Genomic DNA, 72,089 nt, shown 5'->3' with positions numbered 1-72,089 from the left:
GAACCGGCTCCCCGGGAGCGGGCATCATGACACTCACCACCATAATTTGGTGGCGAAATTACTAGATAAGTGAGCAGCATACAAATACACACCGCTCTCCCGGCACAATTGAAGGTGGTGCGTGTGCCCCACACCCATGCCACAGCCACCTATCAGCACACAGTTGGGCCCATGCCTGGCATGTCACAACTGTCCAGTACAGGGACGCAGAACGAAGTACTGGAGCACCTCCTCAGACACACAAGGGGCTGCAAATCCCTAACAAGGACTACCCAGGAGATATATGACACAAAAGTTGGCCCCCATGCATTGGCAGGCATGCCAAATGACATGGGTGCCCCTGACAGCACCCACGTGGATTAGGTTGACCTGCATGGCATGCATGTGGTGGATCACAACCGCAAGAAATACCATTCCCCCAACGTGCAGACGGAAAGCAAGGCAAGCAAGAACAGTTCTCCTACATGACAGTCCAGACACTTACCTAAATTGTCTACACATGCAGGTGTTGGCGGCTGTCCCTTGACACCATGGTACCGGACCCCTGTCAGAAACCCACAGACAAGGCCCCGGGAGCCCTATAATAATGGCCATACCCGTGCATGCGTGAAGATGAAGCAGCCACCTGGCTTGCATAAGGCACATATGAGTTGCCGAAGATGGACTGTTGGGGTACCCATCTACTGCAATGTGGTGTCCAAGACCCCCATGTCATGTGTACAGCTCAAAAAATTGTGCATCCCTTGGAATGTGGCTCTGTCCCCTGACATGGGACTGCTAGTACCAGATGAAGATTGAGTGAAGGAGGAGGAGGAAGGGGCAAGACAGCATCATGGAGGCGGTGCATGGGAGGGACATGTCATGTGGCTAACGTTTGGACATAATAACCAAAACACAAGACAGCAGAGGCCGGCATTATATGGGCACACAGGGCCCTGGGTGTGTGTATACTTGTAGACCATGCACTGTCAGACGTCATGATACACATGCTGAATGATGAATGTCCACACAGGTTAAACTTTGCAACTCCAAAGGTGTATTTACATTTTTAATAGATGAGTGTAAACAATCCCTCCACCCGCCAAACCACCTCCCCCCAACTCCACAACAAATCCTCCCCCCTTCTCTCCTCCCCCACAACTCCACAACAAACCCTCACGCCCTCCCCCCAACTCCACAACAGTACTCCAATGTAGTACATTAAGGCCATTTGTGGCAGCAATGATGATTAATCCATGCTCCCGGGGCCTGGGGGAGGCATGTCCCAGCGCTGCATATAATGCAGAGTGCGTCGCGGAGGCATTGCCGGTGTGTGACGACTGGATGTGGTCGTGTCCTCCTGCTGATGCTGCGGATTGGAATGTGCAGCCTCAAGGGCATCAGCTATGCGTCCTAGGACGTCACAGAACCTGTTAGTGCTCTCAGTGACTGCCTGACGCATTTCCTGGAGTTCATTTAGCCATTCCACCCTGGCCTGGCGGTTGTCCTCCATGAACACAGTGATGAGGTCAGTCAGTCAGCTGAGTTGCACGACATGTAGCAAATGATGGCTGTTCATCACTGGAGTGACTTGGCCCTACGTCCTCTGGCATGGACTGGACTGGTGAACTTGGGCCACGATCATCGTATCCCTGTGTGTCTGTTGGAGCACTACGGCCAGGTGTTTCAGGATCCCCAGAGTCACTGCATGATGCCAGGGGGACATTGTTGGGCTCCTGGGTGTGGACTGTGGGATAAAACTCCTCCTCGGACGCCCCACAGATGGATAAAGGGCTGTCCACATAGCTGCCACCTCCCCAGCAATACTAGACTCTACCGATGTTGGGGTGGCCATTGTGGCAGGTGCCAATGCAGGGAGGGATTAGGGTGGTGCATCCTCCACTGACCTTTTGGGAGCCGGGTGGGTGTTTTGGTCCGGGCTGGAATGCGGCGGACCCTGGCACTGCCCATGGAGGTGGTTGGACGGCTCGTCTGGGGCTCGCTGCTGTCATCAGTGTCTGTGGGGGTAGAAGAGAGGGACACAATGAGTGATTGTATGATGCCCTAATAGCATTGATGGCTGCATTCACATTTCAGTCATTTGGGGTTTGTGGCCTTTTGGGTGTAGCAACAGCACTAGTACATGTGCATGAGTATGATATGTACGCAGGTGTCGGAGTGACTCATCCTGCCCTGGTAATGTGCAGTCTGGCTCACACACTGCCAAACCTGCAGCACAGTGTGCATGATGGTATGTGCAAATTAGTGATGTGCGTTATTTACTTGCACTTGGCCCTTGAATGCGTGGCAGTTGGCTCTGCATTATTTGGATTGGGGGAAGGCAGCATGGGAAGGTGCCTTTGACAGGCCTTGGGGGACTATACATCATTTAAATGCATTTGGCAGAGTTGACTTTGGACACTCACCTCCATCGCCAGACGACGTAGCCCCGCATTCCATATCGCCAACGCCCTCAATTAATTCTTTCCCGATCAGTGAAGCATATGTCTCCTCCCATGGCTCCAGTCTCAATGGAGAACTTGGGACCCCTCCAGTCTGCATTGCCTTACTCCGGTTGGTGGAGAGGAGGCTCCGCACCCGCAAATCATCCCACCGCTTGAAGCAGTCCTTGGCGGTGCGGGGGGTGGTGCCTACTGCACTCACCCTTTGGGCGGTTTGTGCCCAGATGTTTTTCTTGCGGATTATTGACTCTCACCGCATGTTGGAGCTGAAAACAACATCTGCATGCTCTGCAAGGTAGTCAACCATTGCCTGCAGCTCTTCCGGGCTGAATCTCCTCTTGCAGAGCCGGTCCTCAGACTTCTTTGGGGCTTTAGGCATTGGTCCGGGGTGTGTGGTCCTTTCACGAACTTCGGATTGCTCCCAAGGGTGCTGCCTGAAGAGGATGCCAATGGATTGTGTTTTTAAAGATGGCCGCCGCGCTCCTTCCTGTTCCTGTGAGATGATGTCATTTCCAGATCTGTTTTTTTACGGTGACCGTAAATTACGGCAACCGTAAATTACGGTCACCGTTACTTACAGACGGTGCTGCTTCCGTGGCGGTGTTGTAAAGTACGTCTCACACCATGCTGTTAGGGAGTTTTACGGGTCATTTAGCGGCATGCCGCTAGGTACTTTTCCGGTGGGCGAAAAGCTTGTGCCCGCGAGGTCGTAATGGGCCACAATTAGCGGTCTGTTACGAGGTCGGCCTCGTACTTTCCGCCATGCCGGAAAGTACCTATACTTAACTCCAACTTCAGAATGAGGGCCACTGTGTCATCAAAGTAGCACAAAGAGGTACCAAATCCACCCACTTCATTCCACGCACTTCATTCCAGTGCACTTCCACATGAGGTCATCCAAGATGTGCAGCCACTCCACAGCGATCTGCATGCTCCTCCAACCAATTTATCCACGAATCTACCAAAATCCTAACAATCTTCTTTCTGAAACACACAGCCATAGCTATCTGCTCTCCTCTCAGGAAAAATACTTTCTGGCACACTCTCTCCTTACACATTACACCCAGAAAACTTTATTGACCAATCCTTTGCTTTGCTAAGTCTCATTTGCATACCTCTCAACCTCAAAATCCCTGTATGTAATACGCGCTGTCCACGGACAACCGCGGTGTCCGTGGACAAATCAAAAAATCTGAGAGTGGAGAATGAAAATCTAAATAGGGTGCCCCATTTTTTCCTTTCAGGTTGACTCTGAAAAGAACCTTTTTTTTTGTTTTTTTGTAAGATGCTTCAGAAACACCTTTTATTTTGTATTTTTTCTTGCCATCTTCTTTAAAATAATCAACATTACCAGAGTCAATGTTGCCATTTTTGCATAAGGACATGCAAGCTCTTAGCATAAAAGCAAACATGCCTCGGTTGATTAAACACCTAGCAATATTTTTCTGAGGACAATAACAGAACTATTGTCCCATATTGCCCTAGGTGCAGAAAGTGAGCGTCCTACAACAAAGCATTTAAAAACTCCCAAGTGAGAGTCAATAATGGACACACCCCAGATGGGAATGAGACCAAGACCAAGTGTATGCATCCAAAAATGTATCCAACCAATATAAGGCAAGCAGTGAACTCTGCCAAACATCAGCAAACATTCACTTTTTGTTACAAAACTATGTCGCTTATGATGTAGGAGCTAAGGGATACATGAATTGATGAGATTGGGCAGCGGGGTTAGGGCACATATACATCCATAGGGCTGAAGCTCTGTGATTGGCGAGGCTCCTTTTGGTGTCATTGTGAGGCTTGCAGGTCAGCTGAACTCAGTGGGGGGTGGAGCTCTGGTCTGAAGAGAGTTGATTGATACATCTTAGACTATGCTAACATTTGCCCTTGTGGCCAAACATACTTATACAATAGTCATACGAATTTGTAATGCGCTGTAAATCCTAAAAATGTGTTAATCTAACATCACAAAAGAAATAGCATATAACTCTGGGTGCTCGTATCTCATCATCATAAAAGCACTATACAATAGAGGGGCTGCTTCAGGAGTTCAGGTGCTCTATCAGGGGGTACATGTCTGGAACACCTCTATCATTCTGCTTTGTTAGATCTAAGGTGGACATATTTATAATATGTTAGTACAATAAAATAGATATACTGCCACCATGGTCAGTCGGGGTCGGGATGAGCTTGGAGACTCTCTGGTCAGAGGGCACATAGCTGGTATATCAAAAAGGCAGCGGGATGAGAGGCTTGTTACCTATATTTCTTTTAACCAAGGCCTTGGGGTGTGAAGCATGTTTTATGGTTTCATTGTGGGTCTGGGAGCTTATGGGAGGTCTTATACTGAGTTCAGGCTTAGTGGAGGGGTGACAGGTTACAGTTACAGCATCACATTATCAATGGAATAGGGCCTTTAATTGTCAGCCTAACCTGAGGCAGGGAGGGAAGTGGGGGTTGAATATGTGGTGATGAAGGAGAAGGGAGAGAGAGAGCCCTGTTGCTTGTAGCGAGCCCTGTTGCTTCTAGCTCGGCTATGTTATAGGATTGCATGCACATCATTTAAAATGCGAGGTAGGACTAAACCAGTGTAGTTACACGTACATAAAGCATTATGCAAGCTTATGAATATTGTATATATTACACGTTTTCGTTTATCATGAGTACCATGTTATAAAATAACTTCTTTAAACAACAGTCGTGTTAGCTTCACATCATTCACAGGGCTAAGGTTTCACATCCGGGCCCAGCCAGATGGGGGGGGGGGGTGGATGGGGGCTTCTGTGTGTGCGGTGGTACCTGAGAGGGGTGAGAGGAGGAACAGCCCCGTAGCATGTTGGGCCATATATTCTCTACGTTGTGAGGGACACACACAAAAAAGATTGCATTCATAAATGAGGTAGAAACAGCTTAGTGTGTGCATTGGTACAGGGAAGAGTTTGCAACGTTCTGCTTATAATATGAATTGCATAACTCAATGCTCAGAGGGTGAACAAATGCTTAACCCTTTAAGTGCCATGGGTATTTCCCCCCAGTGCCAGGGCCTTTTTGGTGATTTCGGTATGTGGCCATTCAAAGCCTTGTAACTTTTTTTTTTGCATGAGATATCTCGGCCAAATTTGGCTCCTTTTTTCCCCACATGTCGGCAGTCGTAACACCACCCATGAATCCTAGGCTGCTGTAGGAGGGTGAGAGAAAATAAGCAAAAAGCAGGAACATTTTGGGTTTTTTCAAAAAATGCCAATAAAATGATGTACAAAGAAGCCTGTGGTTTTTTTCCTTGTAAGAGCTAGGAACAAATGATTTGCTGTGCTGAATTCCCCCATTTCCTGGCTTTCAAGAACAGGTTCAGTGTAAACGAAAACATTTTTTGATGTGGTTATCAACTGTTTTGTGAGAGCTGGGTGATTTTGGCCATTTTTTCCAATTGGGCATGCATGGACGGAATGGAGGAAAAGGGTAGGAATGCCGAATTGGAAGACAGAAAGGCATATATTTCTGAAAAGTAGACAACATTCCAAGTTTAGGAAGGGGTGATTTGCGTGGGTCAGGCAACAACTAGGTATGGGAAAATGCCATAGATTAGGGGAAAAGCGGGAAAATGACCGAAAAAAGGTATGTGTTGGACATGGTTGGCTTGGTACGGCAATGGCTTCTATGAATTTTGAGAAAAGCAATGCTCCACTGCATTCCCCCAACTCTTGCAGTTAGGAAAGCACACATTTTTTGTAGTGTTTTACAAAACACGCATTACCACAAGCCAAACACTGAGCCATGGTACACAGGAGTTTTATGCTCACGGCCTGAACAAAAACACTTAGCATGTGTAAATCGGGAAAACCAATGTGGTGAGGAATGGCAAGCATACATTTTTTGAAAGAGCACAGGCAGACCTTTTCAAGGGTAGGTGACTTGTGCAGGTTACAAAAGTGTATGGTGCCTAAAGCAGCGACTAACTGTAGGTCACATTTGGGAAATGGAAGGGTTGTGTGACAAAGGGCACCAGCAAAGGGGTCAAAACGTTATGAAAACCACACAAACACAACAAATGTTATACCTTCCCACATTCACACAGGTGTCCTGATGAAAACGGTACATAACATGTGTGGGTGCACCTACCTGGGAGCCAAGAGGAAAGCCTAAAACACAAGTAACCCCAAGTCTGTTTTGACACCTGAATTTCAGACACTCTGCCGACCCGCACACCATACAGATATGGGCCTTGGGTGTCCAAGCCACCAAGGAAAACAGGGAATCCCATGCATTTCTGCAAAGAGGACACCCGTGGGAATCCACAGAAGTATGATTTGTGCAAATCGGCCCAGAATTTATTACCCAGACACCCCCGAAAAGTCCGAAATGTGGGAGAAAAAAAACATTTTCCACACATTTTGCTCGGCTCGCCCATCAAAACATGCCCCCAACAACACATGGCCTACTGTCCCGTGTTCCCAAAGGTGTTCTGATGAAAATAGTACCTCACATGTGTGGGTGCACCTACCTGGGCGCCAAGGGGGAAGCCTAAAACACAAGTAACCCCAAGTCTGTTTTCACAATTGAATTTTAGACTCTCTGACGACCGGCACACCATACAGATATGAGCCTCGGGTGTCCAAGCCACCAAGGGAAACAGGGAACCCCATGCATTTCCGAAAAGAGGACACCTGTGGAAATCTGCAGAGGTATGATTTGCGCAAATCGGCCCAGAATGTATTACCCAGACACTCCCGCAAAGTCCGAAATGTGAAAAAAAAACACATTTTCTGCACATTTCGCTCGGCTCACCCATCGAAACATACTCCCAACAACACAAGGCCTACTGTCCAACTTTCCCACAGGTGTCCTGATGAAAACGGTACCTCACATGTGTGGGGGCACCTACCTGGGTGCCAAGGGGAAAGCCTAAAACACAAATAACCCCAAGTCTGTTTTCACACCTGAATTTCAGACTCTCTGCCGAACGGCACACCATACAGATATGGACCTCGGGTGTCCAAGCGACCAAGGAAAACAGGGAACCCCATACATTTCTGAAAAGAGGACACCCGTGGGAATCCGCAGAGGTATGATTTGCGCAAATGGGCCCAGAATTTCTTACCCAGACACCCCTGCAAAGTCTGAAATGTGGGAAAAAAACACATTTTCCACAAATTTCGCTAGGCTCAGCCATCGAAGCACGCCTCCCACACCACATGGCCTACCGTCCCACGTTCCTACCGGTGTCCCGATGAAAACGGTACCTCACATGTGTGGGTGCACCTACCTTGGCGCCAAGGAGACAGCCTAAAACACAAGTAACCCCAAGTCTGTTTTGACACCTGAATTTCAGACTCTCTGCCACCGGCACACCATACAGATATGGGCCTCCGGTGTCCAAGCCACCAAGGAAAACAGGGAACCCCATGCATTTCCGAAAAGAGGACACCTGTGGGAATCCTCAGAGGTATGATTTGGGCAAATCGGCCCAGAATTTATTACCCAGACACCCCCGCAAATTCTGAAATGTGGGTAAAAAAATGCATTTTCCGCACATTTTGCTCGGCTCACCCATCGAAACACACCACCAACAACACACAGATTACTGTCCCGTGTTCCCACAGGTGTACCGATGAAAACATTACCTCACATGTGTGGGTGCACCTACCTGGGCGCCAAGGAGAAAGCCTAAAACACAAGTGACCCCAAGTCTGTTTTGACACCTGAATTTCAGATTCTCTGCCGACCGGCACACCATACAGATATGGGCCTCCGGTAGCCAAGCCATCAAGGAAAACAGGGAACCCCATGCATTTCCAAAAAGAGGACACCCGTGGAAATCCGAAGAAATATGATTTGCGCAAATCGGCCCAGAATTTCTTACCCAGACACCCCCGCAAAGTCCGAAATGTGGGAAAAAAATGCATTTTCCGCACATTTTGCTCAGCTCACCCATTGAAACACGCCCCCAACAACACATGGCTTACCATCCCACATTCCCACAGGTGTCCCAATGAAAAAGGTACCTCACATGTGTGGGTGCACCTACCTGGGCGCCAAAGGGAAGGCCTAAAACACAAGTAACCCCAAGTCTGTTTTCACACCTGAATTTCAGACTCTCTGCCGACCGGCACACCATACAGATATGGGCCTAGGGTGTCCAAGCCACCGAGGGAAACAGGAAACCCCATGCATTTCTGAAAAGAGGACACCTGTGGGAATCCGCAGAGGTATGATTTGCGCAAATCGGCCCAGAATGTATTACCCAGACAACCCCACAAATTCCAAAATGTGGTGAAAAAAACGCATTTTCCGCCCATTTTGCTCAGCTAACCCATCGAAACACATCCCCAACAACACATGGCCTACCGTCCCGCGTTCCCACAGGTGTCCCGATGAAAATGGTAACTCACATGTGTGGGTGCACCTACCTGGGCGCCAAGGGGAATGCCTAAAACACAAGTAACCCCAAGTCTGTTTTGACACCTCAATTTCAGACTCTCTGTCTATTTGCAAACTAGTACATTTTTAGAAAATCATTGAATATATATGGATATCATACATTGCGTTATGTATTGCACAGCAACAGGAATCCTTGATTAGTAATAAACGGCTCAAACATACATTTCATAACTTCGTCTGTGATCTGGGATGGGTGAGGGCCATTTTATTTTAATATGTACAATCTATCTCATGGGCTTGAAGAAAATGTATCGTCCTTTCAGATGGCGTAGCTGTATGGGTGAACCAGGGTGGGACACAGGCTGGGCATACGTGTCTGGCTCTTCAAATGGGGAACAGGGTTGGGGGTTATCCACAGCATATCATAAGTGTCAGGGTCTGCTAGAGGACAGGACAGGTTTTATGGAAGCAGTTTGTTTTTCTCAGATCCCAGCTTCAGCCCTGTCATCTGCAGGTCAATGATGGACTGCAGACGGTGAAAGATACAGTGTTTGTAATGTAACTTGTTCATGCCAAGTCTCCCATGAGAACAGGCCTGCAGCAGAGCCACCAAGGGGTGGAGGGGAAGGGAAGCGCTGGGCTCGCTGTGCGTGGTCAGGAGGGGAGAGCTGCAGGCCTGCAGACTGCTTGTGCCAATGAGGCCTAAATCTGTTATTTTCAAAATAGAGTCTACGTGTGTCACAAAATGGGGTCTGCATCATACTACAGGATGAGCCATGCAGCCCCATGTGTCGACACGCAGCCATCTCACATCCCTGACCCAGGGCCATAGGTGGCTGCTAGGTGAGTCATAGGCTGCACGTTGGTGAGGAATGGAGGGGAGGGGGGCCCTAAAGACCTTTTTTTTTTTATTGTGTTTGATTCAAAACAGAAACTTAACAATTTTATAACACATTTTTGTTTGTTTAAAAGAAGAAAACATATAACAGTATAAATTCTCAATTCATTACATATTACAAGACAGCAAAATATAAAATGACTTCGATTTACATTAATTCATTTTGTGCACAAATAGCTTTCATTAAGACCTTTAAAAAATTAGTCAGATTGATAAGTAACTTACAACTGTTCCCCCACATACACCTATTCCATAAGGTCAGTTTGGAGAATTCGGTATCAGAATACAAGTAGCTTCTTAGATGTCTATTTCTTACTTCATCGAAGTGTTTACAATAGATTACCAAATGTTTCAGCGATTCTGTGACACCATACATTTGACAAAATCTGCAATCTGCACCTTGTCTATCAAACTTCACACCTTTATCAACCCAGCTCTGAATTCGCTCAAAAGTAGGAAATTGGTTCAAACGGAACCGCATATATAAGTTCCTTTCTAAAAAATTAGGAAATTGGAACACATACCTGGGTAAAACCCCCCTTTTCCTTCTAAATGGTGCATATTCTTTATACATCTTAAAGTTACCAATTTGGTCAGATTGCCGACACCAAGCCAAGAGTTGGAATTTACGTTTGTTTGCAGGTGGACACAGTAAAAAGTCTTCTTTAGGAATATTTGTGATATCTAAAATGTCATCCATTTTCTTAGTAAAGTTAACTAATTCCAATAAGGAACCATGTTCTATTATTTGACCAAGATCACCGTAGAGTGAGTTCCTAGGTGGATTTAACATCTTTCTATAGTTGTTCAAACGTCTCCAATTCCACTTGGCAGACAATGGCAACAATCCTATTTCATGGAGAATAATTGCATTTGGAACAGATCTAGCAATACCCAGAACCTTTTTCCACATTTGCCCTTGAATCATGTCGAGAACATCCTCCATATCAAACATACACAAATCGAGAATGTATAATATACAAGGTTCGATCTTCAGCAAATAGAACTGAATGATTGGTATCAGAGAATAATTGCAATATTTCCTGAATAATATGCTCATTTGAGATATCAAGGGTTTAGTTCTTTCCCTTAACAGTTTAGACCACCATATCTTAGAATACAGATCAGTAATAGAGTAAACAAGATAACGCAGTTCTTTAACCACCTATAATTTTTCCATACCAATTACCCAATCATACTTTTTGATAGTTTTCTTCCAATCCGCAAAAAACAAAATTTTAGATTTAGCCCAATTTATTTTCAAATTATGTTCCTCTGCAAAAAGATGAAATGCATCCACCTTGTTCTGTAACCCAAACGGGGTTCTATCAAGGAATAATAAAACATCTGCAAAACTAATACAGTTCAGTTTGAGATGTCCAAGTTTAGCCGGATAGCATGTTATGTCTTTCCAGAGAATTTCAATTTGAGAGAGATAAATATTAAATAATATCGCGGCCATAGAGCAACCCTGTTTCAGTCCAATTTCAGTAGGGATTTGATCTGTAAGGGTTCCTATTTTATTAACACGGACCATATAATTTGTGTTGGAGTGTAGTAAGGCTATCAACGCCACCAGATGTACTGGAATCCCTAGATGGATCATAATCTTCCATAGAAGACATCTTATAACAGTGTCAAAAGCTGAACTGAGGTCTATCACAGCCATATAGACTGATCCAATTCCCTTTTTTTTGGTTTGACACTGAAGAATAGATAAAATAGTGGCATTCAAAGTACACCCCATATCCTTACGGAAACCAGTCTGAAATTTGGACAGAGTATCATTCTGAAATAAGTATTCTTGAAGTTCTTTTAGAATAAGCTGAGAAAAAACCTTAGCAGAGGCGTCCGTAATCGCAATTGGCCTAAAATTTTGGGGATCGTTGGAGGGACCCTTCTTATAAATGGGGACTATAATTGCGGAGCACCAAGTGAATGGAATTATTTTAGTAGCAAAAATTGAATCAAATTTAATTTTTAGGATTGGAGCCCAGAAATGCGGGTCATGTTTAAGTACGCATGCCGGGATATAATCGGGGCCAGAAGCTTTAGTGTCTTTCAGCCTGAGGATAGCATCTATCACATCCTCAACTGACCATGGACAACATTCCAAAATAAATTCTGCATATTCGACGTGAGGAATATTTCGGAATGATTTTGGTAATAAAAAATGTTCACGTATGTAGGTAACCCAAGTAGCAGCTAGAATGGAAGGTTCACAAGAGACACTGGTAACATGCAAATTTCTAATGAGAGACCAGATATTCCTAGTATCATGTTCCAATATATTATGCATCATCCGCTTATTATCCTTAATGGCCATTTCATGCCTGTAAAGTCTGATCTGATTCTTGAAGGAAACAATGATATGCTTCTTTTCCAAGCCATACACTGTGGGACTCAAATTCAATCTTGCCAATTCCCTAATTTTAGACTTTTTATTGAGTTTTAGATTATAAATTATTAAGTCAAAAGCATGCCGATGTTCACTCCAAGTAACAGATGGTCTAAGGGCATATGCTATATCTAACAAATTTGTTTGAATGATATAATTTAGTTTAGCTTCCGTTTCGGGTTTATATAGCTCATGATTCCAATTAATAGATAGAAAAGTTACATCATTCTTGATTTTATCAATCAATTTTCTGCAAATGTATCTGTTCCACCATATAGACAGACCAGGTCTATCAGTCTCCAACAATTGCAACGATTCTTCCTTAACTAAACTCCACTCTTTCATATTTAAGCTAATAGAGATGGCAAGATGGTCCCCATAACCAAAGTTTAATATTTGGGTTGGTTCACATGTATTATAAAAGTAAGAAGATATGAAAAAATGGTCAATATAAGAGCTACAATCACCACGTTTCCAGGAATACAAGGGGGATCCATGCTCGGGCTTAACTAGTTGCATGTCCCAACCTAACAAATGCCGTACCCATTTTTTGCCATTGATCACAGTTATTGGTAACTCCCATTTTCCATAGACATTCCAAAAGATTTGGTCCCATAGCAGGAGGAATTAAAATCGCCACCTAAGATGATCTGCACATGTTGCATAGTTGAGAATATGTCTTCCAATATTCCATCAAGTACTTGCAAAATTCGATCCCAGGTGATACGGGCTCTATTCCAATAAAGGCCGATAATTATTAAAGCTGTATCATGAAATCCCTTAACTTTTAGATGGATTACCAATAAACTATCATCTCTTAACAACAACTTAACATCAAATTACAACGATTTCTTATGAGTACAGCTAAACCACCAGACGCCCTACCCTTTGGACCCCTAGTAGCTTCCATAGTGTAGGAACCAAAGCCCTCAATATTATAAAATGACATATGCATTGTTTCCTGCAAAAGAAATATTTCATGATTTTTGCTGGATTTATCTTTACCATACCACCGCTGGAAATTTGCAAGTCCACAACAATTCCAGGATGTAATTCTCAGTTTACCATAGCTACGCTATCTCATCTCTGTTAGCTTTTGCAGTAGGACATACAATACCACTAGATCCCGAGATAACTCCGTTAAGAGCAACCACTAATGCGAGCAATCGTTTCAATGTATCAGCACTAACATTTAGTTCCGGGACCACTTGTGTATTCACAGCTTTGGGAATATCAGTTTGGAGCGGAGTTGCCAAGAATTCATCTGCATCCTTAACATGCATAAAAACAAATGGAGTAATACCCAATTCTATGAAGTTTTCCCTTTGCTCCCAGACCATCTTCATAATTAACATTGACTGAAAGCCACATAACATGCGATGATTACAATGAATACCCATCCGTATCCAGTCAAGGTCATCAGAACGAAGAGTTCTTAATGGGGGGATGGATTGAAACGTTTTCAGCATAAATGTTCTGTTCAAACTGGTTGTACCGTTTATTTGCACATTATTTTCCCATCCCGTAATAACCGGCATACCAGGAATCAATTTCACATCCTGTTCCACTTTATCAATACATGACTTGGAATCATCATCTTCATAAATAGACTTGGATTCCAATTCCACATCATTCTCGCCAGTTAACGGACTTGGACCAGATATCACACTCGGAGCTTGCTTTTTTATCTTAATTAAAGGTTTATTCACTCCCTTGTTTCCTAAACCCACAGGTTTACTTACTCCTTTAGTATCAGAACCCATTTCGCAATTCACTTCTTCAATCATTTCATCATCAAAGAGATTATCTCCACTGTCCAACACAGTTTTATGACCTTCATCTATAACCTCCTTCATGTTATTACCATTACCAATGAAGTTATTATTCTCCATAATTGTTTTGTTTTTCTTTTCAGTTATTTTATTGTTTACAGGATAGAATTGAGAGAGGGCAGTTTGCACACCCATTGTACCCATACCTATCGATGTAGACTGGCCCTTTGTAGAGAGCAAACAATTACATTCTTTACCAGACTTTCTGGCATTAGCATTCTTATCAACATTTAGGTGTTTGCATTTTTTCAAACATTTTTTTGGCTGCAATATATCTTCATTTGAGCCCTCAGAGGTCAAATTTAAATGGGCCTTGGACTCATCAATGAAGATCAATGCACTTCTCTTCACTGGCACCAATCCTTTCTTTGTAAGCTACGGTCTCAACCCCCTTTTTGGATTTAACGTTCATTTTTTTCTCATTTGCTTTTTGGGATTTATTTCTCTTTGCTTCCCTTTTCAGTGCATGGAACTAGATTCATTACTGCCTGAACCAGGTTTTCCACATCTTTCAACAAAGTAGGAGCACTGACATAGCCGAAATACAAAGCACCACGGTGCAGAACAACCACATCTGGACTGTTCACCTTGCCCATATCTTCACAAACTTGTACAATTGCCTGCAAATTGAAACCAGGGACAGTACTCCACACCACCTCCACTCCTTTTACATCATAATTCTTTGCCACATTCCTACATTTAGCATACTACACCAAACTATCAACAAACATATCGCCGAGCACCAACACCCTGACTTTCTCTACCTCTGCCATCTTCACTACACGCAGCCTCTTTCAATACAAACCACAACCTCAACATCTGATTGGCTGATCCCTACGGTCCTATTTCCATGCCAGATATGTTGAGAAGTCCCATATGTGGCACGCCCTATCCGCGGACAGCCACGATGTCCGCAGAGCACGTAACAATGGGGCAGCCCTTCTACCCTTTCCACTTCACTCTCTGCACCATTCCCTCATTGGCTACTGTTAAGCAGTCACACAACCATCCACCAATCACATGCAAGAACTCTACATCTAACTCCATCATGACAGATCAGCACTTTAGATGTACTATTGATCACTGTCAGTACAATTGGCCTGTGACTGCAAAGGACCTACGGCAACAACTACTATAAAACTCACCAAGATTTCTACTTGCAGATTCATGCACATCCAGATGCATGAACACAAACTACAGGTATGAATATTTTCTGCATATTCCATGTACAGCTCTTCTGATATGATCAAGTGTAACCTGCAAACCTGTCTGCTCTCCAAATTTTTACTCACACAGCTATCTAAAAAAGTGTCATTTCATATTAAAAGATGAGGGAAATAACAGTATAATTGTGGGAAAAGGCTTTGTAGTGTATTATAAAATGACACACAGCCAGGATGAGTACATGCATCTTTATTCATGCACACAGATAGGCAATATCATTAGAAAGGCTCCCAGATGAAACAACACCACTGCCTCTACATCAAATCCTTCTTCTTTCTTTCCCACATCTTCACAAATGCATACATTGCATGCTTGTCTGTACAGTTCCTGCCACTTACCCTGTACAAATAGCAAAAAAAGACTTTGTATTGTCATCTGAACCCCAGTATAGTAACGCACAAATACAAGTTATAGCTACCTATTGCACAATCACACACCTCCACATACATCCTTACCATCACACTCCGACACTCATGCACAAAGCACACATACACTGCACAACAGGCCAACCCACACTTTCATTGTTTCCCCATCAGACCCCAAAGATTGCCTACCAAAAAGCAACTCTGTAGAATGCAACGCAGAAGTAGAGCAAATCAAAATAATAGTATCCAAAATAAGCATCCATCTCTAGCAGAATGTGTACAAAAAGTTCAAACAAAACAGCTTATACAGTCCGTAAGCAAAACAAAACAAGCTTCCAGTACAGAAACTTTGCCTCCTTTTTCAAAATGTAAAACAAAACAGAAAGTGATTAACAAGAATTCAGCTACCAGTACTGCTAACACTGCACCTATAAATCTTGATGTAGTGGCAAGTAACCATACCAAAAAAAAATATTTTACAAAAAATTTTCCACCACAGAGTCCTTCAGAACCCTATAAAAACGGGAGAGAAATCATGCACAACCCTTAAAACCAATCGTAGAAAATGTATCCTAGCAGCTCTCATAGACAGTGCAATTCTTCTCAAAAGGAAGTTATTTATTTTAGTTTTAAACAGAATGAAACCACTTACATAAATAACTACTTATCTACAAAAACACTTCTCAATAAACGGAATAATAGCTTCTTAAACATCTGTGGAGGTGAATGGAGTCACACCACGAGCAAAGAACCATATTTTAATGAAGAAGCATACAAACAAAAGCAAACAAACCCAATTGCCATACAAGCAGTGGACGAAGGTAGGAACAACTTAATAATACCATTATGGAACAAGAAACACTGCTCACAAAAATATCCCCAGAAAACTCAGTATCACCTCTATATTCCACTGAACCAAAACGTCCAGTCTACAAATGGCCATGCACATCAATGTGTAACATTGCCAAAAAATCTTTCAAATCTTTACGCCAGTTCCTCATTCAGTATTTAAAAAGCAAAGACAAATTCAAAATGAAACTACTACAAAATATGGATGCTGTCCAGTGCACAAATACACAGGACTACAAGGACATTCATTAGCCTGCATTTCAGGACCTATTTGCAAAAGCACCTTCCATCATATCAAAATGATATCAACAAATCATTCAACTATAAGAAATCTGGGGCCAGATTACAGAAAATGTTCTGCCAAGGCAAGGGCAAAGTTGCACAGTATTAGCACTAGGGCAAAGTTTGCCTTATTTTTTAAAACAGTGGCACACACTAGAAAACTACTGCACCTTGACAAGGGCAGTTTAGCATATTAAAAGCGCCATGGCAAAAATGGCCCTAGTACAAAAAAGATGCATCTCTACTGCATTTTTGCACCAGGGCAAAGTTTGCCCTACTGCTAATACGGAATGGTATTAGCACTGGGGCAAACTTTGCCCTGAAGCAAAAATGCATCAAAAATGTATCTATTTTGCACCAGGGCAATTTTTGCCCTAGTGCTTTTATTATGACAAATTGTCCTTGTCATGGTGCAGTAGTTTTCGAGTGCGTGCCACTGTTTTAAAAAATAGGGCAAACTTTGCCCTAGTGCTAATACCGTGCAATTTTGCACTTGCACTAGTGCAACGTTTCTGTAATCTGTCCATAAACTCTACTATACGAAAAGTCCTGCTTTAGCACTAGCCAATTTAAATAACCATCTTCTACATGGTACAGCCAAACAAATACTCGAAGAAATAGAGCATATCCAGAGAAAATAATTTGGAAGTGAAAGCCACTTACAAAATGCAATAGCTTTACAACATACTAGCAACTACTGTACAAATAGCAACCTTCTATTACACACATACAAAAAGGAAATACTAACGTTTAAAAGTACATCCGCTGAAGTACCAAACCATAGCCCTCATTACGACCCTGGCAGTAAGCAAAAAACGATGGCGGTAAATGATTACCGGCATCGTTTTCCGCTAGGTCCGATCATGACCCGTGAACGTTAACTACGATGCCATTAGCGGCATCGTAGTTAACGCTGCAGCTAACTGCACGCGACCCACCATGCCGTAAATACCGGCATGGCGCAAAGCTGCGCGGATCACGACCCAAGCGGACATGCACCTAACGCCATCACTAAGCCCGTTAAGTACCTTAACGCCATGGTGCTAATTACGCCGTCGCGAACCAACCGTAAATGGCCATGTGCAGTGAATCCAGCTGCCACAGGTGTGCAGAATCAGCACAGGTGGAGGCAATACAGACTCAGGAAGTACAAAAAGAGCACACCCCACCCGTTCCCACACCCAGTCACACTCCACAATGATACCAATAGGACTAGCAATGTTGGGGCTGGCGGACCTGATAGCAATGCAAGTGCTACAACAACAACAACAACAACAACAACAACAACAGGCTGCACAGAGGAGACGCAGGAGGAGAAGGAGGACAAGGCAGGGCCAGCAAGACCCACCAGCACAGCCAGTGGCACCACGCAGGCAGGCCACAATCCCACGCATCAGAGCCAGTCCATTCAACCTCACCGCTGAGCAGATCCACACCCTGTACCGTTTGGACCGGGACACCATCACTGCCATCGTAGACATGACACACAACAACATCGTCAGCATGATAGAAACACCAACCGCCATCCCACCCCTACTGAAGGTAGTGTCTGTACTCCACTTCCTGGCCACAGGCACCTAGCAGCACACAGTGGGGCACTTGCATGGCATTTCACAACCATTATTCTCTCGTACACTGATCCAAGTGCTCGATGCCCTCCTCAAGCACACAGACGACCACATCTCATTACCACGGACTGCCCAGGAGTTTGCAAACACCAAAGTGGGTTTCCATGCACTAGCCGGCATACCTGGTTGCATTGGTGCCATTGACTGCACCCATGTGGAATTGGTGGTCCCACATGGCATGGAGGCACCGTACCGCAACCGTAAACTATTTCACTCAATCAACGTGCAAATGGTCTGTGACTCCAACAGGATCTTCACACATTGTTGTACCCGATTCCCCGGAGCAACCCATGATTCAATGGTCCTGAGGAACTCCACAATACCACCCTACATGGAGCGACATGCAGGCCCAAGATCCTGGCTACTCGGTGAGTCTAATGTCATGACCATGGAATTGCGAAGTGGGTAGGCGAACGACGTACCAATGCATACTCCACCTGGCTGTGAGTAGCAAAGACAACGGAGCCAGATCATACCCTAATGCATCACAAACCTCAGCTGACACCAGTAAACCTAAGGCCTGATGTATGCAGCCCTACCATGTGAATGAAGGTGTGTCCCAACCATAACACAACCATCTGCAAGTGCATTGAACCAATTCAGACCACAATGACTTCAACAAAATGCACCTACATGCACGTCACCAAACACCATCAACTGAAAGGCCTGTCCCCCATAACTGCACACGAAGGAGGCATATGACCCCCCTGCATACATTGGTTGATGGCATGCACAACAGTCCATAAGAGCCATGAGCATATTCCTGTGGCATAGTGTGAATCAATTAGTGAATTTCAAAGTGGTCCGAACTAACATTTGGATGCAAGCCATGGTGGCACGTCAAGTTTTGAGTTTGACGTCATGACTGACACATACATTCACGCCCACATACAGGTGATGCAGGCTATCCCCTGAAGAGGTGGCTACTTACACCAGTCTGGAACCCACAGAACCAGCACGAGGAGGACTTCAACCGTGCACATACACGTACCCGTGTGGTGATTGAGCAGGCATTTGGCCTATTGAAGGCACAGTTTCGCTGCCTCAGCAGGTCTGGTGGGGCACTCCTGTTCCACCATGAGAAGGTGGCAAAGATCGTCATGGCATGTGTCATGCCACACAATATGTGCGTCAGACGAAATGTGGCCCTGCCCCCTGACACTGAACTGCAACCACCTGACTATGAGGATGAGGAGGGTGTGGATGGGGCAGCACCTCATGGAGGCAGCGATGCACAGGAGAGGCGTGAAATGCATCAAAATCTCATTGACCAGTGCTTCTAGCACACACGGCTGGTGTGTGTAACATGGAAACGGCACTTGGGGCACTGTGTGTGTCTGGGACATGCACACTGTGGACTGTACACCAATAAAGCACACATTCGAAATGAGCAATGTCCACACATTTGATTTGTGCAAAAGGAAAAAGTGTATTATGAATGTGAATAGGTTTGACACACCCAATTCCCCCTCCCCCCTCCCCCCTGAACTCCCCACCACACCCAGTCCCCCTTCCCCCTCCCCCCTGAACTGCCCAACACACCCAATCCCCTCTCCCCCCTGAACTCCCCAACACACCCAATCCCCCCTCCCCACTCCCCCCTGAACTCCCTGCAAAGGTGTGACGGTGCCTGTGATGAAGTCTGTAATGTTCCATTCGTCCACTGGGCGGCCACTATTGGCAGCCCCCTCTCCAGGCCCCTGGGGCCCCCCTGCCTGTATTCTGCAGGTTCCTGGCTGACCTGCGGACGGGGCTGCTTGCGGCAGAACTGGCAGCGGAGGAGGTACTGGGCTGCTCGGTACGCCGCGTGTCCCTTATTGTCTGTACAAGTTCACCGAGCACATTCCACACCGCGGCTAGTTCCGCACATATGTCTTTGCTTGCGGATTGGATGGCTGCCTTGACAGTCTCAGCACATCTTTCCATGTCTGCACTGGCACCTCCACAATCAGCCACATGCTGCGTGAGTAGTGAGGACAGTTGTTGTTGCCCCGTCATTATTTGGTCCAGCGACTGTTGGAAATTTGGGGCATTGGATGTTGCAATTGCCGGGGTAATTGGGCTACTCCCCTCCTCCCCTCCTCCCACTGGGCTGGGAGTGGCTGGCCATGACTCTTCAGGGGATAGCCCCTGTGTGCCGTCTCCATGCAGGCTACTTAGGGACAGGTGGGGGGAATGAAGGTGGGCAGTGGGGGGACCTTCTGTGTCATCCTCCTCATTCCCCACATCGCTGTCGGAGCAGGCTGCGATGGCAGCAGTCTCCGCAATTGTACTGCTCCCCGCAGACACATTCCCCTCAGTGGGCAGCAGTTGTTGTGTGTCTTCTGTGGGTGGTGCCATGCTGCTTGCCTCTGGGATCATTGCTGCCCTGGGCTGTTTTGTGACAGGCAATTTTGGCTGCTGTGGTTTGTCTTTGGGTCCAGCAGAGGTGGAGGGTTGGTGTGCTCTTGCCTTTGGCCTGGCCTTCTTGGCAGGTGTGGTGCCACTCTCGTCCCTGCCGGTGTCCGATTGGGAGCCTGTGGTGGAGCAGAGGAGGGAAAGTGTTATTGATGGGTCAGCGGACATTGAGCAGGCATTGTGATGACTGCCATGAATTTGATGGATAGATGGTGCACTTTGTAGGCTGTGACATACAGGTTGTCTCCCTTTTGGGTGGGTTGAACATGCAGGAATGTGGGTGCCTACTGTGGAGTGTGCATGCTGCATGTGTGCAGGCTGTTGGTCTTCTGCTGATGTGTTGCGTTAACCCTATAGGGCAACATTGTGATGCACATGTAAGTGGAATTCAGGGGGTTTCGCATGGCTAAATTAGAGGCACCTACCTGTGACTCCTGATGTCGGGGCTCCTCTCTCCATTCCACCGAAGCCCCTCGATGCTCTCCATGCCGATCGTCAAGGCACATATCTCCTCCCATGGCTGCATCTTAATTGGGGAGTCTGCTCCTCCGCCAGTTGCCATGCCCATCTTGCGGTTGGCCGACAGTATGCTCCTTACTCGGAGCCGGAGGTTATCCCACCTTTTACGGCACTGTTTTGAGGTGCGTGGGGTGGTTCCTACAGCGCTGACCCGTTGTGCTACGAGTTCCCATATGGCCTTTTTGCAGGCAATGGCTGGTCTTGTCATTTCTGCGGAGAAGACAATGTCCGCCTTTTCCCGTAGAGTTTCAGCCAACATTGTTAGTTCCTCCCTGCTGAAGCGGTCCTGCCGCTGCCGATCGCAGGCTTTTTTAACAACTTTTGGCATTGTGGGGATGCGTGGATGTGGCTGTAGCTTTCTGCAAGGTCTCGGGGTGTTTTTAAAGATGGCCACCGTGCTCTTTCCCGTTCCGCCACAATGACGCTACTTCAGGTTCCGCTTACTAGTGGTCACCGCTAATTACGATGACTGTAATTACGGTCAGTGCTAAGATCGGTGGCCGGGATGGCGGTAGTGCACCTTACGTGGTATGCGATGCCGGTAGGTGCCGTTTTGGGGGCATTAATGCCATGGTGCTGTTTACTCTATGTACTCTATGTACTCAGAGAACAATTTTCAATAACTCTAGCATATGCAGTCACCATTCACAAATAACTTCGACACAGAACTGTCAGGTCCATTCACATTTTTAAATACAACTGGTGTTAACATTACTTACACAGTACAGACCGATTGTGTTTGCAAATGTTAGTCCTTCATAGAAATGCAACCAACAATCCTGACAACACTTACAGTGTTTCTGGAATAAGGCAATAATTGGACTACTGTGCTGGAATGGTCGCATTCACTTTAAACTCACAAGAAGATACAAAAGCATTTCTAATGTACTTAGTACAAGTACTAGAAAACAAAAAAACATACCTAAAATTAAATCTTCCAGATTTAATACATGTGGAAATATACATGCACTCTCTGCAGCCATGTGGCACAGGAACACGTCCCTAATGAATGATTTGTGTATGTATCCATACCTAACTGTGAATCCATTCCATTTCAGCAAATTGTACAAAATGCAAACCATGGCAGATTATGTACTAACCGCAATTCAGATAATCACTCCACTTTACAAATACAGACACATAGTAAATATGTAATAGTAATGCTTTTACGTTACAATGCAGATGGTACCAAAAACAACTCCAATCAGACTGGATTCACACATGGTCAAGAATAACTTGGTAAGAAAACCTTCAAAACAATAGGAATAATGTACCATGCAGGAGCCACAATCAATTCAGGTCACTACAGTGCATATATAAAAAAGAAATGTGGATAATTTAAATGTAATGATACTACCATTACTCTAAAACAAAGATTACCAGCAAATCTTGTTAATGCTTATTTAATATTCTTAAAACAAAAATGTAATAGCTAATCTGTGCATTAACAAAACTTCAATTTCAAAACTATAAATAGTTAGAAAATGCCAACAGGTATCTAACTGCCCCAAGATTCTGCAAGAAGAACACAGATAAATGAATACCATGAAAATGTACAAATAAATAAACAGTTAGAATACGCCAACAGGTATCTAACTGCACCAAAATTCAGCAACAAGCAGACCGATAGAAGATTAGCAAGAAACAAGAAATAAACACTGAAAACAATGAAAGAAATATATTGTACCACAACATACAATTTTTTTTTAATCCAGCATGGATTCTTTTTCCCACAGATCCAATGATTTAATAAACAAACACAGAAAATGAGCAAATTGCACAGTATACTGGTTTGAAATATAGTACTTCCAAAGTACTAAATATGACAGTCGAAAAAATACAGAAATGTCTATTATGCAATGCAATAACTCATTATGAACTACGTCCACTAAAATATGATATTTTCTTTTATCACAGAGATTGAAAAAGAATGTCTGTTCCAATTACCCATGTCATGAAAAAACTGCATACAACCACAAAAAGTCAAATAGTAAGTATATAATAAATGGACTCACAAACATTGCTGCATAACACACCCATTCAAGCAAACATCTAACCATAGACCACAATCCAAAATGTTTACTTCCATGAGTAGCTTATGCTGCAGTGCTTGTTACCAAACTCTACAATCTTAAATGCATGGCCTAGCCAAAACTTTACATACAGACTCCTCAAATGAAACAGTACACAAACTTTTGAAAACATATATCCCGATAAGCAGCCCACATACCACAGTCAAAAGGTTTGGTAGCATTGGTGTGTTATGCTGTGGTGGTTGCGGCCAGGGCCTACAGTCTTGGGTGCATGGGGGATTTTAATTACAATCAATTTTCTACTAACAACCCAAAACCAACATCATACTAAAGTAAAATAGCTAGTAGTATGCCCAGTATTTAGTATGTCCACGGACAGTCGCGTTGACCGCGGGCACTGCAAACACATAACGGGTTCCTGCAACCTAAACAAATACAGCATTTGACCCATCTCTTACTCCCCCACCCACCCCAAGCATTCCTATACACCAACACACTCCCCAAAATAGCTATTTTGCTCAGTTCAACGTTGGGCTGTCCAATCCAATATGGCGGGCGCAACAAAACAATGTGACACACCTCACGCCTCATCCCAGCCAATCAGAGGACACGTTGCATGTCCACGGACATGACACTAACCGATTAGCCAATTTTTTTTTACCTACTTTTTGGTCGTTTTAAAAAGAACTACTGGACGGATATCCACCAAATTTACAAAAGCACACTTTTGGTACTAAGGCACCGCTCCTTCCACAAATTTGGTGGAAATCCGTCCAGCGGTTTGAGCTGTAGGCGTGAGCAAAGTTTTTTCTCCATTCAGTCGATGGAAAAAAAGACATTTTGGGACACCCCCTATAACTTTGCGCCACCTGTACCAAACCTCATCAAACTTTGCAAAAAAATCAGAGGGGGGCATATACTGTTTTTGCAAAGTATGGTGAAGTTTTGTCCAGGAGGAATGAAGTTATAAGCCTCACAAAAAGTGATCTTCCTATGGGTTTAGCAGCCCAGTAGTGGGTGTGTAGTTATGGTTAAGTTGCTAAACTCATAGGAAGAGTACTCTTTCATTGGCTTATAACTTCGCTCCCCCTGGATGAATCCTCACCAAACTTTGCAAAAAAAAGTATATTCCCCACTATGAATTTCTTTGCAAAATTTGGTGAGGTTTGGTACGGGGGGCAAAGTTATATGGGGTCACAACTTTATTTTTATCCCACAGACTGAATGGGGAAAAACTTTCCACATGGCTGCAGGTCCAAAGGCTGGATGGATTTTCACCAAATTTGCGCCAAGAGCAGGGGCTTGAGCCAGATGCGTGCTTTTGTGTGTTCGGTGGAAATCGCACCAGTACATTTTTGCAAAACACTGAAATGTACGTCCCAAAAAATGTGTGATATCTGGGTCCTTTCCACAGACCCATTTCCCTGTTTGCTCCATGGACCGATGTCTGATTGGGTCACAGTACGCTTTGCTTTTGGTGAACAGTGGACGCGAACGGTGGTTGGCTCAAAGGAGCGTGCTGTGCGTCAACATGTTTGGGAGATGCCGCCATGGTGTATCAGAGGAAAGTGGTGCACTGAAAGGCGTTGGAAAGATTGCTTTGCAGAATTGGCTGGGTGAAGAAATTGCCAATGTTTTGTGCTGTAGGCTACGGCTGGCGGTGGTTATGTTGAGGTTGTGCGTTTGTGTTGTTTTGTTGTGGTGGGTTTGTGAGGAAAATATGAACCTGCTTCTTTTACTTGGCTTGTTGTGGGTCTGGGTAAGGCGTAGGCTTTTCACTGCATGGCCATGCCATGTAGAAAGAGTGTACGGCCTGGGTACAACCCCCCTAATGTAAGGGCTGAATGTATGGGAGAGAAATGAGGCACTTAGCTATTAGATAGGCGGGCGAGTTTGCGTACATCATTGCTTCAAGGGATTGTATAATGACACAGAGAAAAAGAAGGATTGTTTGGCAGCACACTGTTGCGGTATGCATCAATCCCGCAGCTATGGACATACACTGGATTGGTGGGTAGTTGCACAATGAAGTATGATATGTTGGTCACCATAGTCAGACAGTATAGGGGATGGGGAGTGCCTTGGAGATAATATGAGGATATTAGCAGTCAGTGTACTATGTTGTGTTGTTCCTCCAAAGGCCCTAGTACCTTGTGTGCATGGCAATGGCCTCTGGCCGTAACAGTCGGGCCACTGGTTGGAAGTAGGTATGTGAAGGCTGTTTTGGTTCATTCCTTTACTGTAGGTACACATACGTGTAGGCAGGCAAGCACTGTTGGAAATGTTAGCATGCATGCCTGCATTGCCTTCCAGTGGGTGTGTAGTAGGACTAGGCAATTGGGTGCATGGGTGGTACCCAAGAGCCTAGGGCTTGGCCACAGCCTTGCTTTAGGGAGGACAGGTTGACATTGGCAGATGGAAGGAATTTGTATGGAGGTACTCACACATAGTTAGTTGGTGGGCAGTTGTGGAGGCGGCTATCATTTTCAGTGAGTGCAGGCAGACTCTATTGGGGATGGGGAGTGCATTGGAGACAATTTGAGGATGTTTGTAGTCAGAGTGTCATGTTATCATGTACCTGTAACACCCATACTGGCTTGTGTGCATGGGTTCGGCCCTTGGCCGTCACAGTGGGGGCACTGGTTGGAAGTAGGTGTGAGAATGTTGCATTGTTTGAGTCTGTTGTATCTATACGTAGAAGTAGGTAGTAAAGCACCGTGGGAAATGTTATCATGCATGACTTTATTGGTTTCTAGTGTGTGTGTAGTAGGACTTGGCCATTGGGTGCATGGGCGGAGGCCATAGGCCTCCGCCTATGTGCTCAAGAGCCTAGGGATTGGCCACAGCCTTGCTTTAGGGAGAGCTGGTAGACATTGGCAGATGGAAGGAATTTGTATCAAGGCACTCACAGATAGTTACTTGGTGGGCAGTTGTGCAGGCGACTATCATTTTTTGGTGAGTGCAGGCAGGCTCCATTGAGGATGGGGAGTGCATTGGACAGATTATGAGGCTATTTGCAGTATTAGTGATATGTTGTATTCTGCTTGCAAAACCTATACTCACTTGTTTACGTCGGTTGGGCCATTGCACATAAGAGGGTGGGCACTGGTTGGAAGTAGGTAACAGAAAGTGAACTTGATTGGGTGTATTACTGAAACAATATGTGCCTGTGGACAGAAAGGGTACGTGCTGACATGTTTCCTTTCATGGGTGTATTCGCCTATGTACCCAAGAGCGTAGGGCTTGGCCACAACCTTGCTTTAGGGAGGGTAGGTAGACATTAGCAGATGGAAAGATGGAAAGAATTTGTATGCAGGTACTCAGAGATATTTTATTGGTAGGCAGTTGTGGAGGCGACTATTATTTTTTGGTGCGTGCAGGCAGACTCTATTGGGGATGTGGAGTGCATAGGAGACAATTAGAGGATATTTGCAGTCGGAGAGCCATGTTGTCTTGTGCCTGTAAAATCCATACTGGCTTGTGCCTGTTAAACCCATACTGGCTTGTGTGCATGGGTACAGCCTTTGGCTGTAACAGTGTGGGCACTGGTTGGAAGTAGGTGTGAGAATGTTGTCTTGTTTGAGTATGTTGTATCTATACGTACTTGTAGGCAGTAAATTATAAGCTTACCTTGTGCTATATAATACACTTGTAAATATGTAAGTGCCGTAAGATCAACGCCTTTGCAGAATTAATGTGGAGGACATGGTGCAGGTTGTTAGGGGAATTTCTCAGATAAGACATAATTTGTGTTAGGAGGGTTGTGGATGTGAACAGAGGTTCCGTTTAGGGAGTGCAGTAAGAAAGTGGGAAATGCAAGGCTTGTTTTAGTACGTAGCGTTTGCGACATGGCACATGTATGCAGATACTAACACATAAACAGTTGTGGGGTATGTGCACAGGTGACAACCTTGATGGGCTATTGGGGTTGGGGAGTGAACTGCAGATGGTATAGTGATTGTTCTAATCCATGTACCATGTTATGTTGGGAGTACCAAGTGAGTGGCAAGTGCGTACTACCATGTATGGAAGGCTACGGGCGTTTGATGTAACAATGTGGACATTGTTTGGAAGTAAGTTTAACAATTTTCCCTTCTTTGGGTCAGTTCTTAAACTGATATGTAAATCCAACATACAGGGCTGGAAATATGTATGTCTACTGTGGGTGCTCACTGTCACAGCATGGTTGTGGAGGACATTTTTCAGATGCCATACCAGTAGACGTGGTGTGAAGTGACAGTACGTGAATATGGTGAACGTTAATTGCCTTGTTGCCATTCACATGGTGAGATGACACAATTAATGTACAGTATGGTACACCTCTCATAATACCTGTACGTTGAGAGAGAAGGAAGGCAGTGTGACATTACACAAGTTAATAAGTATTACATATGAACACTATGAAGAATGTAAATTCGAAAACACATATATTTGCAGCCGGCAACATGATGAACACTGTTAAGTGGTGCCCATCTAACTGTTACCTTTGTTTGGCATACTTGCTCAGATGGCGAAAGAAAGCCGGTGGTGCTTGAAGTGTATGCAATTCTAATGTGTGCACCGCTTCCGTTAGCTATGCCTGTGTGCCGCATACACCATCGGAGTAGTCACTGGTGTCAGTGACTTTACTTGTGGACAGTCGTTCCTCACGGGGTGCACTCCAGGTATTTATTTTATGTGCGTGCCAAGCGTACCGCACTCTGTCATGTGAGCACCTAGCTCTGGAAAGGAACATCATAAACAAAAGAAAAAGCGGACTTGCGCAGACAAGAGTGTACGGTTCCAGATCATTCCATACTTTACTAATAATAAAGTGAGTGGTTGGAAGTGCTTTATTTTGCCACAGAATGTAAACACAGTTGGTGGATCACTGCTCTTTTATTTTGAAAACAAAATACAGTGATCAATGCCATCTGTGCATTTCTGTTCTTCTGTTCTCCTTTAGCACAATGGGAAAAGGAGTACGTAGTGCTGCTTGGTGGTCCGTGGCGAAGAAAACATTGGGCCTCATTACGAGTTTGCCAGTCTGGATACAACAGTACCGGTAAGCTTACCGGTACCGTTGTCTCCAAACCGGCAAACTCCGAGTTGTGCTCGCGGGTGCCTTTCATTCTGGCAGGTCTGACCTGGCGGAATGAAAGGCACCCATGGGCACAGCATTTCGGATGCACAGGTACCATTGATAATGGTGCCTGTGCGCCCAGCTTCCCCATTCCCATTGAGCCCAAAGGGGCTGAAATGGGAATGGGGAAGAATTTTTTCAACCGCCCAGGAATGGGCAATTACCGTGTCCGGCAAGGGCGTAATGACCCAGTAATTGGTCATTTATGGGCGCTGGAAAAAATGCAACTCCGGCAGTTTTACAGGCATGGCTATCGCCAGGGTTGTAACAAGGACTATTGTCTTTGAAAGGTAGCAAAGGTTTTATAGAGTGAAGGTGTGCAGGTTGGTTCGTATAACAGGAACCACAAGTGGATATACCAGCCCATACTGGTTGGCCCAGATAATAACGATGGAAAAGACATTGCTTATGGTAAACTTCCAATGGTTGGTCCACCAGCCGTCTATTGGAATGTGGAAGGTGTGGCATGCGCAGTACGGTGCCGGATACCTGAGTAGAATGAGGAATAAGAGTAGATGTAAGTAGCAGGTATTAGTTGTAGCTTACAGGACAAAACTTTGCAGGAAGGATAATGTTTTAAAAGCTGAATGGCTGAGGAACAATGTTAGTGCGTAGCGCCATATCTGAACTCACTGCCTTGGTGTCTGGTTTGTAGATAATACAGTGATTGTATGGGTGCACAGAAGAAAATGTGTTGGAACCGTTAAGATACGTTGATGTGTTCATGTGTTGCTTTTTTACAAAAGTTGACAGTGGTAGCGAGTATAGTTCGACCCATGGCGCAATGTGTCAGTGTGTTTACAATATAATAAGAAATGTAATGGGGGTTACCTTGGATTGCTGGAGAATGGAGTAGCTGATTTGGTAAGAAGCACTTGAAAGATATGTGAGTCATACATATTTGTGTGCCGGTTGACCGCTGCGTGCACCTGTGTCAGTTATGGCGTATACTACACTGAGGGTGCATAGACGTAGTATTTGTGTGAAAGGGCATACAAAGGGGAGAGCAGGGAATGTAGCAGTGTACGAGTGCGTAGAAGGTGAGGTGCTTTATTGTACGACTTGCGTTCCATGATCGTGGAGCCTTGTATGCTTACATTTGGAGGAGTTGGGGAAGAATGGAAGCAAAAGAAAGTACAATGACAGATGCAAGTTACTGGGAATGGTGGAGACATGGCAGTGTGACAGCATTTTTTACTGCCGTCACAAAGGTCATTGTAATGTATGGAGAGAAAGTGAGCGGTAGAGCAAGTTTGTAAATATGCATACTGAGGAGCATGTAAATAACTGTTAATCGTAATACACATGTGATGTTACAGTGTGCTTACATAATTTTGGCAAATTCCATCCATATATTGGGAGGCCGTAATATTGCAGTGTACGGCACATGAGATGGTTGCAGAGTACCTTTGGGGCATATGAACAGAGAAACTGCAGTGCAGGTTATGTATCTTTTTTTTGCTAGACTTCTATTCAATATATGACCTTAGAGCTAAACATGCTTCCCCCTCAAGGCTGTTTTACACTGAGCATGTGTTCTGTTTAAGGTAGGTATGTTAGGTTTCGATTTCCAGAGATGAGGCAGGAAAAAAAGGAAGGAATTAGCCGGGAATGTGTTTCGAGTGTAGCACATATTCACAAATGTTGGTCGTGTCATTATGGTGAAGATAATGCAACGTACATGTAGATATGATGGTGCTGCACAAATGGTCACGTGAATGCACAGAAGGCAAATTACATAACATTTGTTTTTACAGTGTGTAAGGAAATGTTAGGTGTGCACTGTGTTACGAGGCAACGGTGGGAAATGTGATAATGTGTTTGCTGTTTGAGAACACGTGACTCGGTGGTCCATAATATGCCTTTTTTGGGGCTACTGTTTAGGAAAGGAAAGCAATTAGTGTGAACATTTGTGTAACATTGTAAGGCGGTTATGAACTATAAATTGTGTTTTCTTTACAGAAGAAAAAAGGGTAACAGAAGTTGAAAAAAGTAAGGTAGTGGTTGCAATGTGGCTGGGGAGCTATGATGTATGCGCTATACTGAAATATGGGTTGGCTACGTTTTTTCGAAATGGTGTACCTAACAATGAAAGTGACCTAATGGAGTACATGGTGGCAGTGTAAAGCAAGGAGGCAAATGTTGGAGAAGTTAGGAGAGTTATGTAAGATGTATTGATGCAAGCATGAAGTGGTATTGTAATTGTGCAGATTGTTGGGTAGGTTACTGTAGTTTTGTTAATTCTGTGTGTGCACTTATGATAGGGTTAGGTGACCAGTGTGCGTAGGAAACAAGTTATGTTTTCTGTGGAAGAAGCAGTGGCGGCTGCTATCATAGGGCGGCCAGGCGCCGCCACCCAGAAAAAAAGAGAGAAGCTAAAAGAGATTCAATCAGAGAACTTCTCTGATTGAATCTCTTTTAGCTTAGAAGATGCTGCATTTCTTTTGCCAACAGCGCAGGGGCGCTGTGGCAAGGAAACAAATGCTTATAGGCCGCCCCGCTTTCACAGTGGGGCACGTCCCAATTTAGTATATTTATTACTATAGTAGAGTGCGTGTAGCTCGTAGCACTCTACGTATCCCCTTTAATTAGAAGCCTGGCAGGACGCTTCAGGGGTGGGCCCGCCAGTATGAAATGTACGCAAACAGCGCACTTATTCCCTCCCCTGCCATGGATACAGTAATGTCATTGGCTGCCAAACAGCCAATGACATTACTCTATCTATGACTACTGGAGGCGCAGGGTGTGTGCGTGCGCCTGCGCCGCCTTCACACCCTGTGTTTACTCTTTCTTTCAGCACGACACTACGACGAGTCAACATCACAACACAGTGACCAGCCCAGCGGGCCCGGCGCCGCGGTAAGTACCCCCCGTCCCCCATTGTTTCTTCTCTGGGCCCAGGGACTGGGAGTGTTACTTACAATCCCCTCCCCAAGCCCAAACTTTGTGGTCCAACACAGCCCAGGGACAGGGCCCAGTCAACACTGAATGATGTGTAGGCCAGTGCCTACACGTCGTTCAGTGTTGATGGATTCCGAGCTGACTGCCGTAAACTTGGGGCGAGCCTTGGTGGTAGTGGGCAGCCCGCCCCTGAGCTATGCTCCCGAGACGATGACCTCACAGGGGCTGACATTCCATAGTATGTTCATTTCTAGAATACATTTGTCTTGAAACCTTGAACCTTGACACTGCTGTATGGTGATAAACATTGATTAAGGGCACAGTGTCAAAGAATCAGCTGCCAAAATTCACAAAAGCTACAGGCACGCTTTAAAAAGGACAGTAGTCCAGTTGTGGCCGGCAGGCCCTTGCATTATGCACCACCATCACAGACTCTGTCATGTAAAGCTCTTCCATGTTTCCTACTGGAAAAGGAGGAAGGTATGATGATAGACCCACACAAATAACAGCATCAGAATATCGCTCTTTACAAATGTATTCTGATGACCCCAGATTCAGACAAAACGTGGAATACATATTCCATCTTCTCTTTGAAAGTGAACTAGCAACTCTCTGCGACGGAGTTGCACACACTTTAAAATCAGGTACACATTTTCAAAATATGTCAGCTAAGCAATTACTACAAAAAGTGCAAGAAAAAGATGAGGTTTTACAGTCAAGTATTACAAATCTTTTAGCAAACATGCGTGGTACAAAACAATATTGGTTCTGACATCACAGAGATGTACGCTGTACATGGAGCACGAACTAGTTAATGGAGCACTTGGAACAGTTGTTGGCTTTCAAACATACCCATGTGACAACAACATTCAGTTTGTCAATATTGTCTTTGACAGACTATCAGAAGTCAAAAAGGTAGGATGCTCAACAGCCCGCTATCCTTCTTTTCAAAGTCATGTATGTACTCAGAGAACAATGTTCAATAACTCTAGCATATGCAGTCACCATTCACAAATAACTTCGACACAGAACTGTCAGGTCCGTTCACATTTTCAAATACAACTGGTGTTAACATTACTTACACAGTACAGACCGATTGTGTTTGCAAATGTTAGTCCTTCATAGAAATGCAACCAACAATCTTGACAACACTTACAGTGTTTCTGGAATAAGGCAATAATTGGACTACTGTGCTGGAATGGTCGCATTCACTTTAAACTCACAAGAAGATCCACAAGCATTTCTAATGTACTTACTACAAGTACTAGAAAACAAAAAAACATACCTAAAATTAAATCTTCCAGATTTCATACATGTGGAAAAAATACATGCACTCTCTGCAGCCATGTGGCACAGGAACACGTCCCTAATGAATGATTTGTGTATGTATCCATACCTAACTGTGAATCCATTCCATTTCAGCAAATTGTACAAAATGCAAACCATGGCAGATTATGTACTAACCGCAATTCAGATAATCACTCCACTTTACAAATACAGACACATAGTAAATATGTAATAGTAATGCTTTTACGTTACAATGCAGATGGTACCAAAAACAACTCCAATCTGACTGGATTCACACAGGGTCAAGAATAACTTGGTAAGAAAACCTTCAAAACAATAGGAATAATCTACCATGCAGGAGCCACAAGCAATACAGGTCACCACAGTGCATATATAAAAAAAGAAATGTGGATAATTTGAATGTAATGATACTACCATTACTCTAAAACAAAGATTACCAGCAAATCTTGTTAATGCTTATTTAATATTCTTAAAACAAAAATGTAATAGCTAATCTGTGCATTAACAAAACTTCAATTTCAAAACTATAAACAGTTAGAATATGCCAACAGGTATCTAACTGCCCCAAGATTCTGCAAGAAGAACACAGATACATGAATACCATGAGAATGTAAAAATAAATAAACAGTTAGAATACGCCAACAGGTATCTAACTGCACCAAAATTCAGCAACAAGCAGACCGATAGAAGATTAGCAAGAAACAAGAAATAAACACTGAAAACAATGAAAGAAATATATTGTACCACAACATACAATTTTTTTATTTTAATCCAGCATGGATTTTTTTTCCCACAGATCCAATGATTTAATAAACAAACACAGAAAATGAGCAAATTGCACAGTATACTGGTTTGAAATATAGTACTTCTAAAGTACTAAATATGACAGTCAAAAAAATACAGAAATGTCTATTATGCAATGCAATAACTCATTATGAACTACGTACACTAAAATATGATATTTTCTTTTATCACAGAGATTGAAAAAGAATGTCTGTTCCAATTATCCATGTCATGAAAAAACTGCATACAACCACAAAAAGTCAAATAGTAAGTATATAATAAATGGACTCACAAACATTGCTGCATAACACACCCATTCAAGCAAACATCTAACCATAGACCACAATCCAAAATGTTTACCTCCATGAGTATCTTATGCTGCAGTGCTTGTTACCAAACTCTACAATCTTAAATGCATGGCATAGCCAAAACTTTACATACAGACTCCTCAAATGAAACAGTACACAAACTTTTGAAAACATATATCCCGATAAGCAGCCCACATACCACAGTCAAAAGGTTTGGTAGCATTGGTGTGTTATGCTGTGGTGGTTGTGGCCAAGGCCTACAGTCTTGGGTGGATGGGGGATTTTAATTACAATCAATTTTCTACTAACAACCCAAAACCAACATCATACTAAAGTAAAATAGCTGGTAGTATGCCCAGTATTTAGTATGTCCATGGACAGTCGCATTGACCGCGGGCACTGCAAACACATAACGGGTTCCTGCCACCTAAACAAATACAGCATTTGACCCATCTCTTACTCCCCCACCCACCCCAAGCATTCCTATACACCAACACACTCCCCAAAATAGCTATTTTGCTCAGTTCAACGTTGCGCTGTCCAATCCAATATGGCGGGCGCAACAAAACAATGTGACACACCTCACGCCTCATCCCAGCCAATCAGAGGACACGTTGCATGTCCGCGGACATGACACAAACCGATCAGCCAATTTTTTTCGACCTACTTTTTGGTCGTTTTAAAAAGAACTACTGGACGGATATCCACCAAATTTACAAAAGCACACTTTTGGTACTAAGGCACCGCTCCTTCCACAAAATTGGTGGAAATCCGTCCAGCGGTTTGAGCATGGACGGATTGACCATTCAGTCGATGGAAAAAAATACATTTTGGGACACCCCCTATAACTTTGCGCCACCTGTACCAAACCTCACCAAACTTTGCAAAAAAAATCAGAGGGGGGCATATACTGTCTTTGCAAAGTATGGTGAAGATTTGTCTAGGAGGAATGAAGTTATAAGCCACACAAAAAGTGTTCTTCCTATGGGTTTAGCAACCCAGTAGTGGGTGTGTAGTTATGGTTAAGTTGCTAAACTCATAGGAAGAGTACTCTTTCATTGGCTTATACCTTCGCTCCCCCTGGATGAATCCTCACCAAACTTTGCAAAAAAAACTATATTCCCCACTATGAATTTCTTTGCAAAATTTGGTGAGGTTTGGTACGGGGGGCAAAGTTATATGGGGTCACAACTTTATTTTTATCCCACAGACTGAATGGGGAAAAACTTTCCACATGGCTACAGGTCCAAAGGCTGGATGGATTTTCACCAAATTTGCGCCAAGAGCAGGGGCTTGAGCCAGATGCGTGCTTTTGTGTGTTCGGTGGAAATCGCACCAGTACATTTTTGCAAAACACTGAAATGTACGTCCCAAAAAATGTGTGATATCTGGGTCCACTCCACGGACCCATATCCCTGTTTGCTCCATGGACCGATGTCTGATTGGGTCACAGTACGCTTTGCTTTTGGTGAACAGTGGACGCGACCGGTGGTTGGCTCAAAGGAGCGTGCTGTGCGTCAACATGTTTGGGAGATGCCGCCATGGTGTATCGGAGGAAAGTGGTGCACTGAAAGACATTGGAAAGATTGCTTTGCAGAATTGGCTGGGTGAAGAAATTGCCAATGTTTTGTGCTGTAGGCTACGGCTGGTGGTGGTTATGTTGAGGTCGTGCGTTTGAGTTGTTTTGTTGTGGTGGGTTTGTGAGGAAAATATGAACCTGCTTCTTTTACTTGGCTTGTTGTGGGTCTGGGTAAGGCGTAGGCTTTTCACTGCATGGCCATGCCATGTAGAAAGAGTGTACGGCCTGGGTACAACCCCCCTAATGTAAGGGCTGAATGTATGGGAGAGCAATGAGGCACTTAGCTATTAGATAGGCGGGCGAGTTTGCGTACACCATTGCTTCAAGGGAGTGTATAATGACACAGAGAAAAAGAAGGATTGTTTGGCAGCACACTGTTGCGATATGCATCAATCCCGCAGCTATGGACATACACTGGATTGGTGGTAGTTGCACAGGGAAGTATGATATGTTGGTCACCGTAGTCAGACAGTATAGGGGATGGGGTGTGCCTTGGAGATAATATGAGGATATTAGCAGTCAGTGTACTATGTTGTGTTGGTCCTCCAAAGGCCCTAGTGCCTAGTGTCCATGGCAATGGCCTCTGGCCGTAACAGTGGGGCCACTGGTTGGAAGTAGGTATGTGAAGGTTGTTTTGGTTCATTTCTTTACTGTAGGTACACATACGTGTAGGCAGGCAAGCACTGTTGGAAATGTTAGCATGCATGCCTGCATTGCCTTCCAGTGGGTGTGTAGTAGGACTAGGCAATTGGGTGCATGGGCGGTACCCAAGAGCCTAGGGCTTGGCCACAGCCTTGCTTTAGGGAGGACAGGTTGACATTGGCAGATGGAAGGAATTTGTATGGAGGTACTCACACATAGTTAGTTGGTGGGCAGTTGTGGAGGTGACTATCATTTTCAGTGAGTGCAGGCAGACTCTATTGGGATGGGGAGTGCATTGGAGACAATTTGAGGATGTTTGTAGTCAGAGTGTCATGTTATCATGTACCTGTAACACCCATACTGGCTTGTGTGCATGGGTTCGGCCCTTGGCCGTCACAGTGGGGGCACTGGTTGGAAGTAGGTGTGAGAATGTTGCATTGTTTGAGTCTGTTGTATCTATACGTAGAAGTAGGTAGTAAAGCACCGTGGGAAATGTTATCATGCATGACTTTATTGGTTTCTAGTGTGTGTGTAGTAGGACATGGCCATTGGGTGCATGGGCGGAGGCCATAGGCCTCTGCCTATGTGCTCAAGAGCCTAGGGATTGGCCACAGCCTTGCTTTAGGGAGAGCTGGTAGACATTGGCAGATGGAAGGAATTTGTATCAAGGCACTCACAGATAGTTACTTGGTGGGCAGTTGTGCAGGCGACTATCATTTTTTGGTGAGTGCAGGCAGACTCCATTGAGGATGGGGAGTGCATTGGACAGAACATGAGGCTATTTGCAGTATTAGTGATATGTTGTATTCTGCTTGCAAAACCTATACTGACTTGTGTACGTGGGTTGGGCCATTGCACATAAGAGGGTGGGCACTGGTTGGAAGTAGGTAACAGAAAGTGAACTTGATTGGGTGTATTACTGAACCAATATGTACCTGTGGACAGAAGGGGTACGTGCTGACATGTTTCCTTTCATGGGTGTATTCGCCTATGTATCCAAGAGCGTATGGCTTGGCCACAACCTTGCTTTAGGGAGGGTAGGTAGACATTAGCAGATGGAAAGATGGAAGGAATTTGTATGCAGGTACTCACAGATATTTTATTGGTAGGCAGTTCTGGAGGCGACTATTATTTTTTGGTGCGTGCAGGCAGACTCTATTGGGGATGGGGAGTGCATTGGAGACAATTAGAGGATATTTGCAGTCGGAGAGCCATGTTGTCTTGTGCCTGTAAAATCCTTACTGGCTTGTGCCTGTAAAACCCATACTGGCTTGTGTTCATGGGTACAGCCTTTGGCGGTAACAGTGTGGGCACTGGTTGGAAGTAGGTGTGAGAATGTTGTCTTGTTTGAGTATGTTGTATCTATACGTACTTGTAGGCAGTAAATTATAAGCTTACCTTGTGCTATATAATACACTTGTAAATATGTAAGTGCCGTAAGATCAACGCCTTTGCAGAATTAATGTGGAGGACATGGTGCAGGTTGTTAGGGGAATTTCTCAGATAAGACATAATTTGTGTTAGGAGGGGTGTGGATGTGAACAGAGGTTCCGTTTAGGGAGTGCAGTAAGAAAGTGGGAAATGCAAGGCTTGTTTTAGTACGTAACGTTTGCGACATGGCACATGTATGCAGATACTAACACATAAACAGTTGTGGGGTATGTGCACAGGGGACAACCTTGATGGGCTATTGGGGTTGGGGAGTGAACTGCAGATGGTATAGTGATTGTTCTAATCAGTGTACCATGTTGTGTTGGGAGTACCAAGCGAGTGGCAAGTGCGTACTACCGTGTATAGAAGGCTACGGGCGTTTGATGCAACAATGTGGACATTGTTTGGAAGTAAGTTTAACAATGTTCCCTTCTCTGGGTCAGTTCTTAAACTAATATGTAAATCCAGCATACAGGGCTGGAAATATGTTTTTCTACTGTGGGTGCTCACTGTCACAGCATGGTTGTGGAAGACATTTTTCAGATGCCATACCAGTAGACGTGGTGTGAAGTGACAGTACGTGAATATGGTGAACGTTAATTGCCTTGTTGCCATTCACATGCTGAGATGACACAATTAATGTACAGTATGGTACACCTCTCATAATACCTGTATGTTGAGAGAGAAGGAAGGCAGTGTGACATTACACAAGTTAATAAGCATTACATATGAACACTATGAAGAATGTAAATTCGAAAACACATATATTTGCAGCCGGCAACATGATGAACACTGTTAAGTGGAACCCATCTAACTGTTACCTTTGTTTGGCATACTTGCTCAGATGGCGAAAGAAAGCCGGTGGAGCTTGAAGTGTGTGCAATTCTAATGTGTGCACCGCTTCCGTTAGCTATGCCTGTGTGCCGCATACACCATCGGATTAGTCACTGGTGTCAGTGACTTTACTTGTGGACAGTCATTCCTCACGGGGTGCACTCCAGGTATTTATTTTATGTGCGTGCCAAGCGTACCGCACTCTGTCATGTGAGCACCTAGCTCTGGAAAGGAACAACATAAACAAAAGAAAAAGCGGACTTGCGCAGACAACAGTGTACGGTTCCAGATCATTCCATACTTTACTAATAATAAAGTGAGTGGTTGAAAGTACTTTATTTTGCCACAGAATGCAAACACAGTTGGTGGATCACTGCTCTTTTATTTTGCAAACAAAATACAGTGATCAATGCCGTCTGTGCATTTCTGTTCTTCTGTTCTCCTTTAGCACAATGGGAAAAGGAGTACGTAGTGCTGCTTGGTGGTCCGTGGCGAAGAAGGCATTGGGCCTCATTACGAGTTTGCCAGTCTGGATACAACAGTACCGGTAAGCTTACCGGTATCGTTGTCTCCGGACCGGCAAACTCTGAGTTGTGCTCGCGGATGCCTTTCATTCTGGCAGGTCTGACCTGGCGGAATGAAAGGCACCCATGAGCACAGCATTTCGGATGCACAGGTACCATTGATAATGGTGCCTGTGTGCCCAGCTTCCCCATTCCTATTGAGCCCAAAGGGGCTGAAATGGGAATGGGGAAGAATGTTTTCAACCGCCCAGGAATGGGCAATTACTATGTCCGGCAAGGGCGTAATGACCCAGTAATTGGCCAGTTATGGGCGCTGGAAAAAATGCAACTCCGGCAGTTTTACAGGCATGGCTAACGCCAGGGTTGTAACAAGGACTATTGTCTTTGAAAGGTAGCGAAGGTTTTATAGAGTGAAGGTGTGCAGGTTGGTTCGTATAACAGGAACCACAAGTGGACATACCAGCCCATACTGGTTGGCCCAGATAATAACGATGGAAAAGACATTGCTTATGGTAAACTTCCAATGGTTGGTCCACCAGCCGTCTATTGGAATGTGGAAGGTGTGGCATGCACAGTACAGTGCCAGATACCTGAGTAGAGCGAGGAATAAGAGTAGATGTAAGTAGCAGGTATTAGTTGTAGCTTACAGGACAAAACTTTGCAGGAAGGATAATGTGGTAAAAGCTGAATGGCTGAGGAACAATGTTAGTGCGTAGCGCCATATCTGAACTCACTGCCTTGGTGTCTGGTTTGTAGATAATACAGTGATTGTATGGGTGCACAGAAGAAAATGTGTTGGAACCGTTAAGATAAATTGATGTGTTCATGTGTTGCTTTTTCACAAAAGTTGACAGTGCTAGCGAGTATAGTTCGACCCATGGCGCAATGTGTCAATGTGTTTACAATATAATAAGAAATGTAATGGGGGTTACCTTGGATTGCTGGAGAATGGAGTAGCTGCTTTGGTAAGAAGCACTTGAAAGATATGTGAGTCGTACATATTTATGTGCCGGTTGACCGCTGCGTGCACCTGTGTCAGTTATGGCGTATACTACACTGAGGGTGCATAGACGTAGTATTTGTGTGAAAGGGCATACAAAGGGGAGAGCAGGGAATGTAGCGGTGTACGAGTGCGTAGAAGGTGAGGTGCTTTAGTGTACGACTTGCGTTTCATGATCGTGGAGCCTTGTATGTTTACATTTGGAGGAGCTGGGGAAGAATGGAAGCAAAAGAAAGTACAATGACAGATGCAAGTTACTGGGAATGGTGGAGACATGGCAGTGTGACAGCATTTTTTACTGCCGTCACAAAGGTCCGTGTAATGTATGGAGAGAAAGTGAGCGGTAGAGCAAGTTTGTAAATATGCATACTGAGGAGCACGTAAATAACTGTTAATCGCAATACACATGTGATGTAAAAATGTGCTTACATAATTTTGGCAAATTCCATCCATATATTGGGAGGCCGTAAAATTGCAGTGTACGGCACATGAGATGGTTGCAGAGTACCTTTGGGGCATATGAACAGAGAAACTGCAGTGCAGGTTATGTATCTTTTTTTTGCTAGACTTCTATTCAATATATGACCTTAGAGCTAAACATGCTTCCCCCTCAAGGCTGTTTTACACTGAGCATGTGTTCTGTTTAAGGTAGGTATGTTAGGTTTCGATTTCCAGAGATGAGGCAGGAAAAAAAGGAAGGAATTAGCCGGGAATGTGTTTCGAGTGTAGCACATATTCACAAATGTTGGTCGTGTCATTATGGTGAAGATAATGCAACGTACATGTAGATATGATGGTGCTGCACAAATGGTCACGTGAATGCACAGAAGGCAAAATACATAATATTTGTTTTTACAGTGTGTAAGGAAATGTTAGGTGTGCACTGTGTTACGAGGCAACGGTGGGAAATGTGATACTGTGTTTGTTGTTTGAGAACACGTGACTCGGTGGTCCATAATATGCCTTTTTTGGGGCTACTGTTTAGGAAAGGAAAGCAATTAGTGTGAACATTTGTGTAACATTGTAAGGCGGTTATGGACTATAAATTGTGTTTTCTTTACAGAAGAAAAAAGGGTAACAGAAGTTGAAAAAAGTAAGGTAGTGGTTGCAATGTGGCTGGGGAGCTATGATGTATGCGCTATACTGAAATATGGGTTGGATACGTTTTTTTGAAATGGTGTACATAACAATGAAAGTGACCTAATGGAGTACATGGTGGCAGTGTAAAGCAAGGAGGCAAATGTTGGAGAAGTTAGGAGAGTTATGTAAGATGTATTGATGCAAGCATGAAGTGGTATTGTAATTGTGCAGATTGTTGGGTAGGTTACTGTAGTGTTGTTAACTCTGTGTGTGCACTTATGATAGGGTTAGGTGACCAGTGTGCGTAGGAAACAGGTTATGTTTTCTGTGGAAGAAGCAGTGGCGGCTGCTATCATAGGGCGGCCAGGCGCCGCCACCCAGAAAAAAAGAGAGAAGCTAAAAGAGATTCAATCAGAGAACTTCTCTGATTGAATCTATTTTAGCTTAGAAGATGCTGCATTTCTTTTGCCAACAGCGCAGGGGCGCTGTGGCAAGGAAACAAATGCGTATAGGCCGCCCCGCTTTCACAGCGGGGCACGTCCCAATTTAGTATATTTATTACTATAGTAGAGTGCGTGGAGCTCGTAGCACTCTACGTATCCCCTTTAATTAGAAGCCTGGCAGGACGCTTCAGGGGTGGGCCCGCCAGTATGAAATGTGCGCAAACAGTGCACTTATTCACTCCCCTGCCATGGATACAGTAATGCCAAACAGCCAATGACATTACTCTATCTATGACTACTGGCGGTGCAGGGTGTGTGCGTGCGCCTGCGCCGCCTTCACACCCTGTGTTGACTCTTTCTTTCAGCCCGACCCTACGACGTGTCAACATCACAACACAGTGACCAGCCAGCGGGCCCGGCGCCGCGGTAAGTACCCCCCGTTCCCCCGTTCCCCATTGTTTCTTCTCTCTCCCCAAGCCCAAACTTTGTGGTCCAACATGGCCCAGGGCCAGGGCCCAGTCAACACTGAACGATGTGTAGGCCAGTGCCTACACGTCGTTCAGTGTTGATGGATTCCGAGCTGACTGCCGTAAACTTGGGCCGAGCCTTGGTGGTAGTGGGCAGCCCGCCCCTGAGCTATGCTCCCTAGAAGATGACCTCACAGGGGCTGACATTCCATAGTATGTTAATTTCTAGAATACATTTGTCTTGAAACCTTGAACCTTGACACTGCTGTATGGTGATAAACATTGATTAAGGGCACAGTGTCAAAGAATCAGCTGCCAAAATTCGCAAAAGCTACAGGCATGCTTTAAAAAGGACAGTAGTCCGGTTGTGGCCTGCAGGCCCTTGCATTATGCACCACCATCACAGACTCTGTCATGTAAAGCTCGTCCCACCAAAGGGACTCTGCATGAGAGAGAATTCAGTTCACCGAGTGCTTGGAGGGCCTCCTGTTGGCGCGGTCCTAGGTCGAGGCTTGCAGGGCCGCTGTCCCCACAGTCACTAGGTGGAGCTTAGGGGTGTTCACCGCTCTTCTCTTCTAGGTAGTTTCTAGTTTACTAATCCTCTATTCTCTTGTGGACGTTCTCCCTCTTCTTTTCTAACTTTCCCTTTTACTGCTGTCTCACCGGTTTCTCACAGGTCTGCCTCTTCTCACCCTCTAGTCTTCACCTCGTCTTTCCAATGCATTCATCCATCCTTCATTTCCTCCCTGCCTCCCACCTTCCAACTTGTCTGGTGTCTCGTTAGCTCTTTCTTTTTCCCCCTCTATTCTCTCCCTGGCCCCCCACCTCTCCTGGTCCCGGCTACATTCTATTTTTCCCTGTGCCCAACTGCTCAGTTCCTCCTGCCCACTTATGAGGCTCAGCTTCTCCTTCCTGTCTGCCCCTCTGCTATCAGCTTCGCTCTTTTTTCCTTTTCCTTGTTTTTGTCACTGGGTCTTTCAAACCCCACCCTTCCTGTTGCTCCAGTCTCCTGGGGCTGCTTCCCTTTGCTGGCTCTCTGGCTTGAATATTGTGTGTTTTTGTTGTGTAGCATTTGGTACCCTGATGAACATGCTATGAATTATTTTAGTGTTTTACACGTCGAAACCGGTTGGTCCATTGTGAGACCTGTGCATTCCACGTGTTGCAACTTTGAGCAACTCCAGCGAGGCAGACAGCCATTAGAGGTAGGACAAATGTTGCATTAATTAAGTGGTTAAAAACTAAAGTAATATTTGAGCTTAGTTTCCCCCTTTCAGAAAATGCCTAAAATCCCACCTTAGTAAGAGGATGAACGCATGTGAATGCCAGTAACAGCATGACAAACATATGTTTCCATCATTACTGACTATATAATGAATTTCTTTATGCATACACCATAGTACCAGCTATTCTCAATACAAGCTGCTGTAAAATACACCATCACACTTGCACACGTAAGAATAGTGTACCACCATTAATATGTAAAACCGAATGTTTTTTTCATATTTCGGTGGGTTTTTTGGACAGTAAATTGCACATTTTGTAGGCCATTTTTTCAAACATTTTGCGGGGGGAGAACCCACCTCCACCCCCCGTGGAGGTTTTACACCCCACAAGCTTTCAAACTGACCCGCCGCCACTGGGAAGAAGTAGTAGGCAATGTAAACTGCAGAGGCTAAGGGGTAGGTGGCTGTGTTATGTGTGGGGTTAGTCATATGTGCATAGATGTGTGTATGTGGAGTTCTGCAGTGCAGCAGCAATAGTGGGAAGGGTGTAGAATGTTTAGTGTATGGCTGGAGGCCCTACAATGTAGAGGGTGGAGTGAAGCATGTAAGGTGTGGCCACAAGCTTCATAGTGTAATATAGGTGTACATTGTCTGTGGTGCTATTGGTATGTGTATAGCAGAAATAAGTGCACTTTTTGGACTCTGGATATTGTACAAAGTATAATAGCAATCGTTGAAGACTTACTGTTTGCATTGAAGAAGCCCTGCACTGTGTTTTGTGTATGGAGTGTAAAATGTTGTGGTACTGGTTGCTGTATTATCTGTGGGAAAAGAGAACACAATATGTTAGCGCAGGTATTTCGTTACTTTGAAGTACACAACATAGCATACATTTCTTTATTTTTTGGACCTTCATAACTAGCACTTCGTAAGTACTATGGTTTGAACCAGTGTACTGTGCAATCAGCGCAATTCCTGCGGATTGTTGCATAATCATTGGGTCTGTGGGGAAAATAATCCATGCTGGATGAAAAAAAAAACTTTGAAATGTAGTTGCTAATATAGTGCACAATGAGTGATAATGACGTTTGAAGTGTTTACAACACTTTTTAAGGTGTACTGTTGAAGTAGAAGGAAATTTAATGGTGTACAATATGTGCACTATACATGTTGGTAGGATGGGTGGCGTTCTATAGCAGGTGCTGATTTGTAAATGTTTTACTGCTTCCTTTGTGTACTATTGTTTTTTATGCGTTTGGTTTCTGCTGGTGGTTTGCAAGTATTATGATATTGTTCAGTGCTAATGCAGAATTATGACCGTAGGTACGTAGCTATAGGCATATTGAAACTGCTTATACTTTGGAAGTGTTTGATGCTATGTTTGTAGCACAGTAGTTGTTGAAGGTTGAGTTGGGTAGTTGTGATGCTCAATAATATAATCATATTCAGGTTGCAGTTAGATACCAGGTGGTGTATTCTAATTGTTTACAGTGCACTGTTTGTGAACGGTACGTGGAGAAGCTTGTGCATTCTTGTGGTTATTTGGACATCTGTCTACAGTTGCAACTGGTACTGCCGAATTATGTCCATGGCCTTGATTCACAGATGTGTTTTATAATGGCATAATCCCATAGGAAAACACTCTGTGAATCAGGGCCCAAATATGTTGGAGTTGTATGAGTATTGTTAGAGAGCTGGTGACTTATTTGCGTAAGTCGTGATTTCGGAGGTTACTGAAGATGGTTTTGAACCCTCATACTTAGCACTTTTCCTTCCTTGTATGCAGTGTAAAATACTGGTACTGTGCTTTGTGTAGATGTACTGTTTGTGTGACTGTACTCCTTGGGTTTACTGGGGATAAAATTGTCCAAAACACACTGTAGTGCATTTCGTCAATGTTTCCACTATGGTACATTCCTTTAGGTAGATAGTGTGGAAGGAAAATATTTGTTGTCCACTTATTAAGGTGCAGGTCAGTGGACAGGTCAGTCCACTTATTAAGGTAGTGCTTGGTGCTGGGGAATAAGGTATAGTAAGTTTGTACATCATGAGTAAAGTTTGGCTTCCAGAATATTAAGTAGCATTTCCAAGATTTGTAGGTAGAATGTGCTTTGGACTGATGGAAGTTTCATTTAATTCCTACCATGACCACTATTTTCTAATGTTTGCAATATAGTGGACTCCTTTGGTGGAGTCCCTGCTAGTGCAGAATTTGCACTGTAGTTACGTACCTGTTGGCGTACTGTAACTGCTGATACTTTGGAAGTGTTCCATGCTATGTTTGTAGCACAGTAGTTGTTGAAGGTTGACTTGGGTAGTTGTGATGCTGCAAATAACATTGTCGTATTCAGGTTGCAGTTAGATACCAGGTGGCGTATTCTAACTGTTTGCAGTATCCTGTTTGTAATGGGTACATAGAGGTGTTTGTGCATTCCGAAGTTTGTGCATTCCTGTGGTTATTTACGTGGTGATAAGTATATATGTGTTGACAGTTGTAGGACTATTCTTGGAGAGCTGGTGACTGATTTGCATTAGTGGTGATTTTAGAGGTTACAGAGGATAGTTTTGAACCCTCACACTTAGCAATTTCCCTTCCACATATACAGTGGAAAATACTGGTACTGTGTTTTGTGGACGCATACTGTTTGTGTGACTGTACTCCTTGGAATCATTGGGGATGAAATTGGCAAATATACACTGTAGTGTATTTCACAATGCTTCATGTATGGTACATTGCTTTAGGTCGATAATGTCGAAGGAAAACATTTTTTTGTCCACTTACAAAGGTACAGTTTAGTGCTGGGGAGTACTAGGTTTGTGCATTATTGAGCACATTTTGGCCTCAAGAATATTAAGTAGGAATTTGCAAGATTTGCAGGTAGTCTGTGATTTGGACTGATGGAAGCATCATTGCATTCCCACCATGACGTTTACTTTCTAAGGTATGCAGTATAGTGGCCTGCATTGGTGGAGTGCCCTGTGTGGTAAATTATGGCTACAGTTGTGAAGGTTTTCCTGCCAAGTGATATCTGTCCGTGTTTGAAGGCAGTAGGTTTGCAGTTGTTATTGGTACCGTCGGCATTGTATCTTAAGAGCATTAATATCACATATTGACTATGTGAGTGTATATGTAGCGTTGAATGATTATCAGATTTGCACGACGTACAGACATGATATGGTTTGCATTTTGCACCAGTTGCTGAAATGGAATGGAGTCACAGTTGGGTATTGGTATGTACACAAAGTATTTGTTGGGGACTTCCTCCTCAATGAAATGGTTGCAAAGAGTGCATGTATGTCTCCACATTTAGGAAATGTGAACGATTTCTATTATAACAATGGTTTTATTTCCAGTATTTGTAGTAAGTACATTAGAAATTCTTGGGAATCTTCTTGTTGGTTTAAACTGAATTTCACTATTCCAGCACTGTAGTTCAATTCTTGCCTTATTCCTGAGACACTGCAAATGGTGTCAGGATTGATTACTGAATTTCTGTGAAGGATGAACATTTACAAGCACAATCGGTCTGCGCCATTTGAATAAATGTGTTCAACAACAGCTGGTATTTGGAATAGAACTTTTATTGTTACATTTGCATAGAAATGAACACCTGTTGTATTGGAAAAATTGAATGGGACAGGTCCTTCTGTGTCTGAGCCCTTTGATGTAAGGGTATTTGGTTTCTTAGCAGAGGCTTTTGTTTGTGGGTGGAGTTGGGTTTGGTTTGTAATTTTTACTCCTTTAGTATGTGCTTTTGGTAGTTGCTGTAGTATGACTTTCTTTGAATTTCTTTGACGGTACTGTGGCCCAATCATTTAGTACTTCTGATGAACTGAGCCTTCTTTTCAAAGCTTTTGATTTTTGAGGAATAAGGTACATTTTTAGATGGGGAGTATACAGTGCACATAGTCTATTGTACTCTATGATGAAAAGAATGTCTGCACTGACTGCAGTTGCATCAAAATTAACTAGATACAGTCCTTCCAGTGTAGGTAGTTGTGACAATGCTATGTAACTCATGCCTTCTTTGAAGACCGTGTAGCCAATATCATTCAATGCTTGATCCAAGGTGAGACTTTGCGATTTATGAATAGTTACTGCATAAGCTAGCGACAGAGAAAACTCTTCTCTGCGTACAAACATGTCTTTGAAAAGAAGGAATCGTGCCGTTGTGCATCCTATATTTCTGACTTCTGAAAGTTTGTCAAACTTGATGTTTACAAACTGAATGCTGCTGTCCTGTGGGTATGTGTGGAAGGCAACAACTGTACCAAGTACTCCATTAACTAAACCTTGCTCTACCTCAATGTTACTCTTTAGCATAACTCTACAGTTGACACATAATGTAAAAATGTTCTCCAAACTAGCTTTGTTGGAGATGGAGTTATCTAAGGCATGTAGTTGTGCTATGCCTTTCTGACACATAGGTACTGTTATACTGTGTACCTCAAGTTTGTCTGTGCTATGAATTTCTACTAGTTGTTGTTTCTCTTTTTGCAGCATTGTTGCATTAAATTGTGCCCAGCTTGCAAGAGTTGGCATTAAGGCCATACAGCTGACTTCTTTGTGAGCGAATTGTTCCATGACATCAGTAGCACATGTGTTACGCCTGTATGGCTCATGGATGTGTCTACTATTGAGGGTAGACTGCGCCTCCTTTGATAGTACACCAATCCGTATGTTTTTTGGCATACAAGAAGTCTGCGAACCAAAGCATGTTTTGAGCTAGTTCTGGGTATTGGAAATTTTGCCAAAGATTTACATTAATGATGCTTCCAAGACTTTTATGGCACTGTTTGTGTCCTAAGGTTTTGAAGTTCAGCTTTCACTGGTGTCAATTGAAGGAGATCTCCAAAAACAATTACATGTTTTCCTCCAAAGAGTTCTTCTTAGTCTGCTTTGAGTACCTCTTGCAATCTGAGGTGAATAAAAGCCAACATTAGGTTGGAGACCATGCTGACCTCGTCTATTAGGAGAATTTTCATTTGTTTCAAAACTCTGCATAGCTCCATAGCAGATTGTGCTGAAAGTATATAGTACTCTAATTTGTTTTGGTTTTCCACAGGAAGGAGTAGCAATCAGTGTAGAGTGACTCCGCCTATGTAGTACTCAGCAAAACCTGTAGGGGCAGTGATAACTGCAGAAAGGTTGTTGTTTGTTATTTTTTGGACATATTTACTGATAATTTTTATTAAGAATGTTTTACCTAATCGGGTTTCACTAGTTACATACAGTAGTATAGGTTTGTAGTTCTTACAGGTGCAAGTAGTACTTTCGTGCTGCATACCATGCTCAATAGTTTTACTTCTTCAAAAATGATATGTTGTTCATTGTTTAATTGGGATTTCAGTACTGCAAACTCTTCTGCAGAGTGCTCTTACTGAAGCATAGTGGTGGTTACCTCCATCATGACTAATTCTGCCTCATTTGCTATGATTGGCTCACCAAGTGGTTCTTGGCTGCCTGTTTGCGAAGTTTCACTGCTTTCAGAAGTGTTTAAATTTAGTTGTACTTGAAGTTCTTCTGCTTGTTGGCGTTCACTGTACAATATGGTTCTGTGGTCTGTAGTTTTCATCAGTAATTGTACTTTCAGTTGCTTTGAAAGCATCTTCGTAGCACGTGTAGGTGGATAATAAATCTTCTTCTTTTCTCCATGGTTTAAAAAGTTGCAGTAGAGCCATGTAGCACAGTTCTTTGTGTTGAGGAGTTTTTAAGGACAACTTGATATGATTAATTAGGCTTCATTTGGTTAGTGTCACAAGGCAGCCTTCACAGCTTTCCACTCTGTATCTACCTTTCTCCTCATTTGGTGTAATGTTGTTTTTGTATGTAAAGTTTTGGGCTACCTGGTACAAGGACAAGGCTTCTAAAGTAGAACTCCTGTTTGGGTAGTATGTGTCCAATAAGTTGTTCTTTAAAATGTCCTGGTTGATGGGATCACTTTTTGCTATTCTTTGTATGTCTTCGTATGATTTAAGTACTCTATTTCTCGATGCAGCAGGCCCAAGGCTTAGCCACACTATGTTGTCAGATTTCCCATATAAGGCTGTGCCGGTTAAGCTGTCATCGTTTTTCGTAGCTCCCACATTCTCTATGGGAGAGCATTTTAATGCCACAGCCATACAATTTTTGTGCCACTGTTTTTTCAGAGCATATGTCATCCCAGAGGACTTTCAGCTCTGCTTTCTCTTATTTAGTTAAGTAGGCAGTGACATATCATGCAACAGTAGTGGAATTGTCTGCAATGTACTGTACATTAACATTGGCATGCCATACGAGGGCAATAATTGCACAGGTTGTAATTATTGATGTATTTGGATTCTTTGGTCTTTTTTATGTAGTATGTGTTTTTAGGAGATTTTCCTTTGACATTGTGTCGAACTGAAGACATGAAGCTGTTTACTTGGCCTGTTGTTGAAACTGTTCTAGGGAAACCAAAGCGGCAATTGGTGCAGTATTTGCCTCTATTCTTGTATTTGCGTTGACAATATTTGCCACACTTGTGTCATTGGAATTGCAAAATGTGTGCTCGTAGGTCACTATGGGTACTTTCTGGAGAGATTACGCAATTGACATATTTGTGAATGAACTCCAAAACAGTTTCATCACTCTCCTCACCAAATTTAAGAGCATTTTTAATCGACAAAAGCATGTGTGTGTGTGTGGTGCTCCTCTGGCTTGATATTCTTTTCTCCAAAAGAAGTGTTGTACTTCTACAAGGGGAGGAAGTCTTTTATTGCAAATGAAGTGCAGCATCGCAAGAATGCAATGATGAAAGTAGCATGAAACATTTACTGGATCGAGAGAGCACAGCTTCCCTGTTGTTTTCATGTCTATACTTGTTTTGTTTATGTTTGCTATGTGTAGGAAAGTGTGCAGGTCTTCCCCTCCATACTCAGCACAACTAAAAGTGACAAACCATGTGGGTGGGCCAAGGATGCATAGCATACACTCTACATCTGCATGCCATCGGAACCAGCACTCTTTGGTGCCACGCATGTTTGCCAAGACATTTGTAACACTACTTTGTAAAACTTTGTGCTTTTGTTGCACCTTTTGAAGTAGTTCTGTAGCAGACATGTTTTGGAAATGGTAACCTGGTTTAATGTGTGGGCAAATCCATAACATCGGGTCGCTTATTCACTTTCAAAGAGCAGGAGGAATATGTACTCCACGTTCTGTCTAAATCTTGGGTCTTCAGCATACATTTGTAAACAGCGGTATTCGGATCATGTTATTTGTGTGCTTCTTTCATCATATCTTCCACCTTTTCCATTGGGGAAAATGAGAGGAAAGGCTTGTGCTTCCACACTTTTTTCCCACATACTGATTGGGACTCCCTTTGGCTTGCCGCATTTGATATGTTTCTAGTGCATCATCTATGGTGTCTCTGGAGTGCAGTGGGTGAATTGTATAGTGGTCTAAAATACTGGAGTCTGCACTAGGATATAGGCGTTCCAATTGTCCATTATTTCGGCTGTTTCTCTCAGGTTTTCTTCAATGTTTATTTCCTTGTAATATTAATTGTTTTCTTTAGGTACTGCAATGCCTCTCTAACTTTGGTTAAGTCCACTAGGTGTTGCCAAATTTTTTCGTCTTTTGTAGGTACACCATTTGCCAGGATAATCAAAGATTTGTGTATTGGCCTTTATACTCATAGCGTGTCTACATTTCGTTTCAGATCAAACAGTAAATAAAATACTTTACCACAAATGCCTTTGAGTAATTCGGTGGGAGGTAATTTTGCAGTTTTTGGTTGAAGAAGTATTATTGCTTGAAATGGGTGCACTGTTTGTATTATAATGCTCTCATACAAATTAAGCTGCTCCAGTGCATTTGGCACTGGAAACAGGTCTAAATTATTACTAATTGCACGTCAAAGCCTTTGGTTATTGTCAAGTTTTGAAGTGCAGTATGTGCACAGTATGGAGGTGTTGGTAATGTTGTACTTGTTTTCTGCTAGAAGGTACATAGCTGATTGAAACCATTGGGATTCCTCATTGCCTTCTATTTTCTGAATTATATCAACAGTTTTGGTGCTGTTTTTATAGAAAAGTTCTACAACAGCACCCCCTACAACTTTTGTATTTCTTTTGTGTATGTGTGATGTAGAAAGTTGATAGCTGCACTGTCAGTATTATTGGCTGACAATGTTGCAGTGTGTAAGTGCTCTTCAGTTTCACAGTATTTCCTTAGGATGTGCTAAATTTCATCGCGCCTTGTTTGGCTGTAGGTGAATATCATTTAAATGTTGGAGTGCTAAGGCTGGAGTTTTTGCATAGTACAGTTTGTAGACTAGATTTCTGATTGTTGAATGGTGGATTGCTCACATTTTAATACTGTGGAAGGTCCTTTTGCAAGCTGCTCCACAAATGCAGGCTAAGGAGTGTCCGCGTATTCCAGTGTACTTGTGCACTAGACAGGAGTCCATACTTTGTAGTATTTTCATTTCTCTTTTGGTGCCTTTGACATACTGATTGAGGAATTGCTACACATTTTTGATTAGGCATGGTAAAACGTTGCACATTGATGTGCAAGGCCATTTGTAGGTGAGGCGTGTTGGTTTGGTGGAATGGAGAGTGCCATCTAAGTTTGATGGGGATATTTGTGAAAGAAGTGTTTCTTCTTCCAGTATGGTATTGGCTATATTTTTATATCCTCACCCACTTTGATGTAAGGCAATTTGGTTAGTTAGTTGCTGTTTGTAGGATTCTTCATTGAAGTATGGCTCTGTGTTGGTGGTATGACTCCACTGACCTGCACATATGTTGCCAAAGGTATCTATGGTGACATTGCATTTGTTTTGTAGTACTGCTTGTAATTTACCAGTTGATCTTGTTAGTGGTTTCATTCTCTTTAAAGTTACTATAAACAATTTCAGCTTCAAACTTATAGCAGTGTCTTAAGAGCTTCTACAATGACATTTCTACTGTAGGTTTTGAGAGTTGAGCGTGATTTCTGTTCTCTACTTGTAAGATTGTGAAGGACTCTGTGGTGGAACATCTTTTGTAAAATGTTTTTTTTACTGCTTGCTTGTGATTACACTACAATTTGTACGTGCTTGTATAGTCTTTTAGGAGTAGTCTGCGTTGGACTATATTTTGTGGTTTCCTGTACATTCTCACATTTTGCCAGATCACCTACACTGTCTTTACTGGTAGATAAATACATTTTCCTTAATGTCTGAATTAACTCTTCTCCTGAACCTTTCTGTTCATGTTCAGATTGCAGTGGATGGGTACTTTCTGTGTTTGTAGGTTGCATGGCTCTTTTTCTGCGTTGCTTTCTATGGAATTGCCATTTGGTAGGCATTGTGTAGTAGCTGTTGGCGAAGAAAGGGAAGTGTAAGTGTGCACATTTTCACATGCATATGTGTACACTGTGTATCAGTGGGTCAATGGGAGGGTAGGCAGCTATTTAAGTGCAAGTGTGTGGCTGTGTAGTGGTGTGTAAGGTTAGGTTGGGGACACTATGTTAGTATGTGGGTATTATCGTAATGGTGGCAACATAAGAAACACTTAGCACCTGTAGAGGTGTGATTAGTAACAATGAAGTACATACTGCTGGATGGGCACACATGTATATGCTAAAGTAGAATATTAGTGCACTGGTTTAGGAAGACAAACAAGAGTATGCTGTTATTGTACTTACTTTGTTGATTGCATAGAGTAGGTGTCTTCTAGGCTGCATTTTGAAGTCTACACTCCAGTAGCTTCCCAGAGACTGGTGGGTCCTGATCCTGTATAAGAAGATGGTAAGAAAATATGTTGGCTAATGACATACTGCTTATATTTGTACATTGCATTCTTGCGAACTGTAGGTGGATGTCTTGGCAGGAAGACGAAGTGTATTTGTATAAATGGAAGGTCTACAATATGAAGGGTGGTTTGGAGTAAAAGCATGTTTGTTAAGGGAGTAGGTGGCCTACATGGGAGTTTAGTGTGTCACAGGTTATGAAAAACGTGTATGTATTAGTGTAGGCCTATTTACTTGACAAATGCAGTGCTGTGCAGTGTGGGAGGATGAGACAAAGGCGTAGAAAGATGTACAGAGTGGAAAGTACAATGTTTTTGGGTGTCCATTTGCATGCAGTTCTGTGCATATGTATGCTCAGTACCTGAGTGCAGGGATTGCATAGGGGTTTTAATTTGAATATGCACATTTACGTATGTTACTGTTTTGAACGTGGCAATAACTTTTTTTATTACTTAACTGCTGTGGTTATGTATGACGTACGGGTGGAAACTGTCGTTATACTTGAAATGTATGCAGTTTGCATAGTTTGGTCGTAAAGTCTGCCTGATAGTTGTGTTTTTGATTTGTACAAAAGTGCTAAGAGGTGGTGTAATGGGGGAATCAATTGTAAAAATGATGGAACAAAAGAACACAGTAACATTTTTCATCTACCAATGCATGTTGCGGCCAAATGGAACCTTTGCCACCACCTACCACTTTAGGAGCAATTTCATGGTATGTGATGGGAGGTACAATAGAACACATTTTGAGTATGTTAAGGAGATTTAGACCTAGGTACTCTGTTGCTTCCCATGGTGTATAGTTCTCAACCTTTCATGGCTCTTGGGCGGGTTAAAACAACTGATGTTGTAATTGGCATGTGAAAGCCCATTGATTGTTATGGGCATTTAGAGAGCTTGGCGGGTGAAACAGCTGCAAAAGTGGTGGGTGACAGCCACCAAAAGCGTGTGATTTGAGAGGTATGCGGACGTATAACACAGTTGGCACTGTAATGTAGGAAACATAGTAATACCTACTGGGTGTGCTGCTTGGTAGTGATTCTGATGTTTATGGGTGCAGAATGAGTAGGTTGGTCACCCGTAATTTCTTGTGGAGGTGCTTTTCATTTAGAAGACATGTCATCTCTGCGTGAGTAATGGCTGTTACGGACTGTTCATTAGATGTGATAGAATTAAATGCACACTTCTTGGTTGTAATTGGTTTACGCGTATGTAATAGTTTAACAGTAGCCAATCAGGGAGTGCTGCTGAAAGACTACTTGAAAGGGAGGAAGGACTGGCCCTGCTCTACTGGGCCGTGGCGCTCACGGAAGTAGGGGAAATTGCACGTGCTAAATGGTGTCCTTCGTAATGTACTTGGTATGGAAATGGGATTACGGTTCAGCTATTCACGTGTATGTATGCTTTTATGTTCCATTGTAGGATGATGTTTTGTGGCCATGATAACGTTAGTACATGTGGTGTGACGTTTTTTAGTGGCAGTGATTTTTTTTTCCTCTATTGCAATTAGTAATCTGTTGCAGTATATACTATGTATGCTGCAAACAAACATGTAGTAATATACGGAGAACAAACCGAGAGCAACCCAGAACAAGGAGCACAGAAGAAGGTGTTTCTTGAGACCTCCCTTTAGCAAAATTAGAAATAAATACTTTGCATAACTTCTACGAAGATGGCAATTTTTTATTACGCTTCAAATTTGTTTGTGTAGCCCCGTACACAGGGTAATATGTTGTGAAATCCGCGCCTTTTGGTGGATCGCACGTGCTACATCTGCGTATTGTGAGTGTGGGTGCAATGGAAATGGGACTATGCAGGAGTTGGGAATGGTCAATATGAATGTGTGGGTGTGGTGTGTAGGAACAGATTGTGGCATAATGTTTCTTTGCCAATAGGAGTGGACATGGCTACAGGGACGGGTGTGTTGTTAAGAAGGCAGACTATACGGGTGTTGCGCAACTCGTGGATACATTGGGGACACCTTTACACAGAGCATTTTGTGCACTAGTAGCCCATAATTGGTTTTGATAATGTTGCTGTGCACTGGTATGGAATACGTGGAATGCAGTGCATCCATGTGGGTCCTTTTTGTGCTAGTTTGTTGACACTTCCTCATCGAGACATTATTATTGTTAATTGTGGAGGGAACAGTTTAGGGCATGTTACCGGCATTTCACTGCAGTTTGCAATGAAGGTGACATTTTGCCAACTAATGGAAATGTTTCCAAATTCACACATAATCTTTTATCGTATTGCCCAGAGGCAGATGTGGTTTTGTTCTTCCTTCTGTGGTCCGCAAATGGAGAAAGCGTGGCGCAATGTGAACAATGTGAACAAGGCTGTGGGCGCTTTTCTGGGCGACGTTGGCATGTTCTCCTTCCACAATGAAAACATTACCTTTCGTAGTAGGAACATTTTTCGTTCAGATGGAGTTCATCTGACTGATGCTGGCAATGAGATCTTTCTGCGTAGTATCCAAGATGCCATGCAACACTTCCTGCAAGTGTAGGATGCCTTTTCCCAGTGGTCCTTTGCCAATTTTAACATTTAAAATACAAATAGTACCAAAAAGGCTCTTTTCAGAGCCACTACTTTTTTGTGGACATGCGTACAATGCTTTTGACAGCTTCTCGCCACTAATTGTTGACATCTCTTTATGCGGTGCTTATAGTCTGTGTCACCCCCTGCATGTTTCATTTGAAGTTCCATTTTTGAACACTGGAAGGTGGCTCTGAAAAGAGCCTTTTTGTTCACCCTGCTTTCTGGCTGTGTAGCATTTTTCCTGTTGTTATAAGAGATGCCAGAAAAGACAGCAGTGGAAGGGAGATTTCACAAAGCATACCAGCCACAGGGATAAGAAATGGTAAGTGGAGAGTAGAAGATGTAAGGTGCACCTTACTTTAGTAGGGGGCAGTCTTTGCCAGGGTCCCGGATTGCTGACTCAAAAGCACTTAAAAAATGTTCTCTCTTAAACAGTACCGCATCACAGTATATGCACAATACAGCGACTTTTGAAAGGTAGGGGTCTGTTGTTTTGTGTATGTGCTACAAGGTTGCTTGCGGGACATGGTGGCCCACTGGAGTGTCCCGAGTGGTGGTAGGGCAGATGTGGAGGATGCTGTAGTGGACAATAACGTACTGCCTGCTTGGAAGGGGACAACTCTCCAAATAGCTGCCTGGTGGTGCGCTTTAAGGTGCAGCCGCATGGAAGTGGTGACATAGCTGTACAGTCCAGGTTTCCCGCGATTGCTCTCAGTGCACTGCACCTGGCTAGCATGAGATTAAGGCACATTTCCAACAGTCCTAAATAGTTTTCACACCCAGGCTTGCCGCTGGCTGTAGGCAATGGGGATTCCTTCTACTTTACTCTTGTTTCCTTTTCGATGTCCCTCCACATTATGACGCTTGTCTATTTGCTGAGGAATTTTAGAAGGAGGTGTTGGTGGTAAGGGTGTGGGTGCTTTTGAGTCAGAGGTAGTAGCAGAAGCTCTGGTGGCCATTACTTGGAGAAGTTTGCAGGCACAGATTTGGTGAGAAAGTTATTTCTGCCCCAAGCACTGCGCACCGGTATTCTTGTATAGAAAGCCAAACAGAGTAATTGTAGCATTTGCTCTTTTATAGGGCTCATGTGGAGCATGTGACATCACAAAGTGCCATTAACTCATTCCCTACAATATCTACATGTAGAAGGAAGAGTGGAGGATCTCTGTAAGGGTACACTTTCCCTGTACATTCTGTACATCGCAGAGAAATGTTCTCTTTCGATGTGTATGGATCTGGCTCATGTCTGCCAAATAAGGGACGACACACAACATTGATATATTACTATGGTGACATCGCCATTGTTCTCCATTTGCAAGCTTGTCTACCCGACGTATATTGCACGTTACACTTTGTTGCACATGCATAGTTGTACTACCGATACGTTTCCCTCCCCCGGCCTACTTAAACATATGGTTCACGTACATTGCACATTTCTACCTATGCTTGTTGTGAGCACTATAGAGTAGGTGGGATGCTTACGTGGAAACAAATGCGCAGAAAAAGGGTGTACGCTTCCAGCTACTATGACTACACCACACGTTTATTCAGTTATGTTCACCAGGGAAAGTGTAACCAGGCGTCACAACAGGATATAAATATGTGCACAGTTATGCCTCAGATAAACGGACGCTGCTGTTACTATTTCCAGACGGATGCGTTCATGCAAACATGCGGCCTGTAGTGTCGTCCTACGGATGATTGTATTGTGATTGAGCATAGGGCAGCCAGGTGCAGCGGTCGTCTGCCTCCTCCATTTTTTACACTTGTATTCATCCCTACTGCTGTGCCCTTCTCACTTACAAAAGCCTTGTTAAACGGAATAAGCGGACATAAACAATCTGTACAAATTAACATTGCAATATTTATTAGCGCACATTTATAGCGACTATTCGGAAATGGAGGAGGGACAACAAAAAGATACATATATTGGGGATGTTTCCATTTCAACAAACTGCAGCTGAGGAGAAGAAGGCATTGAGCTCTCATCGAAGCGTCTTTCATGCCACTGATTTTGCAGGGAAGGGGGGCTGAGAATTGGGGAAGGCAGACATGTGCAAGTTGGGCAGTGATATCTTATTTTGCCCTTTATATGTTCGTCTACAAACATTCTCAAGGCAGCAAATTGGAGGAGTAACTGCTTGATTTTAGCATTGAGGCGGTCAACTTTCATATGCCAACCGTTCAGTTTAGTTCCGGTGCAAAAGGTGCTGCTTCTGGTGTACAGCTTTGCATTCTGGTATGTTTTGTTAAAAGAGAACAAATGTGGTTACTTGAAATGAAGTTTTACATTGCGATTGTGTTCTTTTTACCAGCTCGTTCCCTACCTATGGGGTTACTATGCTCACTCATTTGGTCATTCAGAAATTTGCCTCCAGCCATTCCAGGGTTCTGGCCCTTCGAGTTATTCTTTCTCTTTCACAGTGCGGCGGGTAACAATGGGCTTATCGTCATCACTCATTTCTTCATGCAGAAAATTCTCCTCAAGCCACTCTAGGGTTGAAGCCATTGCTGCGCACAAACCGAAAACATAATGCTTTTCTACTATTGTACACTAACGGACCTGTGCAATTACAACAACAAAAAATTGTCTACTTTCCAAGTTGCTCTGATGTTCTGTTCTCGGTAGTTGCTGTTTGCTCCTCTGCCTCTTCCTTCTTTGTTTGATTGTGCAGCAGGTGTGCGGTAAAATTGATGAAGGCAAACGTCACTTTTCATGTTGGTGCTTTCCTTTATGCTGCATATGTTATGGCTTTGTGCACTTTGTTGCGAAAGTACACATTTTGTATAGGTACGGCATTTTCCCTTCTAATTGACATGCTTGAAGCTGCTTGCATATGTTTTTTGTCTTCGCTGAATGTTACACCTTTTTATGACCCCACCTCCCTTTCTGGGCACGTTGGAATCAACACAATCTCTGCAAAAGGACGCAGTGTTCCCAACCTTTGTGTCTTTCACTATACAGCATCCGGCTTCAGTATGTTGGACAGTACATCTTTACACACTAAGCGTATCCTGCACACATCTAATGCAAATCAGTGAAAGACACATTATTACAGGAACACTATGGTTCACTTGTGCACCTTAAAACCTATCATCTTTCCTGCCAAAAAGATAACATATCAATGTTATGATTAAAGCGCTGTACTCAAAACCTATGAAATTCACTAACAAAAAACATTGTTAAAGGGATGTTATGGTTAAGTTGTGCTACTACAACCATTTCCGATGTATTTACAAAACTAGCCTAAAGCATCATTATGGTTACAGTGCACTATTGAAAACATATGCAATTGACTCACGAAAAATGTTGTTAAAGGGACGTTATGGTTAAGTTACGCTACTAAAACCATTTCCACTTTATTGCAAAAAACTAGCCTAAAAGCATTGTTATGGTTAAAGCACACTATTAAAAACCTATGAAATTTACTAACAAAAAACGTAGTTAAAGGGACGTTATGGTTAAGTTGCACCACAACAAAACCTATGAAATTAATTGGAAAAAAGTTGCTACTGGGACGTTATTGTTACAGGTAAAACCTAAAAACCCCAGAAATTTGCAAGTTATGGTATGCTACGCAACCATACCTTGTGCTACCACTGTGCACTGCAAGGACTAACACTCATGACATCAAAGATGACATCACAAATGTCATTGATTACATCACTGATGACATCACATGTATGTGTAGTTGTCATGAAAAGCCTCCAGAAGGGATTGTCTTTGATATGTTGCCATAAAACTATCAGAGATAATGGGGAGAACTATTATTACATAAGTAGGGAATTGCATAAGGCATAGCTATAAGCAGAATTGCATTACACATTTCTTTCCATTACAAGACAGAATTCATGTACAAACATAAGCAGTGTGTGCAGCATGCATAATACAGGTGCAATATCCACATTCTTCCCATGCTGCAGAGTGAACTGATGCATGCTTTGCTGTTAGACTTGTGTGGACTGTTAAACGTGTGATAAGTAGCTACCAATCCCTCAGTTACTATATACATATACTAATGCACACAAAAATGAAAGACAGCACACTGCATAACAATAGCGGCATATACAAAGAAAGTAATGTTAGCGAAAACTTAGCAGTACTACCACAAAGTGTTCATAACCTTAAGGATTATTTTAATGCACAGAGATAAGTGCTGCATTTCAGGCTTTCTTCTTTCCCATATATATATATGTAGCATATGATGTCACTGAACACTAAGGGAAGCAGTGTAAGAACATATGAGAACGCTAAGGTGTACAAATGTAGTACCTTCTCACTTTGCAATTCCTCGCTGCTAATCAAGAAAACTTCCTAATGTACATATTCCACTAAACTAAAACAGAGGATGCCAACCTTGTGATGTCATCAGTGATGTCATCAATGACATTTGTGATGTCATCTTTGATGTCATGGGTGTTAGTCCTTGCAGTGCACAGTGGTAGCGTAGCGTACCATAACTTGCGAATTTCTCTGTTTTTTAGGTTTTATCTGTAACCACAACGTCCCTGTAGCAAAACATTGATATGATTATATGATGTACTTGTCTTAAAAAGGAACAAAGAAAAAATAACAAGTACATTGTAGTGTTGTATAACATCATGTTAATTGTTTCTAAATAAACAGCTTTCAAATGATTAATTTTCAGTCCGCACATTAAAAAACAATTGGCAAATTCTTCTCTGTAAATAAACCAATTTGCATGATACTCCCAATGTACACTCAATCCATAATCTGAATCTAAGCGAGAACTGCAGAGATGAACAACAAAAAGAAAATCACTAATAGGTCTTTAAGGGGATCATTTTCTGCTCTGGCTCTGCACATTTTCAAAAACAAAAGGGTAGTAAAATTGTTCCGGGGACAGTGATTGTCTTGAGAATAGGGTCGACTATTTTTCCTTCAAACTAATTTAGGAGCAATCAAAATCATCCAACAGTCTCCTTTAATTGCTTTTGATGCAGTGTAGCCTGTTTTCCAACATTTCACTTAGCAAAGTATTTAGTAAAGATCTTGAAAATGCAAAGCACCCCTTCAGAAGCAGGCCATTTTCTCTAGAAACCCAGAGCAGCAGGAGTCTATTACATGGTTTCTTTCACTGCTTTACCGGACGTATGTTCTGCAGAACGGAAATCAGTCACTCTAAGTACACAAGGGACACGCTCCTCTTTCAAAAAGGTCATACCGCAGAGACTAATATCATGCAACGTACGGGGATGTGTGTGGCCATGGTTTTAAATCGGAAGTGCTATGCAAGTAACACGTGTATTTTTCCATAAATGTTTGAATATGTTAAAACATCCTTCTGTATACCTAGCTAATGCATAGGACCCCCTTGTGACACTTAAATTCAGAGAGGTCAGTGCACAGCCAACAGAAATGTCTGTGACTACGGATTGTTTTTAACAGTACATATATTTGATGCGTTGAAGAAAAAAATAACTTTTCACCTCGAAACGTTTAAAATAAATGACAATACCCAATATAGGATAACCTATCTGGTGAACCAGTACTATTTAAGGCTACGGCAGGGTTGGTTTAAGATAATCACTGACATATAAATACAACGTGGATTAACCCTAGCGGCCATAATAGTGAAAGCTTCACAGCCCAACCACTGCTCGAAATAAGTGGCAGCACTCAGGATATTTCACTATGTACCACAACAGGTGTGCATCAAAAAACACTGGGAGATTATTGACCCCCCATTAGTCGGGAAGATCATAGCATATAATATTAAACAAAGTAAACTAGTGTAATTGGTTGCAGCAATATATGTTTCTGCAGCTTTAACATTACCGCACTCTGTCCCTAATGTGTTTTAATTACTATCTACAGAGAACGGTATTGCATTCCAAAACATGCTGTTCGAGCTGTTCACTGGTGCAATGTCCTACAGAAGCCAAATAATTCCAGATCAAAACAATTGGAACAGCTGATTCTTGGCTCAGAGGTCTTGGTTCAATTATTGTGAGCAAATAGATGTGAAAATACTTTCTTTAGGGAGCATTCACTTCATACAGAGGGTGGGAATGGTAGAAGAGAATGCTAGTGTAGGAGTAACAAGTCATACTGTGCATAAACAATTAAACTATAATTCAAAGGAGAAAATACAATGGGGGCAATAATTATACAAGGTCAACAAATTCAACAGGAGCAAATTATTCATGCAATGTTATGGAGAAATGCATACAGTAGGGCACAATATAATCGATGATGCTGAGAAGCTCAATACAGTGGACCATTAATTAATTTTAGGCAAACAATTCAACTAGGGCATTGCATTCATAGAGTGGCAATTTTACAAATTATGGAAGCATTCATAGACTACAAAAAGAAGAAATGGACCCTGATAATGGGGCTAGAATAGTTCAATGTACAATTACTCAACACTTTTTAAATCAAAAAATATATTTTATTTTTTTCAAAGTAGCATTTTTACTATTGTTTACTCATTAATTATAATGACATATCACAATGTTTGACACCTTTTCAGTCTCTTCACCAATCATCTTACTCTTTCATTCCATACCGTTATTTATTCATTCTCTCAATGTCCGGGAAACATTTTCCTATCACAAAAAACAAATCTGACATTTTACTATTTTGATTACACCAGTGATCATTCTTTTTGTGTATGTATATGACAAATAGCTCCACAACTTATTTGTTGGATCTACTTATGTTTCAGTTGTGTAATCAGCCCGTGCGTGATGGGCCCATACTTCAATAACCTTCAGGATCAACACAGACTTCAACTCAGGTCTGGTTTAAACAATATATAGGTGAATAGTGGCTTCTAGTGCAGATCTCCCACGTGTGTATAATGGGGGTAGTATCAACGAGGGGATTTTTCCGGCAAGCCTTCCAGTACACTATGTTATGGGTAGCTACTTCTCAGGAGACAGTCACTCAAGAATGTGATCCCTTCTTCGACCGGACCTTGGTCCAGTATCGTCTTCTGGTTGCTCTCAATAGCAGCACGTAGTTGTGATCTCCCCACAAAATAGGTGACTTAACCAATGGCAGGTGGGTGTTCTTGGTGCAAGTTAATACACAGTGTATTTCATTTACAATGGTGATGTAATCAGTCCATACAGTGGCTGTCCATGGTTGGATTTTAGAGCAACGGCAGGAGGCCGTGTCACCCGCCGTTGGTTGGAATTTAGAGGAAGATTTAAGCCACAGACAGTCAGCACTGTATGGACTGATTACATCGCCAGTGTAGATGAAATACGCTATGTATGATCTTGCACCAAGAACAGCTGTTAATCTAGAATACTATTGGGAAAGGGTGTAGATGTGTGAGTGTGCACATATGCAGTGCAAATCTACAAGTTAACAGCTACCAGGGTTCACACAAGTGTGAGCGGGCAGATGTGAAAATGCACAAATATGAGAGCATCCACTCGTGCAAATGTGCAAATGAGTGAGTATGCAAATGTTTGAGTCTGAGTGTTCATGTGTGTGTATATGTGAAAATGTGCAAGATGCAAATGGCCGGGTGTCGTTTTCTAGAAAGGGGATGAAATGCGGGTTGTATGGGGGTGTTGTTATTGGAGGTTGATAAGGAAGTCCCAAGGTCAGAGGGAAACCCTGCAGCAATAAAGAGTCAGGACACAGCTGAGAGGTAAACCAAGTTACTATTAGAGAAAGGCAAACAGCAAAATACAGTAATACAGAATGACAAGTGACAGGTGTTATCAGTTGTCAGATGGAGTGCTCTGCCGGTGTTGGGTCAGAGCTTATTTTATATAGCATGGCAAGTTTCCATGTCATTTGTAGACATTTGGTAATACTAGGAAGCAGACATTTGGTAATACTAGGAAGTAGCTCATTTGTGAAGAAGCCTTGCGTAAGCAACTGTGGCGTAAACAACTCAATACTCCTTATAAGGTGGTATTTGTACACAGCTATGGAATGTTAGTGGGAGCTGGTGTCTCATGGGTCCCCAAGAACAGCATTAGGTTGTGGCCTGCCGAGCCAAGGTGGGGTGTGGGCATGATAGGAGAGCAGGCTAAGAGAAGGCTAAGACATGGTGAAGGATCTGGGGCCTAAAGTGGGGCAGGATGATTGCTAGGATGTACAGTATCAGGACAATCCTGCCACTTCATCCCCCATTTGTCGTCCATGGTACAGGGTAAAGACCACAGGGTGCAAGATTGTGCTATATAGTGGCAACCTAATATGCACATTAAATCAAGCTCAGTTCCATGTGGCCGCGGTCAAACACTGGGTGATAGAGGCATCCCAGTGCAGAATCTTGGATATCCGCCCAGGGGGCCAAATTCTGGGGTAGATTGGGTCACTATGGAATGGATGAGGCGAGTAGTCAAGGAAAGGATGAGTCGCCATGGTCGTTGCCAGACATGAAAGTGTTACTTCTACTGGGAGGTATACTTATATTGTGGTGGTGCGGGATAGTAATGTTGTCTCCTCGGCGGAAAAGGTAGGTGGTGGGTGTTGATCCCATGTGTATGCTGCCATTATTGCTGACTGATATAAAAGCTTGTGAAATAAATGAAGTCGGGTTCCTAGGAGGCATACTATTGGAGAAGCTGTGGTGGAAATATACACGCAACAACACATAGGGCCTCATTACGACCCTTGCGGAAATGGAAAAATGATGGCGGAAATGCAATACCGCCATCGAACACCGCTCGTTGCGATCATGACCCGTCACCGTAAAGTACGATGCCATTAGCGACACCGCAGTGAACGGCAACGCTAACTGCACCAAGTACGCGCACGCGCGCCTTGCAAAACCGGAATCACCGCCATGGCGCAACGGTACGCGAATTCTGACCCTAGCGGACATGTACTGAACGCCATCAAGCACGTCGTAAAGTACCATTCCGCCATGGCGAGAAATACGGCAACGCGAACCAACCGTAAATGGCCCACTGAGTGCCTGTACTCCACTCCCTGGCCTCATTGCACAACTCCTGGCAGGCGCAATGTACTCACACTATGCAACCAGTGAAATCCACTATTCACCCATGCATGCCAACGTAGAAAAGCATGCAGGGGCTCAAAGCGCCCCGTGAGTGGGCATCCATGTACGGCATGTCACCATAGCCGTACTGACGCAGCACAGGCATGTGAATGTACAACACATCAAAATGAAAATCAAGAACACATGACACAAAACAACAGTAGTCCCCCATCGCTTGCCACCAGCGCAAGGCAACATCCACAACAGCATCCTGAGGGGGATTGCACCAGCCCTGTACTCATGCCAGTAAACAAACCAACCATCAGCAGAAGCATGTACCACACAAGTCAACTCAGAAGGCGGAACACAAAGCAGATCATCATGCAATACATACCGCCACAAAGCGAAAATCGCCACATCACCTGCAAAGAACAACGCAACACGACAAATATCGGAATACAATTTAAATGCACATCCAAATGACAAAGGCCCCACATCAATTTGCAAAATCCCACCAAAACAACCATCATCACCGAGGGCTGCATCTGCAATAATTGACCGGCTTCCACTTGTGTGACGCCCTGTACCATCATGGCACACAGGGCTTACATCAACGTTCCAAAAGGCAACATGGAAGCGGCAAGAACCGCAGGTCCGTCCCATGAGGCAGGCACTAGTCGAGCTGAAAGGCCGAAATGTTGCACCTAGCCACCAGTACAGCGTAAGGGCATGTGGCCCATTGGCGATCGTCCCATATGATCGAAATGGTGCTCCACTGATTCACCCGAAGCTGCAGGAGTCGAGAGTAAAAACCATCTGGAGGAGTGGCGTAGAGATGGCATCTGCAATAGGGCAGGAGATACCTGTCACCCAAAAGAAACACAAATCAACCGATTGCATTACGGGACTCATGATGCATTACAATCTTCATTCAACACACCAAATCCACACCCATATGCATGCTAGCCCACTCCAAAGGAATATACACACCCCTAATCCAGTATCGAATCACAACGAAACCAATCGAGCTAAATACACCATTGGCAACGTCGGTTACTGTGCATGCGTCCGTCAAGATAGAACCCATGACATGGGATTAGTAACGTGCCTAGACACAAGTGTATGAAGGCGCGTCGAGACAGGGAGGATCCGACAAGGGCAGAGAGACGTATGTCCCACTATGGCAGCCTTGCATCACATAACGCAGGGGAAGGGGAGTGAACCAAGAAACCCATGTACATGGCAGACCCTAAACGGATTCATCAGTCCATGCATCCACACATCATTCCCTCATCCCGCAATGAAAACGCATGAATATTCACTCACATAATATGTGAAACTTCCATCGCGTCTGTGCGTAATGCAGTCCGCAAAAACCACTGTGCCCCTGGCCGGATCTGTAGTGTTGTGAAGCAAGATGGATTTGGGAACGTCCTGCCTTATCGTCCACTACGCTATTGCGCATCCCATTCAATTCATATCATTCATTGCCTGCTCGTTATGGGCCATGTCCCAAGGACATTCTACAATAGAACGTTACATTTCCAGCCAGACCTGTGGGCGTATCCTCGCCGCTACTTCAAAACCAAAAATGCTGGCCTTCGAATACCTCACTTGCAACATTACGTCGAAAAGGCTTCTGTGAACGCTTGCATTCACAATTACATCAATGTAGTGCGGCTGTGTGTCATGATGCTAACTGGCTGCAATCACAAATGGCACGCCACGCCCGTCGGTGAAGTACGTTACTGTGCTGCATGAGGGTCGGCCATCGATCGAGCCCTACATACCACTGACTCTTCACAGGTATGTAAGCGGCTGCAATCATAGCATGTGTAACAATGGGAGCATAGCATGAAAATCAGTCAAAGTACATCACACTGCCATCGGGATTAGATACATGATTCCAATCCCAAGATGCCATGCGGCCAAATGCAGCCTTACGTGCGGGCCGTGCTCGACCAGAAGGGATTGCATCTGCCACAGATTCATTCAATCAGCACAGGTGGAGGCCATACAGGCCGACAGCACATATATTGCAGACCCAAACCCCTCCCACAACCACTCCCACTCCAAAATGCTACCGGCAGGACTAGCGATGTTGGGCCTGGGGTACCAGATAGCACTGCAAGTGCTACAACTACAAGAAGACGACGAACAACAACAGGTACAACAACCGGGCGCACAGGGGAGACGGAGGAGAAGGAGGAGGAGGAGGGCAAGGCAGGGTCAGCAAGGCCCACAAGCACTGCCACCACCACCACGCAGGCGGCCCGCAATCCCACGCCTCCGAGCCGATCCGTTCAACCTCACTGCTGAGCAGATCCACACCCTCTACCGTTTGGACCGGGACACCATAATCGCCATTGTGGACATGACACATGCTGACCTCGTGAGCATGATAGATAGCCCAACCGCCATCCCACCCCTACTGAAGGTGGTGTCTGCACTCCACTTCCTGGCCACAGGCACCTACCAGCACACAGTGGGACAGTTGCATGGCATTTCACAGCCACTGTTCTCACGGACACTCTTCCAAGTGCACGATGCCCTCCTGAAGCACGCCGACGACCACATCACACTACCACGCACGTACCAGGAGATTACCAACGCTAAAGTGGGATTCCATGCACTTGGCGGCATCCCGGGTTGCATTGGTGCCATCGACTGCACCCATGTTGAATTGGTTGTCCCACATGCCATGGAGGTCCAGTACCGCAACCGGAAACAATTTCATTCAATCAATGTGCAAATGGTGTGTGACTCCAACAAGATCTTTACGCATTGTTGTGCCAGATTTCCAGGATCTACCCATGATTCTATGGTCCTGAGGAACACAAGAATACCACGCTACATGGAGCGACACGCAGGGCACAGATCCTGGCTACTCGGTGAGTCTCATTTCATGCATGACATCGTGGCCCATTTGATGCGTCAATGACCTTGCAGGGGGGGGGGGGGGGCTACTTAGCACTATCATTCCACTGACACCCTTTATTCGTCTCATACAGGTGATGCCGGGTATCCACTGAAGAGATGGCTCCTTACACCAATCCGGAACCCACAGAACGAGCATGAGGAGGACTACAACCATGCCCACTCACGTACCCGTGTGGTCATTGAACAGGCATTCGGCCTACTGAAGGCTCGTTTCCGCAGCCTCAGCAGGTCTGGCGGGGCACTCATATACAGCCATGAGAAGGTTTCTAAGATGGTCATGGCATGTGTCATGCTGCACAACATGTGCATACGTAGGAATGTGCCCATGCCCCCTGACGCTGTACTGCATGCACCTGAAGATGATGATGATGATGATGAGGGTGGGGATGTGGAGGCACCTCAAGGAGTCCATGAGGCACAGGATGCACGTGCAATCCGACAGAGCATCATAGATGCATGCTTCTAGCAACCACGCATGGTGCCTATTACACGGAAAGGGGACCTGTGGCACTGTGTGTGTGTAGTACAGGCACATTGTGGACTGTACGCCTATGAAGGCCTCGTACGCAAATATCAATGTCCACACATGTCATTGGATGATAATGAGGTGCTGTATTGTTGATGTGATTTGATTTATACACCCTATGGACCCGCCACCCAGTGAAGCCCAACACACCCCCTCCACCCTACTACCTCCCCCCCCAACACCAGTGTCCAAATATGCATGCTGTCCGTGGGTAGACGCTATTGCAAGCCCCCTCTACGGGTATCAGGGGCACCCCTGCCCGTGGAGCGCAGGTTCCTGCCAGATCTGCGTTGGGGGCTGCCCTGGACGGAACTTGCCACGGATGAGGTCTCTGCCTGCTCGCGTCCATGCATGTCTCTGAGGGTTTGTGAGAGCTCCGAGAGCACACGGCGCACAGCAGCAAGTTCAGCACAAACGTCTTTGGACGTCGCATGCAGTTCCCCCCTCAGGCTCTCGGTGCTTTTCTCCATTTGTGCTCTCAGGCTCTCGGTGCTTCTCTCCATTTCTCCCCTGAGGCTCTCACTACTTTTCTCTATTTGTGCCCTGAGTGTCTCGGTGGATGTTTCCATGGCTGCCCTGGAACCCCCGCATTCATTTGCATGGTCCTTGAGTAGCGTGGACGCTTCCTGCTGTTGCTCGATCAGCAGGTCGAGGGACTGTTGCCTCTGCTGGGCCATGGACATTTGCGGTGGTGTGACAGGGGGGCTGCTCAACACATGTTGCCTTGGCACAGGACTTGTGGGGGTTGGCCAGTCGTCGTCTTCAGGGTGCCCCTGCGTGGTTTCGTCATGGTGTAGGGGATGGGACATGCAGGGGGATTGGGAAAGGTCATGGATGGTACCTACGTCGCCAGCACTGTTTTCCGTGTCGGAGCATGCTGGCATGACAGCTGTGTCCCCTATGGTGCTGCTACCACCAGAGGCGGTGCCATCAGATACGTTCTTTGGGGGGACCTGTGGTGCTGGGGTTGTGGACTTGCTGGCTGCTGGGGTGCCTGTTGCAGTCCCCTCCAGTGTGCTGCCACTTGATTCCTGCTGCTGCCGTGTCTTGATCCTTGCACCTGAGGTGGAGGCTCTTGGGACGTTGGTCCTGGCCCTCTTTGCAGGCGTGCTGGTAGGGGTGTCCTGCAGCTCGTCGTTGGTATCGGACCCTGTGGTGGAGTAAAGAGGGGCGAGCGTTAGTTATGGGTCTGTCGGATTTGGAATGGCAACGTATCAAATGCATTGGGGTGGTACATGAGGCTGGTTTGGGACTGGGCCTTGGAGGTGGTCTCATTTTCGTGTGGATTGAGGATGCATTCATTTGGCTGCCTGCAGTTAGGGGGTGCATGCTGCACATGTAGGGGTTGTTTATGGCTTCTTGATTGATTTGTTTGTTCATTCTGACTTTTAGAGGGCGCTGTCAGGGCTAAGTATGTATTGCACTATGGGGTCACATGGTACTGCACATGTTCGTGGTTTGTGGATTTCGCATTGTTTCTCTTGGCCAACCTACCTGATTCTCCGGATGTCGGCACTCCTTTCTCCATCCCTCCGACTCCCTCTATGCTCTCCATTCCTATGGTGGAGGCGCAGATTTCCTCCCAGGGGGTCAACTTGATGGGCGACTCTGAACCCCCCCCGGTAGCTGTGGCGATGTTCCTGTTCGCAGAAAGTATGCTGCGTACGCGGATCCGCAGGTCGTCCCACCGCTTGCGACATTGCTGTGGCGTGCGGGGTGTTGTCCCCACCGCACTTACGCGCTGTGCCACCAGGACCCATATGGCCTTCTTGTTGGCAAGGGCCGTCCTGGTCATTTGACTGGAGAAGACGACGGCGGAATTTTCCTGTAGGGTCTCGGTGAGCACGGTCAGTTCCTCTCGGGAGAAGTGTACCTGCCGCTTGCGGTCACACGCTTTCTTGGCTACCTTTCCCATATTTATTTTTTTAACTGGGGTTGCTAACGGGTTGGGATGTGTCAGGGTCGGATTTTTTATGGTTGTGTTGGGATTCGGATTTTATAGTTGTGCGGCGTGCTGTTTCCCGTTCCGGCCACATGCTTTTACTTCCGTTTCCGTATATTTACGGTGGCCGTAATTTGCGGTGCACGCTCGTTACGGTGACCGCTCATTACGGTGACCGCTAAGATGGGTGGCGGTATTGCACCTGGTGCAGCGTACGGCGGCGGTAAGGGCCATTTTGGGGTCATTTCCGCCATCGCAGCCTTTCGGATTCCGCCATGGCGTAATGCTCGTGCCCGATGGGTCGTGATTGGCCGCACTTTGCTCCTTCGTGCAATGGCGGAAACGCTATTTACGCTGTTGCGGTCCGGTCAGTCGATTTCCGCAAGGGTCGTAATGAGGGCCATAGTCTAATGAGGGTCAATTGGGGTTAGTCTTGTTCTCAGTCATGTTGAGGAAATAATACCTTTCGGTCAAATGGAACGGAACAGGGATAACAGGTATTCCCCCACTGGCGTGCGTAGGATGTGCAACCATGCATAACAATTGGAGGCATTCATTCGGTCAGCATATCGTCATGAGAAGTTTGAGGAACATGTTGGTGTCTGGAGACATAAATGCTGAAGTGCTGGGCAGTAGTACCAGAAAAACAGTGAGCAGGGGCAACATGTCTGATATGTGTTGGGGATACCAATGGCTGCGCTTGTGGTATTTAGTCCAGGAAATCCCCAACTTAGTCAGCGCATATTACGGCAGTGTACATAGAGACTGGAGTGCAATTCTTTAAAATCAATGGCACTGCACAGGAAAAAATCATATCAAATATACTTATTACAACTAGAAATCTGGCCCACAAGTCAGGGCAGTATCGTGTCCACAGGATGCTTTCTTGGGTAGCCATGAACGTGAAAAGTGAGCAGTAATCATTTGTAAAACATCATAGGCACGATAGTTAGGTGGTTAGAGAAACATTGGTTATACAGTGGGCAGGAGGTGGCAATAATATTCCTAACTTGCGCAGTCCAGCCCTACGCAGAATGGTCCCCAAGGCAGGGGGAAACCATGCAGCAATGAAAAGTCAGGACACAGCTGAGAGGCAAACCAAGTTACTATTCGAGAAAGAAAAAGCAAAAACAAAAGTTTCAAGCAAGTTCAGTGGTATGGGTTCCAAAGTTCAGGATAGCTGCAGGAATGATGGTGAAGCAGGAGTGGAGCTTGGAGAGAACAGGCTAGTGTGCAGCCATGTGTTCCTTGCTGGCAGCTCTGCAGAGGTGGAATTAGGAATGCCAGGTCGTCCCCACCCTGAAAATAAGGCAGGAGATGCAAAGAGCAGGTATGCACCAGCTAAAAGGAGAAGACCTGAGACTTCACATGGGCCGGGAGTATCTTGTCTGTGATGTAGGCAATACAGAAGAAGCAAATGCAAAAGCTGAGGTGCTAGGCTCACCCAGCTTGCCCCCAGACCTCTTGGACTGGTTGGCTTTTGCACCTATTCTTGAGGTGCACTGCAGTATTGTGGCTGCATGAAGAACAAAATATTTTGAGAGTATTGGGGCACTCGCAGAAGGCAGGTGTAGCAGTGACACTCTGTGATGGTCACTTGCCGAGAGCAGGGGTGATAGCTGCTGATCTCCGCAGGTTATACCTGGCATCAGGTATTGGCGTGTCACCCTCTAGGAGCGCTGAATGAAGTGTCACTGAGGGCGTGACATCTGGGACCCCGGTGGCCAGCTGAAGTCGGCTGTCTTTATCCTGGACCCCTGGCAACAGCAGCTGTGCTGAATTTGTGGTGCTGGTGGACGGCTGGATCTCTTTGCTGTGGTCTTTCTGTTGTTGGTCTTCTTCGGGGTCGTGGCGCTGTCTTTACACAGTGGCAGGCATGGAGGCAGGCATTGCGGCCTCTGAAACGGACTGCAGTGTGGGTTGTCAGCAGGACCTGGTAGGAAGACTTTCGCAGATGAACATTCAAGACCACGCAGTGTCCTGGCAGGAGGCTGTGGCACAGTGCTTCATTTGGACGAGGAAGTTCTTCGTGTCTTTGCTGGAAGTGAGAACTGACAACGAGCATTCATTTTTTGAAATATGACACAACAAGATCATCATTCAGTTGAAGATTACATAGTTTTGGAGCTAGTGGAGGAGTCACTGGCATCCTCATGCATCTGCCCATTAGAATCTAATTTATTGATATGCCGTGCGTTCTGTTAACAATATTTCTAATGTCCATCAAAACGAGAGGAAGACCAGCTTAGGCCTGTTGCATGGCACACCTTGGCAAGACAGGTTTTCAGGTCCCCATTTCGAGCAGTGGAACTTTTGAAGAATATGCAGGGCTTTGCAAATGTTTTGGAAAATCGGTCCTGTGAAATGAGTGCTTCTGTCACAGTTTATGGATACTGGGAATCTCTTAGCTACAGTAATCTAATCAGCATATTTCCAGGGGTAGGCCTCAGTCCATCCAGCGAATGTGTCTATGATGACCAGGACATATTCAAAGGAGCCACATTTTTGAATTTACTAAAGTCAATTTGCAAATTCACAAAGTGACGGTGGGGC

The sequence above is a fragment of the Ambystoma mexicanum genome, chromosome 4p (genome assembly GCF_040938575.1).
Source record: "Ambystoma mexicanum isolate Mex_15411 chromosome 4p, UKY_AmexF1_1, whole genome shotgun sequence".
In the NCBI taxonomy this organism is placed as follows: Eukaryota; Metazoa; Chordata; class Amphibia; order Caudata; family Ambystomatidae; genus Ambystoma; species Ambystoma mexicanum.
Note: the sequence above shows the minus strand (reverse complement) of the source record.